Source organism: Artemia franciscana, unplaced genomic scaffold (genome assembly GCF_032884065.1).
Source record: "Artemia franciscana unplaced genomic scaffold, ASM3288406v1 Scaffold_772, whole genome shotgun sequence".
NCBI lineage: Eukaryota > Metazoa > Arthropoda > Branchiopoda > Anostraca > Artemiidae > Artemia > Artemia franciscana.
This window is the reverse complement of record NW_027067775.1, coordinates 551-72,639: the sequence shown is the minus strand read 5'-3', so window position 1 is coordinate 72,639 and position 72,089 is coordinate 551. Positions and strand designations below refer to the sequence as shown.

Genomic DNA, 72,089 nt, shown 5'->3' with positions numbered 1-72,089 from the left:
ACGGCTTTTAGTTTCTTTGGATATTTTTTTTTATGCAGGCCTATGTCTTTATATTTTATCTTTTTTTAAATATTAAAGTATATTTTTATTCCTGACAGATCCAGTCATCTGTCAGGTTTTTCTATCAGGGTTTTAGTTTCTAGGCATATTTTTTAATGTATATCTTTATACTTTACAGTTTTTTAAAAAAAAATTAAGTATATTTTTATTCCTGACAGATCCAGTCATAGAGGTAAATAAGGTTAGGGAAGCCCTTCGCACTATTTCTCATACTTACTATCAGGGTTTTCAGTTTCTTGGCGTATTTTTTTATGCAAATCTTTATACTTTATAATTTCTTAAAATATCAAGGTATAATTTTATTGCTAACAGTGCCAGACATAGAGGTAAATAAGGTTAGGTAAGCTCTTCGAACTATGTCTCATACTTACTGTCAAGGTTTTCAGCTTCTTGGCGTGTTTTTTAGTGTATATCTTTATATTTTTCTATTGTTATTTAAAATATTAAAGTATATTTTTATTGCTGACAGTGTCAGTCATAGAGATAAATAAGGTTAGGTAAGCCCATTGAACTATGTCTCATACTTAGGGTCAGGGTTTTCAATTTCTTGGCGTATTTTTTATGTATATCTTTGTTTTTTTTTTATTATTTTAAAAATATTAAAGTATATTTCTATAGCTGACAGTGCCAGTCATAGAGGTAAACAAGGTAGGTTGGCCCTTCGAACTATGTCTCATACTTACTGTCAAGGTTTTCAGCTTCTTGGCGTGTTTTTTAGTGTATATCTTTATATTTTTTTATTATTTTTTAAAATATTAAAGTATATTTTTATTGCTGACAGTGCCAGTCATAGAGGTAAATAAGGTTAGGTAAGCCTTTCGAACTATGTCACATACTTACTGTCAGGTTTTTCAGTTTCTTGGCACAATTACTTTTTATATTTTTTAGTATTGTTTTTTTTTATTTCCAGAATATTTTTACTTCTGACAGTGCCTGTCATAGAGGTAAATTGGGTTAGGTAAGCCTTTCGAACTTACTTGCTGTCAGGGTTTTCAGTTTCTTGGCTTTTCCATATTTCGAGAATTTGACGCCCCGCTTATAGAGAACCCCCCAGAAAATTCAGGATTATGAATTAGGTGGTATTCGATATATTGGGCAAAATACTGACATAAAATGAAAATGCTGGAAAACGGTGTTTGAAACATATTGTTCCAGAACACCCCCCCCCCCTCACCGGTGTCATTGCATGCACCGTTCTGTAAGGTGATTCTGCTTTATCCCTCTTTTAACCCTTCCTAATAATCTGCTGTTATCTCCTGATATTTTTATGGTTAAATTAGTACTTTAGAATGCGCCAGTAAAGGATTAAATATAAATGCGCAAAGAGTAGGGAGGGCAAATAAAGGATTTTCAGCGTAGGGCTGTAGAATTTTCAGCCTTTTCCTTAAGGTAGGACGTGCTCTCAAGGAATCTTCCTATACCTCCCATGTTAAACATTTGGAGTTTGCCTGGCGTTCCTGAATTAGTGATTTCGGCGGTTTTTATTTTAACAAATATAAAAAAAATCTGGGGAATATTTTGATCTAATCAAATCTTAAAGGCGACAATATTTTTTTTTTATAATTCCAAAATAATTATAAAACCTGTTTCGGGTTTGCATTCTAGATTGCTATACTTGGCACTGTTGTCGTGGGGTATCACAAAAATAGAGCAAAAAGTATTCTATTCAACAATCAGAAACTTATTTTTATAATATATACTTGCTGGCTGCAGTCCCTTCAAATACTTTACATGTTTGTGTTCCGAAGTCAAAAATTTCCCTCAAAAGACTAGATGCAGCTGTAAGCGGAGCGCCTGAGAATGCATAAATTAGACCAAGGGACTAACCACTCGGATTGTTCTTGGGCGACTCAGTGAATTATTAGTTAGTTGTAAACAGTTTAAAAATAGTCTGGAGAATAAGTAGCGTACAGACACCAATTTGCCGGCTATAAATATATATAAAAAATTATAATGTATAAATAATTACAAAAGGAATTGCTAAGGATAAACTGCCCCTAATCATTATTTCGAATTAGGAACCCCTTAAGTTTAACCCTCTCATGTTTATCTATTTTAAGCGACGAAGAAAACTGATAACTTTGTTTTTGACCGAGTTACCGTCCCCTGAAAAAGAATTGACTAGGAAGTAAAATGCTTGGACTTCCGCTAGGCCGTAACAGAAGAGGCACTTGACGGTTAATCATTTTGATCAAAAGTTTCCGTCAATCAATTGACGTGTGCTTCAATTTGTGGTAATTTGTGCTTCAATGGTGCTTTCAATTTGCTCCACAAAAATTTGTGGTAAATTTTATGTAGGTAGAACACAGAAGAATTTAAAAAATAGGCTACAGCAACACAAAAATGCGATAGATTGCTCGCTAAGACAGAATAAAAAACCTGATACTTTTGAATCCGCTATAGCGGATCACGTGTTTAATTTTCCTCATCATAGTATTTTATTTGATCAGACAAAAATTGTTGATAAGTCTGTAGAACTTTTACAAAGTTTCAGAGAAATTATAGAAATAAAAAAGATTATCTATGGGGGTATTGGTATCAATAGAGATGAAGGGGAATTTAAAATAAATTCAATTTATAATAGTTTAATTAAAGACCAGTCAAAAACTTCAATGAGTATTGAGTTGCATAATTGTCCTGAAACAAGTAATAACCTTGCAAACGGAGGCCAAAGCATGGTCAATGCTGTAGGAAGTCAACGGACGGCAGCTAAAATAGCAAATGAAAAAATCCATTCAATTTATAATTGATAATTGTGTTTCATTAACCTGTAAGATTTTGGTTGGATTTGGGGTTGGGTGACCTCTTTTCGTATTGTTGCAAGTATTTATATTTTTCATTTTTAATAGATTCCCATTTATACATCGATTGTGGCAGAGGAAAGTGCCAATATAAACAATTACTTCAGTTTTTTTCTAAAGTTACAGTCAGTTGCGGGAGTTTTTGTTTTAAAATGTGAGTTTTTGTTTCTTATATATTTGATTGTTTATATTTTTTATGTTGGTTTAGTTGTCGTGGCATTTTTATAATGTCTTAAAAATAGTCTTAAATTGTTGTAATTTTCTCCTTTTTTTTCCGTTGAGAAAGGCTCCCGGACGTGGGGCCGAAATATTCGGAGTATTTTTATTTTTTGGTTAGCTAAAGTGTAGTTTTTTATTTTATTTTGTTGTCACTGCTTTATAAGAAATTAAACCCGTTTTTTCTTCAATTATTTTTTTTTCGTAAATGGAAAAGCAGTGTGGTCTAAGAAAAGGATTTTTGTTCGGGGGGGATTGTTTTTTTGGGGGACGCGAGTACAAAAAAGATACTTCAAAGCGCATCAAAGATGCGTTTCTATGTACTTTACGCGTCAGACAAACATTTCGGGAGAACAGGAAGGAGTTCAACTCCTCCCTTGAATACGGCCTTTATCTTTTTTCTAAGAAAGAAAAGAATTTCTACAGAGGGCACAATCTATAGCCTACCTCTTGTCTCTGCTTACAAGTACATTTAAAGATAGTAACAGAGAAGAGTATTGTTGGATATCGAGGCTATGACTCTCTTAGGTGCTGCTATTTCATAGGATGCTGTGACCTGCTCAATAAGACTACCATCAGTAATAGCTTTGGACCTAACAATCTAGGGGGGGGGGCAAGGCGTACCACAGAAGTGTAAAAATATAAAATTAAAGGAATTTTATGTCAGAAGTCAGCAAAACTGGAGGGGGGTAGCTACTCCCCACCCCGGCCTAAAACCACCACTGACTCTCGTGATACATTATAGGGAGAGCTGACCGCATGTCGATGATGTACCTCTCGCTACAAAAAAAAGTCTTGTGATTTTCAAGAGTTTTGTTAGTAAATTTTCGAAGTGTTGAATTTTTAATAATATAGCTATTTTTTAGTTGACGATTAATTTAGTCCTTCGTATTTTTTACAGGAATTAAACGTCGCTCCGCCCTGTCCCGGTAAACAATTTCGCCAAAATGATACTTTCTATGAGGCGCATCCTGAGGAACAATTTTGAGATAGTAGTCGCTGGATCGACTAAAGAGGCAAGAACCCCCAAGCAGTTCCACGTCATTACGAATTATTGACTGCTAGTTAATTATTGTAAATTGTACTTATTTTTTACTCCTGGACAGCTTTTCGAGATTGTCGACTTAAATATTCATTTTCTAAAATGTGTGTAGGTTATTATGCAATACTAGGCATTCAGTATAACCTGACAAACAAAATAAAGTTGATAAAATAATTTATATTAACATAGGCCTACATAGCTACGAGATCAATATTAATTACATGAATAGTATGATGACCTCTATTTTAATCAAAGCCCCTAAACAAGAGAAATTTTTCCTGTTCCTTCCCGGCCACCTCTTCCTTCCATGGAATTTGCTATTTTTGTTGATGTAATTTTGTTAAATTAAAGAAATCAAAAATCAGAACCTAGGATATATTTCACCTGTTCTCTGTGGACATGACTGTACCCGGGTGAGAACGAAGAGAATAGGCCCAGCTTTGACAAATGGAAGCAGAAATGAGATCATAAAATTAAATAGTAAAAACAATGGTAAAAGTGCATATAGGGGACTTTTTGCTATCTTGGGGAATAGTTTCGATAGAAAAATGAAACTTTCAGGAATGAAGTCAGAGACAAAGTAACGCCCAGGGAAGACGTTATCAACAGGGCTGGATTAAAGTCTTTGGCGCCCCTAGGCCCAAGCAATTATCGGTTAAATCCCCGAAATTTCAGGGATAGTGGAATGCAAGAGCAATCCAAGATTCAAAGAGGAATCCAAAAATAATGCAAGAACTCTCAGCTTCCATTCTTAGTAGACACCTGACAGTTAATGAGGGGCTACCGAGTTGCTGTTTTATTTTAAAATCACTTTTTTTTGTGAATCAGCGTCCTTTTGAGGGGGAGGCGGAGAAGGTAGATACCCAGAACAGTTTCCCAGGACATACTTTCAGCCCTGGAAACATTCCTGGAAATGTCTTAACCTAACTCAAATAGTTCCCAAGATATCAAGTAACATTTTTTATGAAGCCTTACTAGTTTTTCATTAAACCTCTTATTAACTATTCTCCGACATTTTCATAGATGTAACTTTTTCTTGTAGCCTTTGTCTGGGAGGACAAGGGTTCAAGTCCTGGTGTCGCTAGTTATTTAGTTTGGAACAAGGGTCAGTGGCATGACTCTGTAAGCTCAGCCAGAGTCGACCCAGCTCTAAATGGGTATCTGGCGAAATGTAGGGAAGGTAAACAAGAAGGGTGTACGAAAGCACAGGACGGCTTGGCCCAAACCCCTTGCGATTTCTGGTTGAAGGGCTATGAAACGGAGATCCCACCGCAAGTAGAGACCTTAAAGCCCAACGTAGTATTCTTATTCTTCAATTAATGAAAACCCGTTATAACCTTCTCTACTTTTAGCAACTTCTTTTAAAGTTAATAAATTTTGAAAAAAAAACAACTTCAAAGCAAAATTTTCAATTTGTGGACCGTAATTTACGCCTCCTTTTTCAGACTAGTACCACAAAAAATTAAAAAAATTTCCGAAGGCAGTACTTTTTTCGTCTTTTGGCCCTTGCCGTCTGTTATAATGTTGAATGTTCGTTCCACAGATTATGCAAACTTCTTAAGATTGTTGACTGTGGCGAGTTCATGCCAATAAAACATTTATTTTGTCATATATTTGAACACATGATGACTTATCTAACATAGGTAAATGTCATTGAAGAATTAAAATATAAATAAATATTAAAAATTACTTCCTTGATATTCATATTACACGCAGTGTTGCGATGAGTGGTACAATTGTACCAGATTCAGTACTTTTTTCTCTGACCTGTACATCTGTACAACTTTTTTTTAAAGTCAGAAAATCAGTACATTTACGTCGAACTGGTACAAATTCAGTACATTTTCTCCAAAACTAAAAAAAAGAACGATTTTTACTTGTAAACGGAACCTTTACCATTCATTGCTATGGCAAATACTCTCGCGACTTGTCTGTCTGCTTTTATTTAGAGGTTAACTCTATGGTAAATTTGGAGTCGTTACGGAAAACGGAAAGTTGCCGCGGATTTTCAAAAACTAAAAATGCTATCATCTTAACTCCAGTTGTGAGGTAAGCCTGCTGAAGTCTTCTTCAGATTTGCCATGTCAGCAACGCTAAGTATGTAGTGTAGTGGCTTATTCAGATGATTGTTATGTACGGTATTTGTGCAACAAGTCCTTCTTGCAACCCACATTGCTACAGGCTCGATCACTAACTTAGTGATCTAACAAAATGCACATTCAAACCTACAAGTTCAGACTGTTCAAAATATCTATCAGTTATAGTATGAATGACAATAGGTTTTATGTGAGCCATACCTGTATGCGATTAGCCCCCATGTTTCTTAAGCTGATCACTTGTGGAAAAGCAGATAGAAGAGGCTTAGAGTAGGAGTGACTAGGAGTGTAGTGGAGAGCATATCGGCTAGACATATGCCATGGTGAAATCTACCTTCATGAACCTTTCATGTGCAGCATACTTGGGTAGAGGTATACTTATTTGAATGTTTGTTGACTTTGAACTTTGCCATTTTCATGCACTTGCTGTGACTAAAGTTAACTATCAATTAGCCAAAGTAGGCAATTAGGGGCCTCTGAAAATAGTCTACCTGAATAGGTATTTTGGATCTTCATTCTACCATTTAGCCCAAAACTGCACTGTTTATATTTAAGTATGGTAACTGTTTAAATAAGCATACCTCTACTGTACCATTGCTAGTTTTGGAATAAAAAAAGCAGGAACCTTTATTGTATTTTTTTTTAACCTGTAGGCTACTCTACCAAAATCAGGATAATTACTGACATGGGTAGTACCTGACAAAGTCAGTGACAAGTATCCCACAGCCTGAAATTCTGTGGAGGATAAGCGTTCCTTTATATTTATCATGGCCATGGGTAATTTTGTAGTAGCTTACCAGATGGTTACTCTTCTGAAAGAGATGACAGGCGCACACATCTTTGTGATCAGAGTTTTCACTGTCTTTGTCACCGTGTTTATTGGAATATCAGTACATATTTCGATCACCCATGCATTATTTACTGCTATCACATAACACAGTTTTTCAGGGAAATCTCTTTAGGAAATCCGTACTTATGTGTTGTCTGATTGTAGAAGGGAATCTCTGGTTTTTTGTCAGCATCTGTTTACCTGATCAAGGGTAAAGCTAACAAAAAAATCCCAAAGTAAAATTACTATCTAGCCTAGTATGCTTGTCATTCTTACCGTGAAAAAAGCTAGTTTTAATCCTCTTTTTTGATTTACCATACATAGTAGAGAGTAGCTAGTAGATACATGGAATTATATGCTATATATCGTTTTTAAGGACCAAATGAAGCAATCAAAACTTCAACAGTTTTTCAAAAAGCCAGGACCTCCAGATGAGACAGATAAGAGACAAGAAAATCCGAACAAACCCACTGAAGAATTGCACGAGGTGACAGAAGTACAGACTGGAATAAACCCTGATAGCCGAGCAAACTTGGGCAGTGATAAGAACAGCAAAAACTGTGACCAAGATATGATATCACTAGGTGAAGAAAGCGGCAGCAGTACTGAATCTAGTGAATCTGAAGAGTCTGACTCTGATGACGAATGTGTTGATGAGAGAATGAATGTCAAGGCAAAGCCAAAAAAGAAAAAGACACATTACAAGCACAAATTTAACAGTAACTGGCTTTCTGACAAAGACCTGCAGAAATGGATTCGGAAGGATGAGAAGGACAGTACGAGATTTATGTGCCTGGTTTGCAACAAAAGTTACATTGGAGGAAAAACCCATGCTCTTCGACATTCCAAAAATAAATTCCATGTAAAGAACTTTGAGGCAAAGCAGCATACAACTGATCTAGCAAACTTGTGCTCCAGTAACGTTGAATTTAAGAAAAGTGTGATGTTGCAGAAGAGTGTTGAGAATGCAGAGCTGAAGCTCAGCGGCTTTATTGCTGAACACAACCTGCCATTTAGGGTTATGGAACATCTGCCAGAAATCCTAAAAAATGTGTTCCCTGATTCCGTGATCGCAGGTAAGATTACGCGCGGCCGTGACAAAACACGAAATATCATTGTGAAAAAGTTGGCACCTGATGCAGACCAGGCTCTCTCAGAGAAATTGCAGAAATGCAAGTTTTCAATCATGTTGGATGAATCGACAGACAAATCTGTTGTTAAATCTATGGCTGTTGCTGTTTGCTTCTGGTGTCCTCAGTTAAAACGTGTTTGCGATCGCTTATTAGGACTTGTCGAGGTGCCATCAGCAATAGCTCAGATAATGAAGGGAGAAGTAGATAAGCTACTCAGCGTCAGAAATATCCCAAAAGAGAACTGCATAGGTTTCGGATGGGATAATGCCTCTGTGAACATGGGGGAGGTAACGGGGCTGAAGGCTCTTGTGAAAATTGACAATCCGTATGTTATTGTTGTAGGCTGTGTGTGCCATAGCCTTGCACTATGCGCGTCTAACGCCTCCAAAGAGATCCCACTAGAAATTGATGAGTTTGTCCGTGATGTATATAACTATATACAGCATTCACCAAAGCGTATTGCAGCATATGCAGAGTTTCAGGGGATAACAGATACGAAAAACCATAGACTGCTGAAAGTCTGTGACGTCCGTTGGCTGTCTCTCGAGTCCGTAGTTATGCGAATTTTAGAACAGTGGAGAGCTCTGAAAGTGTACTTTTACGAGGAATTCAAGGCCATCAAGTCGGCCTCTGCTGAAAAGGTCCTGAAAATGATGGAAAATGTGCACACGAAACTGTACTTGCAGTTCCTGGGCTTCATTTTGCCGCAAGTCAACAAGCTGAACATATTGTTTCAAGCTGAGGGGGTTAGGCTGCACTGCCTTTGCAACGAGGTCTCTGTGGTATTTGGGACTATCCTAAGGAACTTCCTACGTCCGGAAGTAGTTGAAAACAAGCCGTTAGGGACCTATGATCCGTCCAACCGAGAGTATTTCTTGCCTCTCGAACGAATCTATGTGGGAGCAAACGTGGAAGCTGAGGTTATCGAGAAAAATATTCCTGCCCGACAGTGCATGCGTTCAAACTAGTGTGTCTGAAGTTTTATGTGAAGTTGGCAAAGGAGTTTTATGTCCGCTTTTACTGCAACTCAACCTTTAAGGTTCTGCAGAAAATGAAAGTGATCGACCCGGTTGTGGCTGCCTCTGGCCGAGAGGATTTAGTACCAGTACTAGTCATGTTTCCTAACCTAGTCAACCGACAATCTCTAGAAGAATTGAGCTCTCAGTGGCGATCAATCCCTGCTGAATCAAAGCATTTGCCACCCCAATACTTGAAAAGTCCAGAGGTGTTCTGGGGGAAACTGAACGAGCTTAAAAATGGTCTTGGCTCTTCAAAGTATGCAGAGCTTTGTACATTCATGTTTTCTGTCATGTCCCTTCCACACTCATCGGCCTGTGTCGAACGTATTTTCAGTGCAGTGTTGGTGGTTAAAACGAAGTCTCGAAACCGCCTTGCAGTTGACACCATTTACTCCTTGATTCGGACAAGGGAGCATATTCGCGACCATGGTACTTGTGTCTCCTGGAACCCTCAGGAAAAAAAGAAAGGGTCTGAAGAACAGGCAATTGTTGAAGTAGAAGATGATCAACAGGAGGAAATTGAGTCTCTGCTAAGAGATATTGAAGACGTGATGATCTCGTGATAATTCCTAAGAAGTTTTAGTTTTTAAAAGAAGTGAATATCTTGTTTTTCTGTTCATTCCTACTTTTGTATCCGATGATCTAACATAAAGAAAGATAAATAACGCCGTAAAATGGGCCGTAATTTTAATTTGAGCTCATTCCGAGCTCCACAACTCAACAACCCCTTTCTCGATTAGAGCCAGGCCCATAGACATAACATATGTCCTCCATGGACAAAGCATATTTGGAGTTTTTGTTTTGGTTATCTGCGGTTTATTCCGCTTCACTCTGCTTAAAATTGCTATCCTTTTGGTTATCACTTAGGTTAGGCTACTGCCGCTTTCCGTAAGCGTTGTTCAAATTGGTTAAATAAGACGAATAAGGGATTTTCGGAAGAGACATCTCTGGGTCCGTGGTTCGTGGATCCAGTGGAATTTCTTCGCGACTCAACCGCTTTTCCTTTGTGGCAGATTTTGCGTGACTTTCCAGCTCTGAGTTACCTTCATTTGGCAGAACTAGTTTACCTCAATAGGCACATTTTGGCTCTTTGGCTACTGAGCACGCTCTAGAGCCAAGCTCTATTCCAGAAAACACGAAGGTGCGGAAAAATAAGGTTAGAAAAGAAAATGGGAGCCATCGGGAAGAGAGAGAAAAATAAGCGAAAAGAACGATATTGTATAGATTCGTACAGTAGCGCGAAAGAAGATTTTTTGCGTCTGGTACATTTTTTCCCGGGAAGTACATTTTTGGACCTATGTCTAGTACAATTCAAAAAATCAATATCGCAACACTGATTACACGAAACTACAAATTTCATTGATAAGAAAAATAATTAGATAGATAATGGTGTGCATTATCCCCAGGTGGCATATTTTCCATCTTTGGCGAAAAAGGGATATACCGCCACTAGGATAAGCCAAAGTAAACAATCTTATAAGTTGGAACTATTTGTAGTTTTTACAAAGCTGTCTTTTTTTTACAACTGTGAATGTCATGCCTAATCTGCTGAAACCAAAAACAGACCCCAAAATAAACGACAATAACTATATTCAAAACAATCTAAGTAAATCAATTTGGCACTTTGAATTCAGGCAAAAAAATAAATTACAACACATCACTCGATCAGTTTCCAATTAAAAAAAAAAAAAAAAAAAAAAAAAAAAAAAAAAAAAAAAAAAAAAAAAAAAAAAAAAGCGACCGAAAATATTGTGACTATTCTTTTTGGATAATTGTCCCTTTGAAATAGCCACAAGAACCAGGATTCCCACCATTCACTCTGCGTCCAGGTACGCTTTCCGTAGCCAAGTAAAAAACCTATACTATTAAAGGGCGTACCCAAGGAGAGCGGTTGCACTCCACTCACCCCCCCCCCAAATGAAGTAGTATATTTATTTTACGAAATATTTTTAATTTAATTTTTGAAAATAATCCACTTAAACAATTTGTAATTGGGCCCACCCTTCTATCTCTTTTGATTACTTTCTTGACAATGCGATGCAGTGGCATCATTTAAGGGAGAACTAAGGAGCCAAAATCCTCCTTTTCAAGCAGCTCATTTGCATAACACCCTCTGGTAAGGCCTTTTTTAGAGTGATTAAATACCATAGGCCTAGTTAACATAACAAAAGATGACATTGACGTGAAAATAAATAAATATTTGAAAAAAATCCTTTCCTTGACATGCTTATTGCAAAAATGACCAAAATTTTGAGTTATTAATTTAGCCTATGGTTATTAACCAACCATAGCAATTGCTTCTGTAAACCCGAGTCCTTTGTAAAAAGAGATGTTGCATATAATTTGTGGACTGTGTTTGATGAGTCTATCCAGAGGGTTAAAAATAACCAAAATAGAATATAAAAAGACATCTTCTTCTGCCCTCGTTAAAATCACACGAATTTTTTTTAAACATCTACAGAAAAACACACAATTGAATATCTAAATTGCTCTTTGTGGTTTGCCTTCATTCACCTATAACCTAGCATGACCTTTCCAATTTTTATTCTTTTATGTTTTTTACTCCAATTTTATTATTAAAAATTGTTGAAAGCTTTTCTTCCGCTGTTATAAAAAATCCTGTTTTTCCCACAATTTAAACACCAAAGCGGAGGTCTCTGCCAAAATATTTGTTTTTTTCTTCAAATATTTGTTAACTCGGTGAAAAGATTTCCTCTTTCCGCGTCACAGGTGTTTTTTGCTATTTTAGATTTTTATTTAGTAATTTTATCCAGGGGAAAAAGTAGACAAGCACATGAGACGAAGGACTTCCATCACCTCCGAATTTACCCCTTCCTCATATTTTCCGAAAGCCCTGTATAATTCACACGTTTTGCCTTTCCTCAATTAAAACCCACTCGAGAAGTGAGGTTTGGTTAATACTAATGAAAAAAAAAATATGATGAAAATAAAATATTTTATTAGGAAAATTGTGAAAGCTAAAACTTGGAAATACGCTTCCAGAGCGCAGAAATCTCCTCAAGAATCGCGTTAAAATGAACTCAGCCTTCTGCCCTTCCGCCTGCCAAATGTACTCTACTAAGTATGAATGTAAATGAAGACGGGATGTACCTAGGTTTTGTTTGTTCCTCCACTTTGCGGAGCCCCATATTCTCTTTACTTTTTAGGTAGAGGCGCCGGTTCGAGGGCGGCAGTAAAAGCAGAAGACCAAGTTCATTTTAAAGCGACTCTTGAGGAGATTTCTGCGTTCTAGGATATATTTCCAAGTTGCAGTTTTCAAAATTATTGCTACTAAGGTATTCTATTTTCATCATATTCTTTTTCATTAGCATTAACCAAACTTCACTTCTCGAGTGTGCTTTATACAATAGACAAGTACCCCCACTTCCTATAATTTGACACCCCTCGCCCTGGATTTCAAAATGGCGTCTGGTTTTCATAATAAATTTAAAATCTTATTAAGAAACACATACAAATGTAATCACACCTTAGCAATTAAAACAGAGAACTGGTATATCTTATCAACAAAACAAATTATTTACATGGTAATGGACAAAAGATAATATACAATCATACATAGCCTAATTTAAGGCATATAAAACTGATAAAGCAAAAGCCTCGAGCCAGCTTAAGCCCCAAGGCATAAAAACTGCGGATACCTTTGAAAAAAATAATCCGTCAAATATTGATATTTCTGATGGATTTCAGACTTTTGAGTAATGACTAATCTGGATTAATCCGTATTTCAGCCATCTAAGAATAAGCAATGATAAACGGAGACCTGTTTGCTGAAGAATGAAGCCAAAAAACAAACAAAAAAAAAACAAAACAATTTTTTTTCAAAAAACAGAATGTAGGCTACATGAAACAGGTATGTGCTCTGAACTTCTTCTTTTTTCTTGGGAGGGGGGGGGGAAGAAGAATCTTAACTTCTCTACTCTAAACAGCGTAATATCTTACTTTTCAAAATGATTATTAATGGAATCTTTTATCTACTAGAAAATATTTTCCATTTGTAGCAAGGCCATGTCCAGATGTGAGGGGGGGGGTCCCCCCTCTCGAAATGTTTTTCTGATTTGCAAAAAAAGTAAAAAATGCATATACAAATTGATACGTTTTCAAGTTTTTTGTAGCCCCTCTCCCTAAAAAAAACCTCCCCGAGCAAAAATCCTGAATACGACCCTGATCTGTAGCCTACGTTGGCTATCATTCGTTCAACACTTAAGATCATATCGAATGAATCTAGAATACAGACAGGGGCGTCAATTGTTCACCCTCCCGTTGATTAAATTTCCCATTTTTCGGTATTAACATTGGAAAATACCTTTATTCGGTATTTACACTGAAAATACCCTTTTCCCGGTATTTACGTCGAATTTTTTTTTCGGTATTTAGATTGAAAAATGCTGTTTTTAGTGCTTTTACTGAAAATTATCAAAAAAAAACACTAAAGTAACCCCTCTCCTAGATTAAAAAAAAAATATATATATTTTGCTCTACCCCTAGTATTTTTTTTTTTTTGAATTGGCACCCCTGAGCACAAACAGTTAACAAGAACGATAGAAATGACAATTATTTTATTTAATAAAATACTATTTTATTAGATATATACCGGGAATTATTTCCCGGTATTTACGTCGATTTTTTTTTCGGTATTTAGATTGAAAAATGCTGTTTTTAGTACTTTTACTGAAAATTATCGAAAAAACACCAAAATAACCCCTCTCCTAGATTAAAAAAATATATATATTTTGCTCTACCCCTAGTATTTTTTTTTGAATTGGAACCCCTGAGCACAAACAGTTAACAAGAACGATAGAAATGGCAATTATATTTTAATAACTATATTTTGGAGGTAACTAACCGAAAAAACTTCCAAAACCTTGCCTAAGCAAAATAACAATTAAATTAAATTTTTTTTATGAAAATCAAATTTTTACGACCTCAAAGTTAAGCGATACAGATTGGCTCGCCATAATTTTCAAATAGCCAGCTTATAAATCAAATCAAGCAAATTCGTAAACAGTCTTACATGCGAAGCATATATTGAAATTAATACATTCACAAAACGTTCAAGGAAGTGGGGTTGTTAAACGGAAGTGGGGTTCTTAAACATGTCCACCGTAAAGCATTAGTATTTTGATTGGTTGGATAGGTGACAAGAAATACAACCGAATTACATGGAAAATACAATAAATCATAGGAACAATCATGACAACTTTAAAGTTTATCTGAAGACCCTCACTGCTGCCTCAGGAGGCTCTATGGTTTTCCCCTTCAATTACGGGCAAACATAGGACAAGATGGGGCAGATACCAGCTCCCTCCCATTGAAGCCCAAAAATCCATTAAGTGTTTTCCTAATACCACAAACAATATTTTCTGGTAAAAACGAAACATTTTCTAAAGCTTAACACCCCTCTTCCATACTTAAAAATTGCTCCAAATACATTGAATTGGACAATCTTTGAGGACTTATCTCGATTGATCCTATTGGTTGACAAATACCAATGATAAGTAATTTAACTTGATTTTTGGGGGTTTTGAAATAATCAAAATTTTGATTTTGGGTTTTGAAATAATCAATTTTCAAACCATAGTTTCACTCCCATTTCTGCTAGTGTGTCGGCTACGCTGAGGCTTATGATCAACAATAAAATGGTTACTTCTATGGATTGCTGCGTGGTGTACAGCAGGGACTGTTTGGAGGTAAGCAGGCGTCGACTGCTTTCTGTGGAGTATTCTCCTCCCGCACCGTCCCCATCCACCAGCTGCTTTAGCGACCCATACCCAAAGAGCGCAAATAACTCCACCAATTAAGCACATAAAAATCTTCAACATAAAAATTTCAACAATTCGTGGTCTTTGCAACTGTGTTAACCATAGCTCCCGAGAAAAGTATTCGTTTAAATGAAAACACAAAACACACACCATTGGTACAAAGAATAAAACTGAGAAGATACATAATCTTTTTGAAGATTGTGCAGTTTCAGTGTCTGGTTGCTGCACCGGTATGTGAAGTGAGTGTCCTCTTTGTGGAGCTGGTACCTGAACAAGAGCTGTATGATTTGGAGTGGATGAACAGGCTGAAAGAAGACCACTGGCCATGAAACCAGCCCCAATCACCAGGTAAATCAGTTCAGGGATGATGACGAAACGGAGTAAGGTGTCTGAGCTTTGGTTCCCAACAAAGCACATGCCTGCAAAGAAAAGATTCATTTGAAAGCGGCAATACGGTTCTAACCACAGGTCTGTTACTCGAATACATGGTTGTGTTCGGTTACTCGAATACATGGTTGTGTTCTGTTACTCGAATACATGGTTGTGTTCGGTTACTCGAATACATGGTTGTGTTCGGTTACTCGAATACATGGTTGTGTTCAGTTACTCGAATACATGGTTGTGTTCTGTTACTCGAATACATGGTTGTGTTCGGTTACTCGAATACATGGTTGTGTTCAGTTACTCGAATACATGGTTGTGTTCGGTTACTCGAATACATGGTTGTGTTCGGTTACTCGAATACATGGTTGTGTTCGGTTACTCGAATACATGGTTGTGTTCGGTTACTCGAATACATGGTTGTGTTCGGTTACTCGAATACATGGTTGTGTTCTGTTACTCGAATACATGGTTGTGTTCGGTTACTCGAATACATGGTTGTGTTCAGTTACTCGAATACATGGTTGTGTTCGGTTACTCGAATACATGGTTGTGTTCGGTTACTCGAATACATGGTTGTGTTCGGTTACTCGAATACATGGTTGTGTTCGGTTACTCGAATACATGGTTGTGTTCTGTTACTCGAATACATGGTTGTGTTCGGTTACTCGAATACATGGTTGTGTTCGGTTACTTGAATACATGGTTGTGTTCGGTTACTCGAATACATGGTTGTGTTCGGTTACTCGAATACATGGTTGTGTTCGGTTACTCGAATACATGGTTGTGTTCGGTTACTCGAATACATGGTTGTGTTCGGTTACTCGAATACATGGTTGTGTTCAGTTACTCGAATACATGGTTGTGTTCGGTTACTCGAATACATGGTTGTGTTCGGTTACTCGAATACATGGTTGTGTTCGGTTACTCGAATACATGGTTGTGTTCGGTTACTCGAATACATGGTTGTGTTCGGTTACTCGAATACATGGTTGTGTTCAGTTACTCGAATACATGGTTGTGTTCTGTTACTCGAATACATGGTTGTGTTCGGTTACTCGAATACATGGTTGTGTTCAGTTACTCGAATACATGGTTGTGTTCGGTTACTCGAATACATGGTTGTGTTCGGTTACTCGAATACATGGTTGTGTTCGGTTACTCGAATACATGGTTGTGTTCGGTTACTCGAATACATGGTTGTGTTCTGTTACTCGAATACATGGTTGTGTTCGGTTACTCGAATACATGGTTGTGTTCGGTTACTCGAATACATGGTTGTGTTCGGTTACTCGAATACATGGTTGTGTTCGGTTACTCGAATACATGGTTGTGTTCGGTTACTCGAATACATGGTTGTGTTCGGTTACTCGAATACATGGTTGTGTTCGGTTACTCGAATACATGGTTGTGTTCGGTTACTCGAATACATGGTTGTATTACGTTTGTAAAAACGTAACAAAAATGAAAATAAATTTTTGATGCATTTTAAAAGTATTTTTTTTGTAAACTCCCCTCTCCCGAAAACTATTCTTTTGCGCTAGAATGCCCTTTTTTTTAATTGACCGTTTTTATACGAATAGTTTTTACATATCACCGACCGCAAGGGTTAAATTGACTCCAAATGTTTATAAGGCAGTATTATTTATTGTATTCCATGGCCGTATCAAGGGAAGGTAGGGGGTTTGAACCCCGAAATGTTTGTCCCACTCGTTAAAAACGAAACAAAAATAAACATAAGCAAATTTTTGATGCGATTTTTGATTTTTTTTTGTAAAACCTTCTCCGGAAAAAAATCCTTTTGAAGAACCCCCTCCGAAAAAAAAATCCTGGATACGGCCCTGTATATAGGGAACCAAGTGGTCAAGGTTTATGGAACTCGTTATTGTCTCGTAATTCCAAAGAAACAAGGAAATAAAACTTGCTGGAGAAAAATATCTCTGCCTAATAACTGTTTGGTCCTTTGTGAGCAATATTAAACCAGCAAGAAGAACAAAAAGAATCCGAGTCACTTTCTTTAAAAGGAAAATCTCTGTTTCTCTGTTTCTGTAGTCTATCATAATTAATACATCTATGGTTCTGAGAGAATGTGGTAATTAATTTTAAGTTAAAGATTCCGGCTTGCGCATCAGATTGAAACCGAAATTTCCTAAAAAAATCTTCCTAAAAATGTTTAGCATAAAATGACTTACATTTGTTACTTTGGAAAGCCAATTTTATCGACAGAACTAGTTGAGTCACTCAAAGGTTGAGTCAATAGAACCAGCAGGGAGGTTGGGATTTGACCCCCCTCGAAATGTTTGTCCGAATTGTAAAAACGTAACAAAAATGAATATAAAGACATTTTTTAAGGGTTTTGAAGTATTTGTACCCCCCCCCAAAACAATCCTTTAGTGACCCCCCTATTATTTACAGTAAATAATGAATATGATCCTGGCAGAAGTATTGCATACTTTAATCAATTTGACTTTTAAATTAGATAAATTAAAACATAAATATGAACTGTTCAGTTGCTGATTGTCTTTTTTCTAAGTCTTTATTTTCAGTCGAAGAACCTTCATGAACGTAAAAAGTTAACAGAGCAAACCTACCGCTTTGACATTGCATAAATGATTACAACATTTGTATGTAATCTGGTTTATATACATACATTTAATCCAAAGAAAGCAACTTTGTCCCTAGAAAGAAACAGTAGACCATATGTCCAGAGGCAACAATTTAGGGGCAGTGGCTATATTTTGAGAAATACGCATTTCTGGTATTCCATTGACGAATGCCTTTTTGCTTTTTCATAGAAGAATAAAAAAAAAGAAGAAATACCCCGCTCCCATATTTTCGAAATCCCCCTCCTAAATTTTGTGAACAGACGCCATTGCATATGGTCACTTTGAAAGATATCTTCTGCTAATTATGATTAGTTTTTACCATTAACCCATCGTAAAATTCTTAGATATAAAGTGATTTTTATTTCATCATTTGTTGCCTACTTTTCCCCACTTTTTTTTCTGGCTGTGGACGTTTACACGTCTTAAACGTCGGGTATTTTACGGTTTATACGGAAACTTTAGGGGGTATATCTGCAACCATGTCCCACCCCAAGTCTATATACGTATAAATCCATAAAAAGTTTCTTACGTTTTGAAGTATCAATTTTATCGGTTCTTTTTAGCCTCTTAAAGCAATTAAAATTTTTAGCTAATACCACTTTGGGATATGTATTTATGTCCAACTCTCATTACAAGAAAAGAGCTGAAAAGAACAATCATTGACGCATATTGATATTTTGGCGTCCCAGAATATTCCTCCAACTGAGTTGTAATTTACGCTGCTTTATTTACATTCCACTTAAAGCGTTTTTGTTCGCAAGTGTAAAAATAATAATTACGCTCCTTGTTATTCAAATCCCGAACGCATATAATCTTTACAGTATCCAAGGGGTTGCATGCTACGACTCTTCGTGTACAACCAGAGGCGAGATTGAAAACATCCAGGGACTTAGGCAAGGGGTCCTCCAGGTCCAGACCCCACACAGAAATTCTAATTTTTTTCCTAATTTCTGTTCGTTTTTTATTCGAAGTATCAATATTTTCACAATTGCCCCCCCCCCCCAAATAAGTCCTCGAGTACGTGCCTTCCTGCGTCCATAGCCAAACACAGACAAGGACAAAGTAGGGCTTTCGGGCCTTGTCCTCCTGCTTCTAAAACTCGCATGTTTTCTGTCTTTTCATTACAAATGATCGATAGGATTCATTTATTTCGATTCTGCTAAAATGTTCGGACCCCTCCCTCGAAAAAAACTTTTACGTACCCCCACCCCTGGTTGCGTAGTTATAAACACAAGTTAAGAGGTCAGTGAGGTAAGACGCAAGAAATAAATGGACTCAAAAATTCAGGATATCCAATAGTATGGACAGTGTATAACCCTTTGTCAAAATCTCTGCTTGTCTGGGTGGAAACCCATTTTAGCAGAATTGAAGAATACGAGCCCTGTTTTCTCATCTATTTAACAGTTAACATCACCACATTCTGGACAAAAAAACAACAACAAGCCTTCCTTCATCTAAAACAAATCAACTTTTTGCAGATTTTGGATTTTGATTGGATCTAGACAGTATTTAAGAGGTAATTTTGAATATTACGTGATTAAAAAGTAATTACAGTTTTTTATTGTTTCATCGTTTAAAACTTCAGGTTATTCAACATGAATACTAAACTTTCGTTGCATTCCTGATTTTGGATATAAAAAAAAGCATGATCTTAAAATTTCCTGGAATTTAAAACCCAGAATCCTCTATTTTACCTCTTGGACAACAGGGATAAAATCAAAGAGTTCATGATAACAAACTATAAGCAAGGAGGGACCCTGTTCAATAGTAAACGAAACTCTAAAAAATTGAATTTTGATACCAATAGATACATAAAAAAATTTAAATTTCATGCTGATTTTAAATATATAAGTTTCATCAAGTTTAGTCTTACCCATCAAAAGTTATGAGCCTCGGAAAATTTGCCTTATTTTCGAAAAAAGAGGGAAACACCCCTTAAAGTCCTAGAATCTTAATAAAAATCCCAGCTCGTATCTGCAAAAATGTGGAATTTCGTATTTTTTACCAGAAAAAAAAAATCACGGATGCACATTTATTTGTTTCTTCCCCAGAGGTGATTGCATCGACCCATTGATCCTAGAATATCGAATAGGGCTCACTCGAACAGAAATTCAAAGTTCTAGTGCCATTTTTAAGTGACCCAAAAATTGGAGGGTAACTAGACCCCCTCCCACGCTCATTTTTTTCCCAAAGTCACCAGATCAAAATTTTGAAATAGCTGTTTCATTCCGGATAGTCGAAAACATAATAATAATGTCTCTGAGGACTACTTAATCCCCAACAGTCCTTGCGGGAAAGACTGCAAGTTATGAACTTTGCCCATTATTTACATATAATATTGGTTGTTAGGAAGTTTACAGACGTTCACAGGGGGAATTTTTCTAGTTGGTTATTTTTCTAGGGGTTATGTGGAAGGATCTTTCCATGGAGGAAGATTATTTTCCATGAAGGGGGCACCGGTTTCCACAATATTGTTAAAAACGATCAGAAAAAAAAAATTCAACTGAAAGTAAGGAGCAACATTAAAACTTAAAACGAAAAGAAATTATTAAATATATGAGGGGGTTCGCCCCCTCGTCAATGCCTTGCTCTTTACGCGAAAGTATTTTTAGTACTATCAAAATAGCTATTTATTCTAGTTAAACGTCCTTTGTGATTCAGGGGTCATTTTTAAAGAATTGGAACAAAATTCGAACTTTAGTGTAAAGAGCGAGGTATTGACGAGGGGACGAACCCCTCATATACGTAATAATTTCTGTTAGTTTTAATTTTTAATATCGCTTCTTACTACCAGTGAAAAAAACTAGTTATTTTTTATTTAATTTAAATAAAGATTAAGGGGGCACCAAATTCCAAAAATTACGTGCACCAGATGGCACGTGCCAAGCGTGGCGTAACTGTACATAATACGTAGCACTCCAAGATATACAGCAGGTGATGGGATGTAAACACCCCGTCGATAAAGATGAAATTCATCAGTTTGTTTTTATTGTCGTAAGGTCGATGTATGTCGAATTAGAACTTCAATTATAAAAAAAAAAAAGAATTAATAATCATATTAAGATTTTTGAAATTCGGAGTTAAAGGCAGAAGATCAAAATCGGGTTGGGAAGACAAAACTTAATTATACACAAATATAATACTATATTGAGAAAAGGACTGACGCCCCCCGCCTCCTTAAGGCCAGAACATAATTTGCAATTTGTTGAAAACAAAATAAATTTTGAATATTTTCGCTTTTTTAACTTTCATAAATCAATAATCATTAAGATTTTGAAAATAAATAACAGTATATATTCCAAACTATTAATCCCCATTCATTGGTTATAATGGTGATTTTTTCGATATTATGAGGAAAATAAGGATTGTATTCAGTAAAGCTCAAAATGTTCTGGTCTTTAGAAGGCACGGAGGCGTCGATCGACCCTATTCCTCTTAGTTTCTGATCGTTGAGTTTTAACTCGATTATTTACTGTAATTTGTGTTAATTTTAGGCTTCATTTATTTATTTATGATAGTTTTACCTTTGATATCCTAATAATCTACAAAGAATTGCGATAAAAATCTGTTTTGTTGAGTCTAACGTACATTTAATGTCAAGCCTTACATTTAATTCCTTGCACCCTCTGTGCATACAACTCTCAGACTCGTCTGAATAACTACTCAAAAAAGATACTTATCTGTTAGCCAGTACACACTCGAGAATTGGGATCTACAGGTACGGGGTTGAAAAACTGAGACCCTTAGGAGATAGATAGGAAATATATATTTTGGCTGTATATTTGCACACTAAAGGAGAGGGGGCTTAAGTATAGCGAGGCTGTATGCAAAATGTAACCTAACCAAAATACCAACTAAAAAATTAATAAAATATAGCTATAATGTAGTTTTCCACTGAGCCGAAACTAATTGTATCCGTATACAACAACAATAAACTGGTTATTGTCTGATTTTATAGATCCAAATTCTCGAGTGTGCACTGGCTAACAGACAAGCACAAAACAATTTAACCAACAATCCCAGGTTTCTCTTTTCACTATACCCTCCCCTATGAATCGGGCTTGTATGTACCTTTGCATCCATTCAACACATCCACTAGATATACAAAATTAAAAATTATCCTTGATTCCCACTACTGTAAATTTAATCTACATTTTTTTCTGTTTTATGGTTCTCTCATTTGAACCTCATCAAATTCATGAGCCCCCCCCCCCAAACAAAAATCCTGCGTTCAGATGTGTTTCCAAATAACATTCTAAAAATATTAGCGCCATACTTTAATTTAAAAATATAAATGAACTCTTGGTATGCAAAAATGATATCCATAGCAATTAATAACTTGAATATTGTCAACACTAATATTTTCATGGACCATTTCTTTTGAAATAAATGTCAAAATATCTGCCAAACTGGATAGTTGAGTAATAAAACTGTATTAAATCCCAATGTCATACGAGAAAAGTTTCTCAGACATATTTAATGTTTCTATCAAGGGGTCGGACACTTAGTAACCAACGGTGATGTATGCATCGTAACAAATACTTCCCATTTGTGCGTAAGTATTAACAGTGGCGCCATTTCGGGGAAGGGAGAGGGGGGCAGCTGCCCTCGATAATTTGGAGAAAAAATAATTATATAGTTCCCCTGCTCTGCAAAATCAGACAATTTCTCCTGTGTTTTTCATACCAAGAATAGACAAATACGTATTTGCCTAATCAATTCAAATTAGGTTGAACAGAGCTTCATGACTCGAATTACCTACTTTCGAACCGATCAACCTAGGTTGAACTGGAGAAAATGTAGGAACGTGAGGGGGCAGGATCTGGACCCGGTACCCATATCCCCTATCTTTATTACCTAGTTTATAATTTATTACGAATTACATTTAATTCGCCTGGTTTTATCGCTCTCTTAAAGTCATATTCCACCCCCTACAGAGCTCAGCGTAGTGTTCGTACGAACCACGTATCTGATGACGCACTGCGTCTACAAAGCGTAAAAAAAGTGCACTTAAAGCAGAATCCCCAAAAAAATACTACATGGCTTTGTGCCTTTGATCTTGGCCTCTTTACTACCGAGCATATTTTTAATTCTTTACTTGGTTTTGTATTTTTGGCACCTTGCCTGCAGTCTCCTCACCGTGTGCACTTTGGTTTACATAAAGCAACCTAGTCAGCAGCCCCTTCTATTTTCCGTATTTCGTATTTCTCTATTTTATCCTTATTTCTCTTTATTTCTATTTTATTCTATTTCTCTTATTCGTATTTCGTATTTCTCTATTTTTCGTGTTTTCCATATCTATTTAGGATTTTATTGAGTTTAGTTGAATCATAAAATGTCAGTAAGTTTTCGTATTTGTCTTTAAGACGAAGGTTTTCGCAATTTAAAAAAAATAAATAAAAAATATTTCCATAAATCGCAAATACTTGAAAAGATTACGCTTTCATTGCGAGAAAATGTTTACCATAAACTTGATTTACGACAATATATCTTAATACAATAATACTTTTAATATCATTTTAATAATATAATACATTTTAATACAATAATTTTATGACAATGCAATTTATTATTGGCATATAAATTAAAAAGAACAGATTTTTAAAGAGGGGACAAAAAATGATTCTCCCCTTCAAATAGCTATATATAGATAACAATTGGTATGCTAACATTTACGGATAGAAGTTAGATCTTCCTTTTTGGTTCAGAGATATGTTGTTCCACATAACAATTACTGAGTAAGGGAATTCTTTTAAACATATCTCGCCTTTATCCAAAAGCAAAAGGGAGTTATCCCCTGCTGGGGAAATAATGGCTTTCGTGAGTATCATCTTCGACAGAAAAACTGACAACATACCTGTAAGCTCGTCTGCATCTACGACCATCATCACGAGCAAGGTAATAGTCTGAGCAGCTGGAATACCCCATGCAACCAAATGTAGTCCAGAAGAGTATCTTTGAATGACATTATGTGTGTAAGTCTTTTGACCAGGCTTCCTTTCCACAAGATGCCAAATAAAATTCATTACCAGCCACCTAAAACCAATAATCACATAAATTACCTTATGCAACAAGTCTACTCACACACTTATGTAGGATTTTTGGGGGGATAGGGGGGTACAACTTAAAAACACCAAAAATGGAGCGAACTACAAGAAAAATGAAGGGAAATAATATGAACCTTACACCTTATAATTCACACGAATTACACCTCAATAATTCACACGGAGCACATAGAGAAAGATGGAAGAGAGAAAGAGAGAGTAAGAGTAAGAGAGAGAGAGAGAGAGAGAGAGAGAGAGAGAGGAGGCGAAAAAAAGTCGACTCATGGAGACACGGATGGGACTTATAAACTAATTTATAAAAAAATCACTTTACATTCAGTCTCTGCTATTATAGGCAGAAAGAACTATCTCTTTCAATTTCTTTTTATATATATAGAGTGATGGTGACTCATTTATTAAATCAAATAGTTTATATTTATTGGCAATCTCAGGAAGTCGTGAAAAAAGCAAAAAAGGTGAATTATATAGAAAGTAAAAAATCAACAATATTTCAAAATTTATGGGAAGGAGTAGGACCACAATGCCCACCTTAAGTATGTGATACCGCAGTCAAATTTTTTTGGGCTGGGGGTCATGAAGAGCCAAAATATGAATATCATTGCATTTTATTAACAAAAATTAGCTTAAACATAGTTTTAAACAACAAACACTAGATAAGAAATTGTAATCTTAACTATTGCAAAATAAACATAGTTAAATAAACTTTGTATAATATCAATGTAGTCTAGCTTATAGATAGTCCTTTCAAGACAAATACAAGCATCTGAAATTTTATCAACTGTTTCCTCGATATGTTATCGCAATTTCATGAAAAAATCCATCAATAAAGCTGAACTTCACCAAAAATTATAATTTTTAGATATTGAAAATCCTATAGGCATATAAGATTCACCTGACAAAAAAAAAAGGTCAAAGTTAGGCTTAGAAACACATAACCGGATTTAGGCTACGTACACACCAAAATCTTTGTTTTTATGCAGAGACTGAGTTCAAGGGCGTATCCAGAATTTTAGTACGAGGGGAGGGGTCAATAAAAAATTTAAAAGCACATTACAAATGTCGTGGTGGGGGTGGCAATCGCCATCTGACACAGATTCAGAAATGATACCTATTGTTTCTGTTAATTTTACAAGTAAAAGTTTATTGCAAAATAAATTTCTGGTGATTTCGAAAACCCCTCGAAAATAGCGTCAGAGTGAAATGACAAATGTACAAATGGAATCAACATGATCGAAAACCTTGAATTAAGGAATCAAAATTCCCCAACTTGAACAACAAGGAAAATAACTTTTTTGCATGGGTAACACTGATGTATCTCCTCTTTTTCTACCGGGGCTAACGGGCTACCAGAACATAGCAGAAAGATGTCTAATTGCTAATTTAAAAGCTATTATTGATATTTAAACGTTTTTTTTTTTTTTTTTTACAAATTCCACCATCTGCAAGTGCCATATGACATTCAAAACGGCGCTTTTGCCGCCATTTTTAAGTTGATAGGGCTGGCGGGCTACTAAAACATCGTAGAGATTTTTAATAGCTCATATAAAAGTTATTACTCATAGGTACGTGCCTTTTATAGGTTCAACTATCTACTTCGCAGAGAGAGAGGTTTAAATGCAAAGAGATGGCCAGTCGAGTAGCGGCTTTTGTTCCGCATAATTAATTGCAATAAATACTTTTATACTCGTTAATAAATATAGGTCCGTTTTTTTAATCCTTTCAATTATATATATATATATATATATATATATATATATATATATATATATATATATATATATATATATATATATAGCCGAAAAGCAGATGAAAATTTACTAGATGTTTTCCAGAGAAATTGCCTACGGATTGTTCTGGGTACCCGGCTGACTGACCGTATTTCAAACAGTAGGTTGTACGAAAAGTGTGGTTCAATCCCGCTTTCTGGGGCTATAATGAAAGAAAGGTTGAGATGGCTAGGCCACGTTCTACGGATGAAGGATGACAGATTACCGAAGATTGTCCTTTTTGGCCAACCATCTGGGGCTACACGGAAAGCAGGTCGTCCTTGTCTGGGTTGGGAGGATGTCATAAATAAGGATTTAAAGGAAATGGGAACTTCCTGGGAGGGTGTAAAGAGGGAGGCTTTAAATAGATTAGGTTGGAGGAGGAGCGTGCGTAGCTGTGTTGGCCTCAGGCGGCTTGGTGCTGCAGTGAGTTATTAGTAGTAGTAGTAGTAGTATATATATATATATATATATATATATATATATATATATATATATATATATATATATATATATATATATATATATATATATACATATATATATACATATATATACATATATATATATATATATATATATATATATATATATATATATATATATATATATATATATATATATATATATATATATATATATATATATATATATATATATATATATATATATATTATTTAAATCATCTAGGTGTTTTTTTATAATTACGGGTATTTTATTGATTAAATAAACTATTTTCAGAAATAGAACATCAGCGGTAGCGAGTTAACGGACAGTGAGTAAAAAAAAAAGTAGAAGTAATTCTTTCACAGAAGTTTCAAAAATTGAAAAATCACCCCTAGATTTCGAAAGATACTTTCCTCCCCCTCCTGCATTTTATTGAATCACCACTCCTAGATATCCTACTCACACTGCGGCATATTGGAGAAGTACTCGTCAAAACGTTTCTGATAAAGACCTGTCAGACATTTAAACATGAATTGGTTATAATCAATGAATAGCCCACACCTTAAGTGGAATAACTAATGTTTGTTGCTTGCTGACTCAGTTGGTAACTGTGTTTCAAATGTATCCTTTATTCATATTCAAACTTTTTTATATTCCATTCAGATCCCTTGTGTGCATCTTCCATGCTGTGGTTTGCCACATCAATCTGTCTGCTGATCAAAATCAACATTTTACGGGCATTCAGTTTCCTTTTGGGTCTCCGTCAAATCAAGATTGGAAAATTTGTATAAATATTTATATCTGCCGAGGCAAGCAATTTATTTGAATGGAAAATTAGAACGTAAAAAATAATAATTTAGTGACCGTAAGTTAAAATGATAAGATCACAAAAAATATTTTGGAAGAGGTGACGCTACACTACACAGACTGATTCTATAGGTTGGTGGCCAAAAAGACCTAGATTCGGTCCTTTTGATGGGATTCAAGTATGTATTTGTAAGCTGCATCTAGATTCTAAACTCCATATATCTCAAAAATTTCAATTTTTGTAAGTTTAGCTTAGAAAACATTTGACTCCCTTCACCCTTGGTTTTTAAGGATCAAATTCCACAACAAAAAATAAATAAAATAAGACATTGACTGACGTGACCTAGGGTTTCAACCTTTATTTTAATCGTCAATTCCTAAAAAAAAAAAGAAAAAAATCAAGCTAAATCAAAATATTGTTAAGTTTTTACTAAAGGAAAAAAGTGTCATGAGAAATATTGGCTTTATGTTTGTGACGGTTTGCAATTTCCGTTTGGTTCATAGAGGAACCGAAATTCGTAATCGTCAGACGATTTTCAGGTTTAAATTCAAAAACACCATCTTTGCGAAATTATATCATATAGGTTTTCTTGTTTTTTAAAGGCATTCAAAATCAAATACGAGAAATACAATTTTAATTCGCTGATAGTTAAAGCACGAATTTCTGTCGATTCCAATTAGAATTTAGTATTAAATCTGAGTTATAGCTGAACCATTAGCAGTCTAATCCTGGAAGCCAATTTACCGTATATACACAGAAATAAAAGTTTTCATATTTTCAGCGATACTTGTTCAGCGAATGATGTTCAGTAATACTGTCATTATACCTACTATTTGATTTTAAGGGGCTGGTCTGGGACATTTTCGCATATCCTATCCCATCAAGTTTTTTTTGCCTACAGTTACAGTCATAGAAAGGCACCTACGCCACAGCAATTTTTGGAAAGTGTCCCCCCAATTCAAAATTTTTGTTCAATTATTCACATAATTTTGACATTCTCCGTGATTTGCTGCGTTATTATCAAAGTCAACACCATGTGGGGAGGGGGGGGGGGCTAAACTTTAAAGAAAACTTTTTTGGTACTTTCAATGGAAAAATCGAAAATCGCCTCCGCCTCCTGCAATTTAAATAAAAATGATATCCTCAAACATTTTCTTAAGTCGACATAACCGATATATATATATATATATATATATATATATATATATATATATATATATATATATATATAATATATATTCGATTTTACGTCTGGGCCTCAAAGTCCTACGTATGCTAATGACCGTTCCATAAAAGCCCATAGCAATTCCATATGAGTGTGAGTAGCAGTAAACATAACATGATCGTACCGATTATTTATAAATTAAATACTCAACTAACGAAAGCATTTGTCCAGTTTATAAATCAACATGATAATTACATCTGTCATTCGAGCATAGGAATTTTTGGTTTATGCCTTGCATGACGGCACTATTTCCACTGATCTGGTCATCAATCACTGGAACGGTGGGTCTTAAAATCAATTTCCAATTTCAATATGACTGCAAGTTTGGCGTCCGTTTGGACTATGTTGATGAGGTTATAACCAGAACTGAAGTCATTATGCTGAAAATGTCAATTCAGACTGATGGAATTCACCCTTCTTCTTAGAAGAGTGAGTCTATAAATTACGACCAGTTCCAAGAGGTTTCAGAGTTGGCACTCCCTCTTTGAACCTTCCAAGTCCAAAATCATAGGAGCCAAACAAGGCGTAAGTTGAAGTACCAAGGACAGTGAAAATGAAATGAATGTAAAGTGGAGACAAGCACAAGCATACATATCTTAAAAAATAGGAAAATCAATTGACATAGACGTCCATTTGAATTTATATTGCAGGTACTTGCAGGTGCCAGATTGAAAAAAAAGAACCAAGGACAGTATAGAAATAGGATAAAAGAAATAGAAATAGAAAAGGGACAAGGGCAGAAATGAATGTTAATTTGAGTTCCTTTGAAGGTGTTGCTGTCTTTGGGAATCAACAGATTACCAATTATGAACTTTTTACGGGTAAAAAAGCTGTAAAATTTAACTAGCTTGTTTTGACAGTTCAACATGGCAACGCTGATGAAAATGTGGTACTACCTTAATAACTTCATAATTTTGAAACAACCAAAAGAACAAGAGCAAAGAGCTCATATGACACTTGTGACGAAGCAAAAAGAGCTAAGAGCCAAGAGCTCATATGGTATGAGCTCTAACAAAATTCTAAGAATCAATAGGTTGATTTAAAAGGAAAATCAGAGGCTTAATGCCGGTCAGGATTTAAAATAAGAGCTCTGAGTCACGATGTCCTTCTAAATATCAAAATTCATTAACATCCGATCACCCACTTGTAATTTATAAATACCTCATTTTTTCTAATTTCCTCTCCCTTTAGCCCACCCAGATGATCGAATCTGGGAAAACGACTTTATCAAGTCCATTTGTGCAGCTCCCTGACACGCCTACCAATTTTCATCGTCCTAGCACGTCCAGAAGCACCAAACTCGCCAAATCACTGAGCCCCTCCCCCCAACTCCCCCAACGAGAGCGAATCCGGTACGGTTACGTCAATCACGTATCAAGGACATTTGCTTATTCTATCCACCAAGCTTCATACCAATTCCTCCACTCCAAGCGTTTTCCAAGATTTCCCCCTCCAACTCCCCCCAATGTCAACAGATCTGGTCGAGCTTTGAGACACGATATCCTTCTAAATATCAAATTTCATTGAGATCCGATCACCCGCTCGTAAGTTAAAAATACCTCATTTTTTCTAATTTTTAGAATTAGTCCCCCCTCCGACTACCCCAAAGAGAGCGGATCCGTTCCGGTTATGTCAATCATGTATCTAGGACTTGTGCTTATTTTTCCCGTCAAGTTTCATCCCGACCCCTCCACTCTAAGTGTTTTCCAAGATTTTAGGTTTCCCCCTCCCAACTCCCCCAATGGCACCAGATCTGGTAGGGATTTAAAATAACCGCTCTGAGACACGATATCCCTCCAAACATCAAATTTCATTGAGATCTGATCAACCGTTCGCAAGTTAAAAATACTTCAATTTTTTATATTTTCCGAATTAACGGGCCCCCCACTTCCCCAGATGGTCAAATCGAGAAAATGACTATTTTTAATTTAATCTGGTCCGGTCCCTGATACGCTTGCCAAATTTCATCGTCCTAGCTTACCTGGAAGTGCCTAAAGTAGCAAAACCGGGACCGAAAGACACACCGACAGAATTTGCGATTGCTATATGTTACTTGGTTAATACCAAGTGCCATAAAAACCGTGGAAAATAGCGTTTTCCAGGAAAAAATAGACGTAAGATAGGTCCAGAGGACTATATTCGTTTTATCTTGATAACCTTGGAACATTAACAATATTGGCAGCGTCCAACAATTTACCGGAGAAAAACTTTAGCTGCGAGGGCGTAAATAAGAAATTCCATTCTGTTGAAATAGATTTGAATCTAAATAGACACAGGCTATTAAATTAAAAGTTAGGAGAAGCGTCAAAATTTGAAGATTCTAACGTCAATATTTGGTTTCTGTAATCATGCTCAACACATCTGACCTCATGTAAAGGCCGGATCCAGGCCGTACCCCTCCCCCCCCCCCAAAAAAAAAATGTTTGTTCGACTCGTAAAAAACGCAACACAAATAAATATGAACAAATTTTTTATGCGTTTTTTAATTTTTTGTGAGCCCCCTTCTGAAAAAAGTCCTTCCCCAAAAAATCCTGGATACGACCCAATCTATAGCAATTTTATGGTGCAAAAATCGATATTGTCGACATTGTCTATGGAGCAAAACTACACCTCTACCTAGTTACAGACAGTTTCTTAGACCCCATTGTCATTCTATTTACAATTAAAACGAAACGACAGTACAAAAAAACTGGTATAATTTTTCGTTAAGACAATGGATAAACTAAACATAACGAAAGAAAACACATGTGACAACATTTTTATAATAGTATAATAATACAGAAATAAGTTCTAGATAAATACAATGGGAAATCATTTTCAGGAAAAACTATATATATAAAATGTAGCAAAAACAAGGGGAAAATAGGATTTCCATTTTAATCGGGCTCTAATTTTGGCATCCGTTTTGACTTTACTTTAACAAGGTTATAACTTGTTATTATGTTTTCTGTCAAACTAGTACGTTGGAATGTATCAAACAGTTCGTGGTAACGAACTGTAGTAAGGAGCGACCCGGCTCAATAGTAACCAAAACTCTAAAAAGTGGAATTTTGATACCAATAGCTACATCAAAAGAATTGCATTTTAATGCTGATTTTAAATATATAAGTTTCATCAAGTTTAGTTTTACCCATCAAAAGTTACGAGCCTGAGAAAATTTGCGTTATTTTAGAAAATAGGGGGAAACACCCCCTAAAAGTCATAGAATCTTAACGAAAATCACACCATCAGATTCAGCGTATCAGAGAACCCTACTGTAGAAGTTTCAAGCTCCTATCTACAAAAATGTGGAATTTTGTATTTTTTGCCAGAAGGCAGATCACGGATGCGTGTTTATTTGTTTGTTTGTTTTTTTTTTCCCCAGGGGTGATCGTATCGACCCAGTTGTCCTAGAATGTTGCGAGAGGGCTCATTCTAACAGAAATGAAAAGTTCTAGTGCCCTTTTTAAGTGACCAAAAAAATTGGAGGGCACCTAGGCCCCCTCCCACGCTAATTATTTTCCCAAAGTCAACGGATCAAAATTCTGAGATAGCCATTTTATTCAGCGTAGTCGAAAAACCTTATAACTATGTCTTTGCGGACGACTTACTTCCCTACAGTCCCAGTGGGAGGGGCTACAAGTTACAAACTTTGACCAGTGCTTACATATAGTAATGGTTATTGGGAAGTGTGCAGGCGTTTTCGGGAGGATTTTATGGTTGGGGGAGGGATTGAGAAAGGGGGATATATTTGGGGAACTTTCCATCGAGGAATTTGTCATGGTGGAAGAGAATTTCCATGAAGGGAGCGCAGGATTTACTACCATTATAAAAAAAAACAATGAAAAAATAAATTTTAAAAAGTTTTTTTTCAGCTTGAAGTAAGGAGCAGAATTAAAACTTAAAACGAACAGAAATTATTGCCCATATTAGAGGCAGTTTTTTATTGTTTTAAAAAGAAGAGTTGAGAGAAAGAGTCAAACTTTAGCGTAAAGAGCGGGGCGTTGGTGAGAAAGAAGCCCCTTTCATATACGAAGTAATTTCTGTTCGTTTTAAGTTTTAATGTCAATCCTTACTTTCAGTTAAAAAAACTTGTTTTTTTTATTTAATCTTCTAGAAAGCTAGCAATTTTTCAACCCAGAACCCATTAAGGAATTAGAGCTTCCTCTACATTTATCATTGATGTGAAGAGGCTTGAGAGGCTGATCTCGAAGGACTGCAGAGGAATTTAAAAGAAACAGAAGATGCCTCGCTTCTCCTATTTGTTTTACTCATATTTGTCAGCATCATAAAAAACAAAGCTAGAGTAGTAAAACGGCGGTTATGCCTGGCCAACTTAGTTATTATCTCGGTACATGACCTTTCATCACAGCATAAATACGAACAGTAGCGAAAAGTTTGTCCAAAAATGACACACTTCATAGCGCTGGGACTGGGAAGTTCCCAGTACGTCACAGTAATGGTTTCAGTTCCTTCGTGGCATTCAGCAAGACCACAACATATATAATATGCTAAATATTTGTCACTGCGCGTGTGCGAAGAGGCGGAGTCATGAAGAGAGGTCTACATTGATGTGTTTCAAAATCTTTTAAAGAGAGTTTAGAAGTTTTCGGTTAAATCTTGCAATCAATGTTTCACCCATTTCCCATGGTACGATTGAGCTAAATGTTTTATATATACAAGTTTGTGATGAGATTATACGACTCAATTCCAATCAATGAGGATTGAAAAATCAATTTTAACTTTTAAACAGTAAAGTTTTTTGAGACACTTTAAACCAGCTAACAGGAGAGCCTGAGTTTGATTCTCACCGGGTACAATTTAAAATAAAATAAAAAGGATTTTATTTTAAAACAGAAATATTTAAATAATTTTACAAGCATACACCTTTATTTCCAAATGCACTAAAAATAAGAATAATACTTTTTCATCCTACCCCAGAAAACTGAAGAGGGGCGCTCATGACATAAGAAGCCTTTTTAAACTTCCTGATAATCCCGGTGATCTTATCTTTATGTTATGTTTTGTGAAGATCCTTGAATAGTTATAAATATGTCAAGACCGCCCGACACTTTTATTTTTGGTCTTAAAAATTTAAATATTCTAGGTACTAGGCTAAAAAGTTTTTCAAAAAGTATTTTTTTTTATTAAGAAGCACGTTTCAAAAAGTTCTTTTTCTTTTCGGAATGCATGGTATGAAATTAAGTCCTGGCCAAAAAAACTCTTGGTACTACTTCCACCCCCTCCCACCCGTTTTCTGAGTGGCGCTCCGAAGTTCAGATATGAACGAGCCACATAGATACTTATAGCATTCGCTACCAGAGCCATAAGCGACAGGTAAAATAATAAATTATGAAGTAAAATCCTAAAAGGTCATTCAGGAGCATTATATTTGTAGCTAGTAACAAAACTCCCTCGTTCCCAGGTGTTTGGTTTTGATTGTCACAAAAAGTACAAAAGATAGGTTTTAGCTTTATACCGACGATGCCGCAGGTTTTTAATTCTTGAGATACGAGTGACGGGTTGACATTGGGACGTAGTTAATGACGAAAATCCCTTCATTTAGACTATTCAAAAGGACAACGGCAAAAGACTTTGAGAAAAGGCTAAGCTGAAATGGTTTTTAAGATGGTCATTTTCAGTCGGAGCTCGATAACAGAAGTTTTCTCATGCAGCGAAAATTTAGTTTTAAGGGCAGTCAGTTATACCTTACACAACCTCCAAGCGAGGGTGGGGCATTGAATTGTAAACTTTCAATAAACTGTCTATGATAATATAAAATAATAGCAATGTGAAGTAATACTATAAATTTGTTTAAATGGTTTAATAATAGGCCACCTTTCAACATTACCATAAGTAGCCAAAACGAAAGAGCCGTGGCCCCGGCAGGACCATATCAAGGATCATCTTTGCTCGGGGAGGGGACAAAAAACTTTAAAAAAATCATACAAAATTTGTTTATATGCATTCAGTTACTTTTTACGAGTCGAACCAAAATTTCGGAGGAGAGAATTCAATTTTTCTCAAAAACAGTTTCATATTTCTTTTTAGAAAATTTCTAGCCCAGGAATCTATGGCCTGAAAAAACGATTTAGATAGATCACGAGTTTGAGAATATTCACTAAGAACCTTAATTTAGAAAAGAAAATCATATGAGTGACGTCATATTTATAAGCACATTTCAAAAGCTAAATACGTCATTTCCGCCTCAAGATATTACGTATTACTTTGGGGCCGCTAACTATAAAGCTTAAGCCAGGGAGAACAAAATACAAGCAAAATAGACAATACGAGGATGATATATTATAACCTATATTGCAATCAAACACTTAGTAAATCCTTAATTCTGTGATAATATTAAAGCTTGACACTATGTTCGCAAGTGTAGAAATAAAGCCTCTGATGTAAGGTATTTCGTGTTGAAGATGGATAGACAAATGATTAGACTTAGCCTAGACTTTCCTGCTAGACTCCCCAGATTTCCTGGTAATCTAGACAATTGTAGAAAGTGTATTCACCTTAATCTGCATGCCAATAGAAGAGATTTTGTTGAAAAGTTTTGTCAGTACTTAAACTATTTTCTAACCGTTTTGGAAAGATACTTTTAGTGGCTTTTTTTGGGGGGGAGTGTTTTACACGAGAATTTTTTTTTGGGGGATGGGGGTTACAGGATAAAATAAAAAAAAAGCATAAAAATCTGTTTATATCCATTTTTGTTACGTTTTTACGAGCCAGACAAAAATTTCAGGGGGGGGGGGTCAAACAGACTAACCTCTACCCCCTGCATACAGCCTTGCACTCAATTTTAGCAGTTGAGCGTGGCCAAGTTTGGATTAAGTTCCGAAATGCTGTACTAGGCAGAATAAACCAAGAGTGTGAAGCAGAGTTGAGGAGTTGAGTCAGCAAGAGTTGAGGGAAATCGCGACATACAACGCTTTGGATAAAGTATGCAGTGCTTATCCTTGGCAACATCACTCTTCTCTGCTTTTTGTTGCTGCGTCCAGTCAAAGACCAAACAAGCTGTAAGCATTTAAGAGCTTTTAAGGGGAGAGTTTGACATACTGAGATGCATATTACACTACGAATTCTTGGGGCGGGATGCTACTTTTTCTGAAGCTAAAACTGATTGCATCGCTCGTCAGCTGAGACAATCAAAGCAATTTCAACTATAGAATAGTTACAAAGATTTCCAGAATGAGGAAGCACTTCATTCTTAAGACAGGGAAAGTCCAGGATACTCATATTGCATTGCCAATAAGTCTGAGTTAAACGGTGGAAGACAGTAAAAAATTGACCTAGTTATATGCTATAGGAGCTTGAAGAAGTTACCGCCTCTTTCTTTTTAAATGTCACTAGAAAACCAATAGTTTACCAGAAAACCCCCTAAAAAGGAAATTCTTACTCAACGCAAACTTATGAAGATGTCTCTTCTCTGCTTTTTTGTTGCTGCAAAGGGGGTATAAGACAAGTCTTAGTTAGCGCTTTGAACAACTCTGCCTCAATAGTTCTCTCGCTGTGATCTTGAGTGACATAGCCAAAGCAAAGGGGTAATTTCCTTTGCTGCTGATTTTGTTGAAAATTAGCAGTGCCACCAAAACACGACAGGAGCCTGAAGTTGAAGTTGAAAAGTACTGCTAGAAGGTTTGTTTTACTTGGATTTAAATGGGGCTGTTTCATTTTTTTATACATTTAAACAATGTGTCTTCTTGTTTACCGGGGGCGGGTCACCCCTGGCTGCTTACTATTAACACTTGTGAATGGAAGCAAAAAAGACCATAATTTCGAAAATGATTTAAAGTAGCTTTCATCTTCATAAGTTTGCGTTGAGTAAAAATAAATGCACAAAAATAAATTATGGAAATTTATATAAACAAATTATTTTCACATTTGTTTTAGGGAACTTTACTTTAAAAGCATGTCGATATTGTAATTTATGAGCCCTTAAACACCTCTCTTTGATGCTCCAGTTCCTAGCTATTGGTGACGAAAAAAAGAGGTCAGATCAGTACTACCCATGCAATAAACTGATTTTCTTTGCTGGCCGACATGGGGGGGGGGAGGGCAGTAAGTATCCTGCATTATTTCGGCTATGGCGTTTCCGATGGTATACTTTCCGTCTCAATCCGACTCCACTTCTGAGGGGTTTCATGATACTTTTCAAAATTCCTATTAATTAGTTTTCTTAATAAACTTTTACTATTATTACTATTCGAAATAATAGTTAACATCAGGATCAGCCCAATGACAATTTTTGTCTCACTAGTTACTTTCTTTTCTTTTGGTTACTATGCGCTAAGATTCGTTCTTTACGAGGTTGCAGCTATAGCTATAACTGCAACCTCGCTATAGCTGCAACCTACGTAATATATACCACAACCTGCCATATATATCACACACAGGAAAAAAGCCTTCGGCATTTTCTTAGCAAGAACCTAGTAAAGAACAAACCACGTTGTCATCACTTTTACCCAAGTCCCTTATTTAAAGTAACATTGTAAATGACATGACCGTGTTTTTAAATTTCAGAATACTAAGAAAATATTTTAATTATAAAACTGCCAAATTGGATCTACATTATAGTTACCATTTTTGATGGATGAATTTCAAATTTTTTATACAAAATTTCTTGAACCACGTCATGTTTTCTCTTCAGCTGCTTTGTAGCAGTTACCGCTGCAACCATGATACGAACAAACTGGTAGTTAGTTAAAACCAATTTTATTGTTTATGCTGTGAAAGGTTGCCACCCGGTGAAAAATAAGCACTAAATTTTAGCAGTTTTTCAGTGACGTTTTTTCGCCAATATAAAAAAAATCGCTAGAAATATCGATAAATCACAACGGTTGGAAACCCTGATACTATGCCTATTAAAGCTGAAAGATCAACAATAGTAGGGCCTAGCAGATTATATGATCTCGGTATAAGGAAATCTTTTAGTGAAAGGGATTTTTTAGTGAAAGGGATGAAAGGGAAAATTGAATGGATTCTCATTGTCCCTTGTGTTCTAACCGCAGACAGTACTGGGTCCCGGCGGCTTCGCCGATTCTCATTGTCCCTTGTGTTCTGGGTCCCGGCAGCGCTATGTCATTTTTTGATCGAACTGATGACGTAAATTGGACATTCTGTGCTTGGCCCCGGGGGCTTCTCCACCGGTCCCCAGCATGGCACGCGGTAGGCTTCTATATATGGATTCTCATTGTTCCTTGTGTTCTAACCACAGACAGTGCTGGGTCCCGGCGGCTTTGCCACCGGGCCCCGTGGGCCCCAGCATGGCACGCAGCATGCTTCAATATATGGATTCTCATTGTCCCTTGTGTTCTGGGTCCCGGCAACGCTATGTCATTTTTGGATCGAATTGATGACGTAAATTGGACATTCCTAATCTGGCCCTTTCAGTTTGAGCCGCAAGCCTGGCTTTACGTTGCTCTGGTGTTCCCTTTTTGGTGACATTGTAGGATAATTATACACACATTGCTTTAGTAATATAGTGACACGCCTTCTTTTTTTACTGTAAAAAAACTGAAAAAAAAGCTGATTCAAAATATAAAATTCGTTAGATTTAATGCTACCCATCAAAAGTTACGAGACTAAAAAAATTTGCTCCATTTTGAAAAAGGGGAAAACACCCCGAAAACATCAAGTGATCTTAATGAAAATCACATCACAAAATTCAGCATATTAGAGAACCCAACTGAAGGGGTTTCAAGCTCCTATACAAAAAACCGTGGAATTTTGTGCTTTGTGCAACGCCCCCCCACCCCCAAACTGGAATAATAATGGAATCCCTTGTTACATCGATTACTGACATCTGGGATAGTCTAATATAGCTTCTTTTTGAATTGTTCCGGTTAAAACACAACATATCGAGAGGGGTATCAGGTTAGAACTCTCCTCGCAAAAATTTTCTCTGACTCATAAAGAGTAACACAAACAGCCGTATATATAAACAAATTTTTGATACGTTATGTACATTTTTTTGTACCCTCCCCCCAAAAAGTACTGGAAAACCGCCTTGGTTACAGGCAAATATCTCTGCACACCGAGTCATGCCAGTGATTCTCCCCTCAGCTCAAACTGCAATGTGGCTGCCGAAGGAAGACGCATGTCAATTTTGTCACAACAGAATTTATAAAAACACTCATTAAAGCCGCTGTATTTTTATAATGGTATTAATGGAAAACTTCTATTGCATGGTAGGGCTATGCTTGCTATCAGCTCTTCGAATGTGAAAAAAGCTCTGCTTTTCGTGTAGAAAACAATTATTTTCCACCCTACACAAGAACTTGTGAAGCTCCATTTGAATAAGGGAAACTTGATCTGTGATTTTATTGTTCTGTAAAATCTCCTGGCGATTTGGTCCATGAATTCAAAACGCACTGTCACCCTCTGACAAATATCGAATTTTATCCATTTTGTAAAAGCTTATTCATGGAATCTTACAAATGGTTTGAACGGGGATGATCCCCCATTGTTACAATCCTAAAGCTTGATTGATGATCGCTTCCTGACCCCATAAACAACGTCTGAAAGGATGACTACCAACTTCCTATGCAGTACTTTTCAAAGTTTAGAGACAGTGGGACCCTAAGTAAATACGCAAATTTGAGCAGAGCAAGGTAACTGATATTCAGTATTACTTCTTAAAAGAGGATCTTAAAAAAAAATAATAGCCAGGAATGTACAACTTTCTTGGTTCCAAGCCCTAGTAGTTCAAAACAGTCAATTTGGGTTAATTTTAGCTTTTTTCAAAAAAGAGCAAATTTTGGTAGAAATATTGGCGGAATATGTCTAAAATTACTTTTACTCATGTAAGATCAGACTTCAATCCTGCAATGGAAATTCATATTTTGTGGAATATGATGCTTGGGTCACCTCAAAGGTGCCATTCTTTTAGGTTGTTCAAAAAATCGTAAAAAGTTGACTTCTTAGAAGTTATTATTTTTTTGCGCTTGATTTACAGGAGCTTATTGAATCTATCCTGTTTATTTTGTTTAAATTTCGTTCTACATAATTTCTCTTGTCTCTCTAAGCGAGTGACCTTTTTTTTCTCTGAAAAAGTAATTCGTATTCTTCTCCCTGCTTTACAGACCAAGGAGCCTTTGTGGGGGTTAATTTAGCGGATTATTATATGTGAATTCCATCATTAGTAGATCTTATCTCATGTGGAAAAATAGAGCCTTACCATACCAAGGTCATTTTACAGGCAAAAGAAAGAGAAGAGGGGTACCAGACAGAAAATAGGATCCAACAGGCCCTGGGCGGTATACGTAAATGGTCATCGATGATTACATCTGACAAAAATTTTCATTTATTAACAAAATTGTTAGTTTATTCATTAATTATTAATTATTTTTAATTTATTTTACTAATTGATTAATTATTCATTAATTACAACTTAAAGCTGTATTGATTCGATAAAATGTCTACCATTTTTTAATTAGCTTTAGCCTAGATATTTGGTGGCATTAGTACTAAGAATGTGTTTTTTCCTTTCAAATATAGGCCAGAAAAAGATATATACAAGAATGAGAAGAATATATTGGCCCAGATATGGGAAAACAATAAAGCTCGACCTTTCAAAAATATTCTTTTAGGGCATCATCGATGGAACTCGACCAAAGAAACATTGTATTACTTGCATAAGCTGGAGGACCCCATCGAGTCTTTCTTGGAGAAAATCCAGAGGAAGTGCTACGTCATACAATGGAAAATGTACATGGTGGTAATATCAACCATAGGTCAGGCAACAGACGATCAAAGAATGAGAAAAACTACATTGGTTCAGACATGGGAAAACAATGAAGCTTGACCTTCCAAAAACATTCTTTTGGGGTATCATCGAAGGAACTCGAACAAAGACACATCGTTCTACTTGCGTAAGCTTGAGGACCCCATCGAGTCAGTTTTGGAGATAATCCAGAGGAAGTGTTCCGACATTCACTGGAAAATGCACATGATGGCATCAAACACAGGCCAGACAACAGACGATTCAAGAATGAGAAGAACTACATTGGTTCAGTTCAGACATGGGAAAACAATGAAGCTTGACCTTCCAAAACTATTCTTTTAGGGTATCATCAAAAGAATTCGAACTAAGACACATCGTACTACTTGCGTAAGCTCGAGGACCCCATCGAGTCTGTTTTGGAGACAATCCAGAGGAAGTGTTCAGACATTCACTGGAAAATGCACATGGTGGCATCAAACACAGGCCAGACAACAGACGATTCAAGAATGAGAAGAACTACATTGGTTCAGTTCAGACAGGGGAAAACCATGAAGCTTGACCTTCCAAAACTATTCTTTTAGGGTATCATCGAAGGAACTCGAACAAAGACACATCGTACTCCTTGCATAAGCTCGAGGACCCCATCGAGTCTGTTTTGGAGACAATCCAGAGGAAGTGTTCAGACATACACTGGAAAATGCACATGGTGCCATATCAAACACAGGCCAGCCAACAGACGATTCAAGAATGAGAAGAACTACACTGGTTCAGTTCAGACAGGGGAAAACGATGAAGCTTAACCTTCCAAAACTATTCTTTTAGGGTATCATCGAAGGAACTCGAACAAAGACACATCGTACTACTTGCATAAGCTCGAAGACCCCATCGAGGCTTTCTTGGAGACAATCCAGAGGAAGTTCCGACATACACTGCAAAGTGCATGTGGTGGCATCAAACACAGGTTAGACAACAGCCGATTCAAGAATGAAAAGAATTACATTGGTTCAGTTCAGACAGGGGAAAACGATGAAGCTTGACCTTTCAAAAATATTTTTTTAGTGTATCATCGATGGAACTCGACCAAACATACATCGTATTACTTGCATAAGCTAAAGGATCCCAACGAGTCATTGAAGAGGCAAAACCAAATAGTTTTAGAGCTCCAATGTCAAGGCAGTGCCAATCATTCTTAGTACTTAAGCTTTAACATTTTGTAGCTATGGAACTGAAAAGAATTCTTTGATTCCAAAATGATAACGCAACAAATAAATACTGAAAATGAGAAATAAAAAGAAGCTTAAAAGCCAAGTTAACAATAGACGCAGACCATCTGGACCGCTTACAATTCTATTGATAGAACTGCTGAGTAAGTCCAATCACTACTGTGGGAGCTGCATGTAATTTGCTACGTTGTTAAATTTCTGTTTGTTTGAATCGTGACCGTACTAATCTCAGCAGTTTGTCTTTAATTGTTTGCTTGATTTGATGTATCAAGTCAAAATGTTTACATTTATAAAGCAGATGTGAAATTCTTCAAATATTAGCTAAGAAACAGTCACTTTATAATTTTATACTGGGCAAACTATTTTGGCTTATTCTGTCACTTCGTTGTAATAGGCTTATATTTTAACAACTGATAGGGATTAGAAACTTATAAGAATTATATTTTACCATCTAAGCAAGAATTTGCCTTTTTGATCGTTCTACAATAAACAGGGATAAAGTTAGGTTTTGAAATGGAAATGACAGAGCTAATGACAGGGTTGCTAAAAGATAAGAATAAAAAAAACATATATGTTATTCCTAATTACTTTTACTAATAATATCAATACTACTACTGTGACTACTATTACAACTATACCTAAGGGTATGAAGATGAAATTTATAAATAATTTTGAGGGGAGAAGTTCAATTGAATTACAACCAAGAATGTATCCAGGGGTTATGGGGTTTGAGCTCCCCCCCCCCCGAAATGTTTGTCCGACTCTTGAAAGACGTAACAAAATGAATGTAAAACAAAGTTTTGATATTTTTTAATTGAGTTTTTTAGTGAGTAATGTTCCTCGTGCAGGAACGGGGGCAACGATCTAGGTGGGATAGGGGGTGATTTTAGGGTTTCTTAAAACTTTGCTCTGCACTCAATTTGAGGATTTGCCTAAAGGGCAACGAGTTTTTAAGGGGAGAGCACATCTCATCCTCTCAAAATAGCTATGACCTTGGTAATAGCCCTTTTCAACAGAGGGAGGTAATAGCCCTTTTCAGTTAAGAGGGAGTGACTGAAGTTGGAACAGTTTACAGATCTTGGAAGCGAGGAATTTTCGGTGAACAGGATGCTCATACTTGGAAACATTTTTTCCGAGGGGTTGCCACTTCCCACGACCTTGTCTAGGAACGCCACGTGTACCACGAAGTTCCAACAATCTTGGTACAGTTCTACCAAGCTTAGTACAGTTTCACCGAACTTGGCACAATTCCACCAAACTTGGCAGAGTTCCATCACACTTGCACATGTCGCACGGTGTACATGATTTCTGAGAATAGAGCACCACTCGTTTTCTTTCTTATGTCAAAATATCCAGCTCTATACGAGTTTAAAAAAAAATAGACAGAGAATGACACCATTAGATTTAAAAAGTGGAGTCCCTGAATCCATCGTATTCAGAATAGAATAGAAAACCACTCGTTTTTTTTTTTCTTATGCCAAAATATCCAGCTCTATACGAGTTGAAAAAAAAATAGACAGAGAATGACACCATTAGATTTTAAAAGTGGAGTCCCTGAATCCATCATGCACAGGCATAGCCGTATTTCACACAGAATAAGTAAGAACAAAATGAAAAAGATGATAATATTCATTTTAGACAGTCCTGTTGTTTTTTCGTCTCTCTCGGTGTGCTCGGACCTTTGGACACTTGCCAATAAGATGCATTGGTGCTCTCAAATTTGCCCTCACAATGGCCTTTAGTAGGACAAAATTGGAATGACATATAAATGCTTCTATTATGAAAACAGATTCCAGTTCTTAGTCTCATTTTTTAGTTTTTAGCATATATTTTTATTTCAAAGCTTATGCTTTTCCCTCGTAGCTTCAAATTAACATTGGAAAAATTTTCGATACTAGAGCATCCCGACCCCATTCTGAAATTTTGATCCGTGCCATCTGGGAAAAACCGGTTTGTATGTCTGCAGTAGGTTATAATTAGCTTAGTGTCATTGAGAAAAACTATGATGTAGGTATATTTTTATTAAACACTAGCCGTTGGGGTGGCGCTTTGCGCCACCCCAACACCTAGTTGGTGGGGGCGCTTCGCCCCCCCAAGCCCCCCCCCCCGCGCGCGTAAGTCGTTACGCACCATTGTAGTTGTGTCCCTGTGTCCCACCTATGAATATAGATATATATATATATATATATATATATATATATATATATATATATATATATATATATACATATATATATATATATATATATATATATATATATATATATATATATATATATATATATATATATACTCTTGAACATGCAACATAAAATTGTCCATGGGAAAAACAATCCGTATTCAGATCTATACCTCATCATTCTAATGATTGCCCTTGAGCTTTGTTGATGGTGATTGCTAATCGATCATTCCCTGTGTCCCCGTCGTCATTTATATATCCCCCTGTGCCCCCGGCATCCCCGTTGTAGTTGTGTCCCTGTGTCCCGGTTGTCATTTATATTCCCAGTATCCCAGTCGTCATTTGTGTCCCAGTGTCCCAGTCTGTAATTTCTCTTTGAGCGTCCCGGTCTTCATTTATATTCCCTGTGTCCCGGTCGTCATTTGTGTCCCGGTCTGTAATTTATCTTTGAGTGTCCCGGTCGTCATTTATATTCCCTCTGTCCTGGTTTTTAGTTTTCTTTTTCTCCTTTATTTTTCAGTTTTTTTTATTAGTTTTTACCTTTTTTTAGTTTTTTTCTTTTTACCTTTTTTTAGTTTTTGAGCTTTTTTAGTTTTTTTTAGTATTTTCTTTTTAGTTTTTTTGTAGTTTTTACCTTTTTTAGTTTTTTTTTCTTCTTTTGTATTAATGCTAAAGCCAAGGTTCGAACCTGTAACCTCTCGGACCTAGAACCTGGAACATAACGCTTACCAACTCAGCTACTTCGGCTTGAATACATTCGTTTTTGAATTGGTAATAATGACGTCAGTCGACAGACAGACAAACAACTTTTCATTAAGATTAACCTAACTTCACTTCTTGGGTGGGGTCGGGATTTTTAACAAGTACCAATGTTACGTGTCATGCTCAATAGCTTCGCTGCGTTATTCTGCTTGAACTAACCGAGAAATAGATTTTAAATATATGTAGATAGATTCGTTATATGTAAAAATATTATCATAAACGATAAAGTCGAAGAACAAAAGCTTGAAATCCCATCCAAAACAATCCGGTCTCTGTTGGGCACCTCGACATCTTGAGGATATTAAATAAAAAAAACAAGTTTTTTTTTTAACTGAAAGTAAGGAGCGACATTAAAACTTAAAACGAATAGAAATTGTTCCGTATAGTAAAAGGATTGTCCCCTCCTCAACACTTCGCTCTTTACGCTAAACTTTGACTCTTTGTCACAACTCTACTTTTTAAAACCACAAAAAAATAGGGTTTTCTGATACGCTGAATCTGATGGTGTGATTTTCGTTAAGATTGTATGACTTTTAGGGGGGCGGTTCCCCCTATTTTCTAAAATAAGGCAAATTTTCTCAGGCTCCTAACTTTCGATGAATAAGACTAAGCTTGATGAAACTTATATATTTAAAATCAACATTAGAATATGATTCTTTTGATGTAACTATTGGTATCAAAATTCCATTTTTTAGAGTTTCGGTTACTATTGAGCCGAATCACTCCTTACTACAGTTCGTTACCACGAACTGTTTGATTCTGGTCTGTAAAACTCCCTTGTCCCTTCTGGATCTGGGCTGTGGAAACCTTAACGTGGAAATGCTGTGTTATTGCCATTTAGAAATGTTAGTCACGGCTAAACTCCGAGTCTAATCTCCTCATTTATTTTTTCTTCTTCTCTGAAATGCCCAGATGCTTATTTCAGTTTAGTACTACTCGATAAATCTTTCCTTAAATGACATCTGTCTTCCAGATAAGACAGCCTAAATATTTGTCGGGTATTATCATCGCAATTTATCGCTGGCAGGGTTGGCACACGGGTAGAGACAGTCACTTATACCATAAAGCAATCTAAAATGTTCTATGGATTGGTGATTTATATGCCACCATTTCGAAGATTTTTGTCCTGGGGTACAAAGCTCTAGCTATTTTATCGAACGATTTGACATACCAAATCTACAACACTAAACAAAGCATGAGAAAAGAGAATACATATGGGTCTGAAAATAACAGATATGAACCTAGACGAGCAATGGACTTGCCTAAGTGATATTTATGTATAGGAAAGGAGCATTTTTTCGGCGGGGAGGGGGTACGAAAAACTAAGAAACCCATTAAAAAATTGTCTTATATGCATTTTTGTTACTTTTTTACGTGTCGGACGAAACTTTCGGGGGAGGGGGTAAAACCTGGTAGACACAGAAAAAGCTATGAGTAAATACCAGAAGAATTTTTGGAGGGGTTTGAAAACAATTGCATTATAAATATACATTTTTCAACTTTTGGTCGAAAGGTTTTTGACCAACCTTGGCGGAAACGATTCTCCCGCCACAAACACTCTACCCCTTTATTTTCAGGTACGTTGTCACATTTCACTTTCTGGTTTCTTTCCCAAAAAAATACCTAGGACTACTTCTTTGGTTCTTGTACATGGCTTTATTAGCATTGCAATACCCATGTATATACTTCTTTGATGCACTCATCCGCTGGAGAAAGAGTTACATCTCTCTACAGTGGACTCAGCCAAATATTTCACCAATGCCTTTGCTTAAGCCTTATTTCTAAAATGACCTCATTAGGGTTCCACATCTTTCATAAATGATAGTAATAACCCTAAGAGGATAAAGGGTTTAAGCCCAGATCAATGGGATCAAGTTACGTGGGAGTGAGAACCTATCTCTTATTTCTCAGTTTTATAAGGGTTCATTTCATAAAAGGAGTGAGATAAACGGAAGTGGAAAGCCATAGAATCGGTGGACGCATTCCTTGACACGTTTTTTAAGTGTGAATGTAAGAGGGAAAGCGAGAACAAAGATTCGAATTCCGTTTCATAGAAGAAACTTAAGCAGATGGGGTTTGATTGACCAGCTGGTGTGCGTTGTTTATAAACTTTTTTTTTATGTGGGGGTTTAAAACTTTTGCTTATTGACGGCAGAATAATTATCACTACGGAGGGGTTGTGACAGTTGAAACATATTTGCATGCACTACATCCTAAATCAGCGTAACAAATTAAAGCAAAATATGAGCATTGTCAAAATTTTCCCACTAGATACGAAACAAATAAATAATACAGTTCCTGCTATGTCGAATGGTGGTTTCCACGGTCATATCCAAGGGGGAGGTTTGACCCCCCCTCAAACTAAAAATCTCCGACTGATAAATGGGTCATAAAAATACTACTAGTACAAATAAATAATATGGTTCCTGCTACGTCAAATGGTGGTTTCCAGGGTCATATCCAAGGGGGAGGTTTGACCCCCCCTCAAACTAAAAATCTCCAACTGATAAATGAGTCATAAAAATACTACTAGTACAAATAAATAATATGGTTCCTGCTATGTCAAATGGTGGTTTCCACGGTCATATCCAAGGGGGAGGTTTGACCCCCCCTCAAAATAAAAATCTCCGACTGATAAATGGGTCATAAAAATACTACTAGTACAAATAAATAATATGGTTCCTGCTATGTCAAATGGTGGTTTCCACGGTCATATCCAAGGGGGAGGTTTGACCCCCCCCGCCTCAAACTAAAAATCTCCGACTGTTAAATGGGTCATAAAAATACTACTAGTACAAATAAATAATATGGTTCCTGTTATGTCGAATGGTGGTTTCCACGGTCATATCCAAGGGGGAGGTTTGACCCCCCCCCCTCAAACTAAAAATCTCCAACTGATAAATGGGTCATAAAAATAGTACTAGTACAAATAAATAATATGGTTCCTGCTATGTCAAATGGTGGTTTCCAGGGTCATATCCAAGGGGGAGGTTTGACCCCCCCTCAAACTAAAAATCTCCGACTGATAAATGGGTCATAAAAATACTACTAGTACAAATAAATAATATGGTTCCTGCTATGTCAAATGGTGGTTTCGACGGTCATATTCAAGGGGAAGTTTGACCCCCCCCCCTTCAAACTAAAAATCTCCGACTGATAAATGGGTCATAAAAATACTACTAGTACAAATAAATAATATGGTTCCTGCTATGTCAAATGGTGGTTTCCAGGGTCATATCCAATAGCGAGGTTTGCCTGGTTTGACCCCCTCCCTCGAGCTAAAACCGACGACTGATAAATTGGCCATCTAGTACTGTATCCACAAGTTACTTCAGCATCAAGCTACCTGAGGCCAACAGAGCATGGGACGCTCCTCTCCCACCCTAATCTATTTCTCATAGATTCTTATAACCACACCAATCTTTCTCATAACTTATTTGTCCTGATGAATCTATATTTTCTCCTGAAACAAGTTCATGCCCGCATGAACTTTTGAAGATGCCTTTTGAAGAGGCGAGGGGGAGCGTCAGACAATCCATAGGGACTGGTGATCCCAACTTGGCATTTTGAACAACTGTAATTGCAATCTATTATTTATTTATCATTTTTTTAATTTCTTTTATTTTTTTGCCATCTTTTATATTTTTAACATAAAAATATAGTAATAAAATTGTATTTAATAATACAATTCTTTGGTTATGCTTAGAGAAGTTGTTTTAAGCCGCGTTTTTAGTTTGGTGTTTAACGGATAAAACGTCAAATGAATCTACCAATTAAAAACCCGAAGTCTCTGTTGAAAAAACTACTTTGCTCTTCCATTGGCTGATTAACTTTCGTATGTTCGTAAAACACCAGAAGACGCAACGCAGACACATTTCTCAACACCTGGTTCAGCTATACAAACCAGCCTTATCTACAGAACAACAAAATATTTACTTAACATTCTCACTTATCAGTATTTATAATCTATTAGTGGTTAAATGAAAAAGGTTTTGGCGCCAACATTAATTTTTCTCTATCTGTTTTTAAAAAAAGGGCAGCTTTCCAAAATGCAAACAATCCTCCCTGGAATTTATCTGCAAGTCTGGTATTTTAATGAGAAAGTGATTGAATACCTTCCTCTGTTCAAGCACATAAAGGATTGAACACATTTAAATGTCTATTAAGGACATAGGAACTTAGCAGGATTTAATTTCCAAGGGGTATTGATATATTCCACAGGGGAGGGGTTACACATTTCACCGCAAAGCCGAACTATTGTTATAAATTTTATGTTACACGTGAATTAAGATTGTAACGGTTTTAGTTGGGGGGGGGGCACTTGCCGCGGGCTTAGGAACTTTAGGGGCGCAAAATTTCAAATAAAGAATTTAACGGTTATAATAATTTTTTTGATTTTTGAAATTTCATTTTTATTGATAGAAGCAGAAGGCGCAGTTAATAAATGAAAATAATTAATGAATAATTAATCAATTAGTAAAATAAATTAAAAATAATTAATAATTAATGAATAAACTAACAATTTTGTTAATAAATGAAATTTTTTGTCAGATATTGCCTGGAAATTTTGAGAGAAACAGGGAAAGGGCGATAATCAAGAAATTGCCCCGGGCGCAAGAGAGGCCAAAACCGCCAGACTAAGATAATCATGTCTTTTAGTTTAAGAAGAGTTAGTTTTAGAAATAAATGGACAAGACAAGGCGCACTGGCAATGCTCCTCCGAACAAGCTTGAGAATAGTTACCCCCCTAAGATCCCTTGAACACTGAAAAGCAGCCTCTTGCGGTGGAGCCGTCATGCAAGTACGTATTTTGAGATATATCGCAGTTTTACTCTGATTTAGACTATGAATCTCTTACAAGTGTGTTTTATTTGGCATAAAACACAAAACAGATTTATTTCGTCCATAATTAGGCCCTTATAAGAATTGAGCGTACCCCTCTCCTAAAATCTTCGATTTGTATTAATTACCTATAACTTACTATATCATTCACCTAATCTCAAACAAATACAAAATAGAAACAATAGGGAAATCTTTTCAAGACAATGGAAATCGGTTCTGTGAATATTTCGGCCCTATGTCCAAGGGCCGTCTTCAGCACAATACGAGAACGAGAGAGAAAATATGTATATATAGATAAACTTACATTAAATTGTGAGAATTAAAACTAATGATGTTTTTTTAAAACTTTTTTAAAAACAGCCTTAACATCCTTACTTCAACGAAGTTCAACCAGGACTGACAAAAAGAATGAAGTGAGAATATAAACTCATTCAAACTAAAGAGGACAAAGTGATTAAATGCAATTTCTCAGAGCCAACCTTGCATTTTTAGCAGACTGTCTCAAAGGCCTTTTCGTAGCTAGTTCAATACTATTATAAATACTCCATAAATTCTTTATACTCAAATTTAATTGATTAAGAATGATCTAACAAAATATTTTACTAAACCGATTTATAATAGTATTGAACTAGATACGAAAAGGCCTTTGAGAGAGTCTGCTAAAAATGCAAGGTTGGCCCCGAGAAATTGCATTTAATCACTTTGTTCTTTTTAGTTTGAATGAATTTATATTCTCACTTCGTTCTTTTTGTCAGTCCTGGTTGAACTTCGTTGAAGTAAGGATGCAAAGGCTGTTTTTAAAAAAGTTTTAAAAAACATTATTAGTTTTAATTCTCACAATTTAATGTAAGTTTATTTATATATACATATTTTCTCTCTCGTTCTCGTATTGTGCTGAAGACGGCCCTTTGGACATAGGGCCGAAATTTCACAGAACTGATTTCCACTGTCTTGAAAAGATTTTCCTTTTTGTTTCTACTTCGTATTTGTTTGTTATGGAAAGGCAGTGTGGTCTTCGTCGCTATTATCCACCTAATCTATTTTAAGTACCCTTTCCACAGTTGTGCCCCCTCCCACCCGGACCATAGCAAAAGTAGGTGCGTTAACAAGTATGTCTATAATGGCCGTTGATCAAGAGGTAGAAACACCAAAAAACTGAAAAAATGGCCAAATAATTGTTTTTACAATTGGCATTATTTTGTGTTTAAAAACACAAGAGTGTGTCTTGTGGATATTGATAATAACGGTAACAAATTGTAAAATACCAAAAGTGATGTATTACCACATATCTATAACGATTTTGTAACAAGAAACTAAAAATTGTGAAATATAATATATATATATATATATATATATATATATATATATATATATATATATATAAATGAAATATAAATATATAAACATGCTAAGCATTTAGCACAAACAAAAACTAAAAATGCCTGCATACTGATAGACCAATCGCACAGGTCCAGAGTTGCTACCCATAGCGATTTATCACCATTTCTAAAGATTTCTTATCATTACCTTAGAAATCACTAAATCAAAGTTCCTAAGCCGAACTGGCCAGTCATGACAATAAACAACACAGAGATATGAAACTCAGTGAAAAAACCTCAAACGAGACTGCGGCCAGTAGAGAGAAAAGATGAAAAACTAAAACAACGCGGATATTTCGCCTGTATGCTAAGTAGGCGTCCTCGGCATAAGATAAACAAAGATAAAAAGAAAAAAAAACACAGAACTAAAAACAAATAAAACCACCACCAATATTAATAAATACAATTGTTGCAACTAATCCACGTACGGAAAAGAAACTATCAGAGTTACTTCAATGATAACATAGAAGCAATTTTCTCTGTCACGCGCCACAGGATGCACAATATTTCTGAAAGTGGGTTACCCCCCTTGTGTAGTTTGCCGTATCCCATCTGCACATTTAATTGTTAAAAAAGGTATAAATACCATAGAGATTTTTTAAAAATTTCATCATGCCCAAACCTCAAAACAAGTCTCACAATTTCTGAATTTGACTAGAAAGTAAAAATAAAATCTTCGTTGCAGAACAAGGCTGCTGACAATTCCACAATTATCGCCAAATCTAGAGCCATGAGCAAAAAAATCGTATAAATATATAAATAAAATCCACGGCCTGGTTTCAACACGATTTTGGATATTCCATATCTCTGGGCAGAATATAAAAAGAAAAGAAAGAAAGAGAAAAGAAAGTATCAAAGGAAGAAGAGGGGAAAGGTAGAATCTATTGCTTGTCCTATGTGTGGATCTCAGGATGAAAGTTTAATACATTTTTTGTGTGAATGTGTCGAATTGAATGATTGGAGGCGAAAGATGTATGGCAAAAAAAATTGAATGAGATATGGATGGTAGATAGAATGAAAGAGACAAATTTCCTGAGTATTAAAAGGATATCAAGATTTGTAAGGATTGCAGCGGCACATCGGGAGCGTTTTCTTTAAATAGTATTAATTTAATTTAGTTAATTTGTTGTTTGTTTTTTGTTATGTAATTTTCCTATGGCCCACGGGCTTTTTCTGGAATAAATTATTATTATTATTATATATAGTTATCTCACAGAAGTGGGATAACTTCAACGTTTCTTATTCTTTAACGTGTTTTTTTTTCTGAGGGGACGACCCACTTTTCGCCAACAGGTGTACATCTCAGAACGCCAAGTTTGCTGCAAAGTTCCACTACGCTTGGCACAGTCTCAGCCACGCTTGTCACGCACCACCTGGTGTACGTGATTTCTGGAAGTGGGCACTCCCTCATTTATTCCGTTACCCAACAACATATTTAGTCAACCCATCGATGAATCTTTCTCACTTTTTAATTATTTATTAGAAGAAGTGTGAGACACATCCGTTGGCTTTGGGTGAGCTATCTTCTGATTACGTAACCATCGATGATGTTTTGTCTGATTGAGTTGTGTCTAAAACATGAAGCAACATGTCAAATTGTTTTTGTCACATTTAATTGTCTAATAAAAAAGCAAACAGTAGACGTTTTAGAAAATATTTCTACTTAATGTATATAAACATTGAGGATTTGTTTGGAGTTGAACTAACAGCACATGCTTGTCTTGTGTTTACATATTCTCCGCAAAATGGAACAGATCTCTCTTGTAAAAGCACTCCGGCTCGGAAATCCAGAAGTTTTTGAGATCAACCAAATGCCTCCGATTCTTTGTTTAAAACCGAAAGTTGAAAGCCAGAAACTCCCGCCTTTAATTTAAAGCATTTTCATTGTGATTGTCAGCCGAAAGCTATATTGTTTTTCCTGGCCAGTTAAGATTTTTTAAGAAGAATTTTTGAGGTTGTAATTTATTTTTGTATGCACCTCTAAAAATAGCTCTGCAGAAAAACAGTAAGTTAATTCGTAAAATTGTTGTGAATTAAATACGTGTCACTGTTTCTACCGGCTTTATTTCTGACGAAAGAGGCGGAGTTTTAAAAAAGAGCCTTTTTTTTAAAGGCGAAGTTACAGTTACTTCGTTATGCAAGGATTTGTAGTAATTATATTGATTTTAAAAATAGATGTAAAATCTTAAGCCAAAAATTGATATCAAGAAGTTTTTCTGCAAATAAATTAACTTGGCAATTTAAAAAATTTAGTTTTCATTATAACGAACTTTTAAATAAATATCAAAAGAATTATCTAGAAATACTTAAAGAAATTTTTAACTAATTTCGGAGGTTCGAGAAATGTTGTCACAGCGCCATTTATTTTGAATTGTGTTTCTAATTGAGCGGATTTTCTAAAAAATTAGCCACATGGTAAAGATGAATTCTATAATTGTTTAGTTCATTCAGGTTTTTTGCAATGTGTTAATATTTGTGATTTGGTAAAATTTATAATATTTAGTTTACCTTTTTCATAGGCATGTATTTTGGGGGTGATACCTGACGCGGGGATGCCATGGATATTCTGTGGTAGCCACAACACTGTGCTGGGTAGAGAATTTAGAGTGGCGAAACCCTATATAGGCCAGTGTATTCTCCTGATGAGCCCTTATGTTGGGTGTTGCCTCTGAATTATTTGTCTATATTATTTTTTCTATTGTTTGGTAAATGACGACTTATACTTATTGACGACATGACTGCCTGTCCATGGATTATTCTTTATGGTTGATTTTGTGTGGCTATGCTGTTTGACCTATGTGATTGTATGGATGAGTAGGGTTAAGGCCTCATTCAAGTGCTGGTCTATATTAATCACTAATTTAGGAAAACAGTCTTCCTTTTCTCCTTCTGTCTCTCTTTTTTTGTGTGTGTTTGTGCTGTTGCATTGCTGATTTCTCTTTTCATGGTATATATATATATATATATATGTATATATATATGTATATATATATATATATATATATATATATATATATATATATATATATATATATATATATATATATATATATATATATATATATATATATATTATAAATATGTATAAATATTCGTATATATTTATGCTGTGCTTAGCACTAATTAATCTGATTTTAAAATGTCGTTGCTGTTTTTCTCTCCAGAAATAAGGAATTACATGATTGGCTTACTTAAATACGTTATAGAAACAACCAATGGAATTAATGCACGCTCTTTATCACGAAAATATAGGATAGCAATCATTTGTTTTCTTTTTAATAGAATTTAATGAAAGGTGCTAGAATTAACCCCTTCCCCCGAGGAAAACTTCCCTAACACGTAAAACTAAGACGCTAAAGAGAAAGAATGCCAAATAAAAATAATAAAGAATTCTCGAGCATTCTATCTAAATTCCTAACTATAGGCAGAATATGTTTTATAGAAATTTTTATTTTTTACAATAAAAATTAAAGTTTAGAAGTACACTGTAATTATTTTCTTCATGTAATTTTCTTATCATTCACTAAAAGTCTGTATAAAAATTAAAATATCACTGACTCACATCGTGGTTGATTTTGACCAGGAACCAAAAAGAGTCGCCAACCCCCTGGTGTTCTTCAGTATTTATTTTCAAATTTGTATTTTATTTGAAGTTTATTTGTTAGTTAACACTGGGGCTATGGTGGCTATGTTAACCCCGAGGGCAAACTTATTAAACATTTCGAAGTTTTTGAAAGATATAAATATCTCAAAATTTTGATTCGTAATCATAGAGGTTAGAGCAGAAAAGCTGAGAGAGGACAGATTGCCCTCCCCAGCAGAGCTTTGCCTTTAAAAAAGGCACTAGAACTTTCGATTCCTAATTGAATTAGCCCCCTCTCAAGCATCAAAGATAGCCCTCTCTATTTGAAGTGGGCGGAAAAGTGCATTTTGAGGGGCAGCAATAATGCTTATTTTCCTTTTGCATTATGGTCCCCCATAGCCCAAAGTTTCACAGGCTAATCAAAGAGACAAATCCTTTGAATAATTTTTATTCATTGCTCCCCTTGGCCCAAGGACTTACGGCTGTAAGTTTCAAATTCATCTATGATTTTTTTTTTTTTTTTTGCAGAAACACGGAAAAATAAATAAAATAAAAATGTAAAAATAAATACTATAGGGTGTTCTACAGCTCATATTCTATCTGTATTTGGAATATGTAGATTATTCAAGAATTCCTTTTTTCCTTCATTATTTATGTATATCATACAATCTTCGTGGCTGCTCAATTTTACATTACGGGAAAATTTTCTTACGAGCGGGGGAACAAGCCAGACCCCGTTTAAAGATCAATGTGTGCTGAATAATTTCAAGATGATCAGATGACTTTTAAAATTAAGATGGTCAGATGACAGAATAAAAAAGGCGTTTTTTTTTAAACAAAAATACCACAAAAACATTGGTAATTACCTCTTATAGCCACCACACTCAAGAAGTGAAGTTAGGTTAATCCTAGTGAAATATACCTAAGCATGATGAAAATGAAATACTTTAGTAACAAAATTATGGAAACGCACTATATTAAATGGTCTCTAACCTTATAGAACCAAAATACCAACTAAAATATTTAATTAAATTATACCTACGTTGTAGTGTATATACACTCTCTCACGCTAAGCTGATTATCACCAGTACATACTGAAATACAGAAAGAAACCGGTTCTGCCAAACGAAGAACTTGAGTGCGGTGGCTATAAGAGATAAGAACCAAAATATTCTGTTTAATCCATTGGGGGACAAAAGCCCCCCTCCCCCACAATTATAGCTCCAGTGTGTGCGATCTCTCGTATCCAAAGCTTGCAGGTGATAATAAAAATAGACTACAAAGGCCTCTCGTATGGCGGCTTAAAATTCATGAGAACTTCAAATGTAAACACTGTTTTCAAGTGATAACACTGGGGTTAGGTTAAAATTTAAGAGCACAACTTTCAGTCCAAGAAAATTACACTTGTTAAAAAAAGGTAATATTGACCGTCAAAACAACTGCTAGCCCCTTTTTTGCAGTCCACTTTAAATTTATCTCTTGTAACATAACGCTTTTTGAATTACCAGCACCGGTTTCAGATGTCATGTTTCGATTCCAGTCAATCCAAAACTAAAATGTCCAGACCCTTTGTGCTTACGCAGCTTATTCAGTTTCAAATACGTCTCGCGGCAAATGTTGGTTAATGTTATAAGAATTTTAAAGCACTTTTTTACTCTTAGCTCTAAAACCCGTCCTAACACCTTGGGTACTGGAAATGTTCTATTAATATATGCTAGCCAGGATGGTGTTTCGTTTAAATGAGTGTTGTCCACCTGTCAAATCGGGTAGCGTATGATTTATCGCATCAGTTCACGAGAAACTAGTTAACTTTTTATATACTGCAGACCACTTTTCGGGGTCTTTGGGGTAGTTTCAATGCTAGTTTTTTTTTCTAGACTTTTTCTTTTTTTGTGTTGAGAATAGAGTTTAAACGATAAGATCATAAGCAGTAGTGAAACAAATGTCGGGGAGGGGGGTATATTTTTCAAAACCTATTGAAGCAATTTCGGTATTTTTACGACCTTTTCCCAAAATGCCTGAAATATCGCTTCACACCAAAAAAAAGAAGGTATTTCTCACTGAAAATACAAAACAAAGCATTTCCCAAAATTTGTGAGGGGGCTCATTGCCAAGCCACTCACTTGGCAACCAGAACATGAAACGACCTTGGCATAGAAAACCGTCCCCGCAAAAAATCAACTCCCCACAAAGCCCGAATTGCAAAACAGTCTGGCAAAACTCAACCAGCCCAAAATATAGCCCAGCTAAAATAAACCTATTAAATCTGTCCAAGTAAAGTTCAGTCAGGCAAAATCCAACAAACAAAATTAATGAGCTGACAAAACTAAATAAGTAACAAATTTACCCCCCCCCCCAGAAAAAAATGAAAAAAAACATCTAGTCAGAACAGAAAAATCGAACATACAATCCACAAAAACGATCACGCAACAATTCGGAACTCAATATTTCGAAACTCAAAAGAGACAAAAATACAAGGCTCCACATACGAATTCAAGAATTTTGAATGACACTTTTGCAAAGTGGTATATAGAGGAGCTCAGTGTTGCCAGACATAAGGTTTAAAATTGTACCGCCATAAAAGTGAAAATAGCCGAAAGCGTCATTTTTCTATTGAAAATGCACCAAATGAACGATTTCCCTCAAAAAAGCACCAATTTGAAAAAATTCAATGCACAACTGCCTCAAAAAAGCGCCCAAATGCGCCCCATCTGGAGGAGTTACCCTCTTTAAATAGAGACTAAAAATTCTCAGCTTCAAAGTGTGTTTTCATGTTTTGGACCACTTTTTTCCCACGGTTTTACAATGTCATTTTCTTGTGGGTAATCCTAAGAAAAAGATAAAGTATGACATCTATCCAGATTTTTAAATTTGGATTCTTAAATTTTCGGGTTTTTTTTTCAAATGCGTCGTGTTTGCAAAGCATGGAAGTAGGTTGTTCTTAACACCGGGAATAAAGACCGGAATTTTATAGATTTTGTCTTATTTGCATCCTCAAAAACGAATTTGTTCCCATCAAGACTGTATCCAGGAGAGGGTTAGGGGATTTGGACCCCTCCCTCCCACTTTCTTCCGACCCATAGAGACGTGACAAAAATGCATATAAACAAATTTTTGATACTTGCGTTTATAAAGTTTTTTCATACTCCCCTCCGAAAAATACCCAGAAAACGTTCATGACTCTCATTTAAAGCTTAAAACGTCATTTTTGCTCAACTACAAAATTATTATAATATTAGATACACTCTTCCATTTCGGATATGATAATATCTTTTTAAAGTATAAAAAATCTTTGGTCGGATTTAAAATAGCAAAATTGTCGCTTACCAAGCACAGGACGCCATACCAAAAAAATAGGTCATAAGAAAGACAATAGCGCAGTTACTCTGATCCAAACCTTCCTGAGTCAAAATATTTATTCCATGTTGAGGCTCAATGTGACAACTGATATCTGAGCGGCCACCCAGAAGACGAATACCGTATCCAACGCTAAAATTAAAAAAAAAAAAATCAATTTGATTAACGTCTAAAAAAAAGAAGAATGAATTAACACGAGGAAAGTCAGCTCTCAAAGTTGAAAATTATAATACATTTTAATTAAAATACAATTAATTAAATAAATAAATTAAAATATAATAAATTATTATATAAAATTAAAAAAATACATGGTAACTTAAAGGTTTAATTTAGCTGCCCTTTAAAATCTTTCTATAGGGGTGGGTAGATGCAGCTTTCCCAATGAAACAAATTTTATTTCGTTAAAAAGTAGCTTCTCAACCCATGTGTTTTCTATCATACGATTTGACTTCGTCTCCTTGCGACGAGAAAAAAAATCTATACAGATAGGAATTCACTTGGGCTGAAATGAAACACGTTTAAAGATAATAGGCGAAAAAACACCAAGTTAAGCAAATAATCAGGGCTGTGGAGCCGGTTATAAGCCATAACCGATTCCGATTCCAGACATTTCCAATATACAGACTCCAATTGCGATCCCGACTTCATTCAGCTGAAATTTCCTAAACTCCGAATACAACTACGCGACTCCTAACTCCACAGTCCTAATTAAAGATTCATTTAACTGGATTTTATAAGTTATAACCGACTCTGACTCCAACTTCAGACATTTTCAATATACCGATTTCAATTCCATTCAGCGAAAATTTACCAAAGTTTTTACTACGACTCCATGACTCCCGACTCCATGTTTTGAAGCTTCATTTAACTGAATTTTATAAGTTGTAATCAACTCCGACTCCATTCAGCAAAAATTTACTAAAATTCTGACTACGACTCCACGACTCCCGATTCCATGTTTTGAAGCTTCATTTAACTGAATTCTATAAATTAAAATCAACTCCGACTCCATTCAGCAAAAATTTACTAAAATTCTGACTACGACTCCACGACTCCCGACTCCAGGTTTTGAAGCTTCATTTAACTGAATTTTATAAGCTAAAATCAACTCCGACTCCATTCAGCAAAAATTTACTAAAATTCTGACTACGACTCCACGACTCCCGATTCCATGTTTTGAAGCTTCATTTAACTGAATTCTATAAGTTATAATCAACTCCGACTCCATTAAGCAAAAATTTAATAATCTTCCGACACCACAGTCCTGTTTTATAAGCTTCATTTAACTTGATTTTGTAAGTTATAACCGACTTCGACTCCAGACATATTCAATATACCGACTCCATTCACCAAAACTTACTAAAACTTCGACTCCACATCCCTGCTAATAACGGAAAATAAAAAGTAAAAATCATAAAAGAATCTCAAGATTTAGAGTGGGGTCCTCCATTCGCGCTTATAAGGCAGGTACGCATTTGTAAACAATTCTTCTTCAAGCTAATCTATTTCGTTTAAATAATTCCAAATCAAAGCCGAGTCTGTCTCTTCGCAAATAACCAATAGCATAGCATTACCAGCCAAAAAAGTATTTGATTTTCTTCCATGAGTTGATCCCTTATTCAGACTAAGGTAAATAAAGGCGTTTGAAAAGTAACCATCTTAAAGCAGATGATTCAGAGAACCAACATGAAACTCTTATACCCAGCACTCATGGGGCAACAGTTTGAACGGTTGTAAACTGGTCTCATCTGCAGCCGGTTTACGACCAGTTTACAAACCAAAATGAAACGTGGCTCCGACCACGGGCGCGAGTGACTGTGGATCAATTGTGTTTATATAATTGAGCAGGGTAGTGTGGTTAACTTTTTGAGTTCCGACGAGGAAGACTTAATTGATTACTATGGGTAGTGCAGGTTTTGTAGGGTATAGAGGGAGTATTGGGTCCATACCTACTTGAAAAAGGATGCAAAGTCTCGTCTGTTCTTAGTAGCAAAAAACGGTCTCAAATAAATTGAAAATTTATTGCATTTTACAGAATGTTTATAGTTGTACAGTTTATAGTTGGACAATATATGCTCCTGAAAATGCGTGGGATATAGTTGTGGGAATTGTGTGGGACATGGGATATAGCTCCTAAAATTGTGTGGGACAACACTGCAGCGCAACAGTGACCACGGTTGGAGGCTAGCGGGCCCCCACTCTACTTCAAGGCCATGGTGACAAAACAGTTGCGTGCGCAATCGGTTAACAATTCTAATCTCAAATAGTTGTCCCGTAGGCACTGGGCCTTAGTCTGAGTATCAACGATACGATACTTTATTAATAAACAGAATTATAATTCTTTACATTACACATCTACTGCACTGGTGGAAAAACATACCTTTTTGTCCTACACCAAAAATAACATTTGTCAAGACAAGCACAATGCTCCTAAGTAACACGACTGTGCAAGGATGGCCATAACATGGTTTTTCTACTAGGGAGTGCGATTGACCAGCAATAGGGGGGGGGCATTTCAATACCTTCTAACTCCAAGTAGCGTAGCGTTCGTTTTTTTCAGGGGTACTGCCCCACTTTAATCCTATACAATTGTAATTTTCCTCTAGGCCTATTTGAGGTTTTTAACTATGTTGATTCACTGGCGTGCTTTTTATCTCAACACCAATTTTGAGGGGGTTTCAGGATGGTTTTCCAAATTCCCGTAAATCTGTTTTCTCGATTAAGTTTTGACAATAAGTTTAGCCAAAATAAAGTTACCATTCCTGAATTAGCTTCAAATGGTGATATTTTCTTAGTAAAGAACCGAATTCTACGCAAGGTTGCGTCAGACACCGCAATCACGATGTAGGGAGGGGGCAAATTATATTTTTTAAACCAGCGGGGGGGGGGGTCAATTTTTCAATAAAAATACAGGAACAACATGCACCTGTCCTTTTGCCATTTTAGTCTCACAATTACAATGAATTAAATAATTTAGATGGCATTCAGAAAGTGATTTATCACCAGAAGCGACATTTCTTATAGTTGAGGAACTATTACGCAAGGATGGAGTATAGTAGAATAATTAGTGCAGAAAATTTTCTTGTCTCAAAATCAGTTAGTATCGCCTTTCAAAAAAAAAGAAAGCGGCCCCAATCAACAGCTCTACTTTTATTCCATTGCCTTGTTCCAAACGATTTGACGATCACATAAGCAACAGACACCACCAGACTAATCCCTAAACTACCATTGGCAAAAAACACTTGGGCCCCCCCCCCCTTTATCAAAAATCCACATTTAACTATAAAACTTGGCTAGATTCGTCTTCAAATTTTTAATTTAAAAACGCGTATAGATAAAATTATGTTTTGCCGAAGTTAAACATGAGAAGCAAAAGTAAATAAGCTAAGTGTAATTGCTTTTCTTTGCACCCCAAGCAATAGTTTTTTCTCATTTCCAAAACAACTCTATTTAATTCTTGTTAAGACAATGATATTCCATTGAGATAAAAAAATTGCACCTCAGTAAATTGTAAGCTATTATTTTCTACCAGCGCGTAATTACTAGTAGAGGAACTGACAACATCTCAAATTGAGACCACCTTGGGCGTTCAGGTGAGAGGTAAAATCTTAAATTGCTGTCACTAACGTCATGTCTTCAGGGAAACATGAAATTTGTTAGAACCAAATGAAGCGTTAGAAATCAATGAACAATGGGACTATTATCTAAGCCGTGAAAGAAGTTTGCAGACAATTAGACAACAAAGAGGGCTCAATCGTGGTCTGCCAAACATGTTGGGTACGGTTCTGTGAACATATGATGCGACATCTGAGGCAGGTGGGTGTTGAAAAACGCGCGTTTATTCAATTGGGTTTATACTGACGGGTTTATAGTACGTAGAGAATTGAGTTTTTACAATTTCATATCTTATCCGATTAGCCAAACCATAGCCTTTAAGTGGAACCTTGTTACTCGTCGGGCTTGCTGCAGCCTTAAAAGAAGGGATATTAAAGGAAAATCCCCCCACAAACGATTCCTGTCGAAAAAATAAACGTTCAAACAGGGATAAATCCGTTTATTTAGACAGCGAAAACAGGTACAAAAGTCTCAATGTTTCTATCACTCATACAGCGATCCTTATCAGAAGAAATTTCTACTGAGAAGTATTTCTACCATATCAGCAGTATTTCCACTGACGAGGATCGCTGCATATGTGATCGAAATATTGAGACTCTTGGATCTTTTTCGCTGTCTGAATGAATGCATTTATCCCCATTTGAACGTTTATTTGTTCGTAATAGGAAGGCAGTGTGGTCTGATAAAATGATACCTAATTTGAGGTGTTACGCCGAAAAATCCCCCCCCCACTTCCCCACAAAATCGCACTTCTACTTGCTGTCACTTAGGGCTACATAAATTTAAATATATTCAAAAAATATTCCCCAAAAAATCCCCCACTGACCATTCTCCTCCCAGAAAGTTCAACCATGCATTGTTTTGACTTTTTATTGAATGCGCAAAAAATTATTTCAGACTAAAATCTCAGACCAAAAGATCCTGGGAAAAATCTCGAAGTAGCACCTCTAGACTGGGGGTAGGACAATTAACCAGGAAGCAAATTCTGACAAGACTCGAAAGAGGCTAGGGGCACCAGGGTTGACGTATCTTGTCTATATAGTTTGTGTTCAACATCAGCCAAATCTCTATGTTTGCGATGATTCTGTGTTTTTACAATATTTCAATTATTTGTAATTAGAATTCATAACTATAATTCATATATTGATAATTCAAAACAACGATCGTGAGCTTCTCACAATGAGATTTTACCAATCCCAAGATTTAAATAGTGCTCATTTAAGCCAATCAGCAATTTTCAATCGATTAGAAAATCCTATAAATAATGTGATTGGTTCAAATTTGCACTAGTTAAATCTCGGTATTAGTAAACTGTTATTGTCAGTGGGCTTTGGTATTCCATACCACAGCGTAACAGAACATTTTTTTTTTTTGACGGCATTTATTTCATTATTCTTCTAGCAACATATTTTTTTTTTTTTTAATATTTATAAGAAAATGCGGGATTACGGGCTTTTGTTGATCTGGTAAAATAGTTGAGTTAGCTAAATTAAACTTTCAGGAATGGATACAGTGGCGTAATTTCGTCAAAGTTCTGGAGAAGGGGGGGGGGCAAATTTGGAGCAAAAGATGTACCAAAGAAAACTGACGCGTTTCTGTGGATGCTTGAATTATGGAGGCTTATTTTAGTTTTGACAAGATTTTTAAAGCAACTACATTTCAGCTGGGGGGGGGGAGGCAAACTGAGGTCTAGAAGGGGTAGTTACTCCCCTGCCCCATAGCAAATTACACCCCCTGGAATTAGAGTCTTGATGATACTCTGGGAAGGTATTTTGGAGTACCCAACTCCACTCATTCCTCCTCCAAAGTGCACTGGCTTTTGACTGGTATTTTACAATCTTTTTGTTCTAGAAATGGAATCCTATAAATATAAATCTACCGCTTAAATGAGGCGCACTGAAAATGTTTGGAGCCCCATACTATTACCCAATCTTGATTTATAAGGTTTTAAATTTTGTAAATATTTTCCTTAAATTTATGAAAAAAAAAATATGATATGACTTATACATTTACAAAAATAATATAATTTTACATTTAAAAAAACTGGAGCCAGTGAAAATAAGATTGAAACTAAAAGATTAAGGTTAAAACCCTTTTTTGTTAAAACTTAGTTAGGTAGACTATGCAATGTTCTAAGCCCTAGAAACGGGGGCATAATTTGCTAAGAGGTAGGGGGAAAACTGCCCCTCTCATACCTCGGTTCGCCCCCCTCCCCCAGCTGAAATTAGTGTCTTCAAAAATATTTTCAAAAGTAAGATAATCCTGCATAACTCAAGCATCCAGAGAAACGGTTCAGTTTTTTTTTAGCATATATGTACTTTTATGGCACTATATGGCTCATTTTTCAGCATTCACTGTCATTTTCACTTGATTTGGGAAAATTGGCTCAGACTTTGCCCCCCCCCCCCCATAATATCTTGACGAAATTACGCTACTGCCCGGAAATAAGGAAAAGGAAGAAATAGTAGTTTGTTAACACCTCACCGGGGTACATTTTAGGCCCTGGATTCACTTCTTAGAGTTTTATTCTCTTAATTCGAACGGTTTCCAAAATATCTAAAATTCCAACAACTAGAACTATAACTTTTTAAAGTTTTTGGTAAAAGTTCAAATAGTTTCAGTAATATCGAATATAGCTCGTTTACTACTGCTTTAACCACATTTTTAATTTAAAGCAATTCATTGACTTCAAGCTAAGGTTTTCCAAACCACAACACAACGGAATTAACAATTTTTTTGCAAGTCCCACAAATAACTTTTACTTCATTAGACATTGCACAATATGTAACCCGTGAATAATAATGAAAATGTGTTTCCAATTTGCTTAAATTCACACAAACATTGTCTTACCAGCAAAAAACAATAAAAAAATTGTGGTATGCTATGTATTTATATAGTCAACAACCATGCCCTGAGTAATTATTACGCTGGTAAGCTTTTGACAAAAATTATGGGAAATTTAACGTCTCACGGTTAACGGGAAAATGACAATAATTTCCTGTTTCCAATTGAATTGAAATAATGACAATTTCAAAGAAGTCACTTCTGCCTAAATAAACATCGGACTTTATTGAATTCTTAGCCATTTTGGTTTACAGACATTTTTTTTTTTTTACAGAAAATATCCGTCGCCTGTTGTAAAGAAAATATTATTGACAATTTTGGTGTGTTGTTAGCATTTGTACTGATACTATTCGCGTATTCCTGCTCCCAGGGATACGTAACACAGTGGTAATTGCTTACCATGGTCTAGGGCATACACAGGATATTTGGTACTTTTATATTATACGCGGAGCACTCAAGATTTTGGATCGCGAATGACGCGAGTATGTGACAAGAAAATGATCAATCAACTTCATTATACCAGGCAATTAGCTTTGGCTCGTTTGAAAAATACATTATAGCGATATTTTATTTAAATATCTAGTTAGTAATTTGGTTAGGTTAGGTTAGATTACGTATTTTATGCATCCCCTAATGGCATTGCATATATTAACTTTTATTTACCCCCAACCCCTAATGGTACAAACATATAGCCCAAATTTGTTTCTAAAATATTATATTTTCATCATAACTGTTAGATTTCATTAGCATCCAAACTTTACTTCTTGAGTGTTTCTCGTGTAATACGAAAGTAGGTGTGTGTGTGTGTGGGGGGGGGGTAAATAAAGAAGAAACTTGCTATTTGATATTGGAGTGAAAAGTGCCAAGAAATTAAAGAAAATATAGGATTCTTGGGAGCAAAGGGCCTAGTGTGTCTCCATGGATATACACATGCCTTGGTCTATATACCCCAAAATTACTCTGCCTTTACCCCCCCCCCCCCCCCTTATTCAGCCTTTTACTGTTGACCTTATCGGGCGACTCTTAATTTTGTCATTTCTGGGCGTTCGTTTATTTCTTCTGGCGCACATCTGTCCTCTTTTATACGTTTCTCCTTTTCGCACAGAGGGGTGGCTGAACGGCTAGGCCGAAACAGTAACAGGTTTGAGCCCGAGTTAGAGCCAATTTTATTAATCTGCATAATGAGTAAATTTTACGGAATAAGTATATTTTATTAATCTGCATATGAGTAAAATTTTAAAATGTGAAAAAATCTAGATCGTGAAAGTTTTTTTTTTTTTACTCCAGTCGAGACGACGGAAAGGGAGACCAGTCTTCCAGTCACCGCTACTGTGATGATCTGTCAAAACATCTATTTTAATTTTACGGAATAAATTTCTTCTAGATTAAGAAAATTTTAATAAAAAGAAACAGAGCAATTCTTTAGATCATATCTTATTTTAAACCATTGGCCTTCTGAAATAAATATAATAAATATGTATATGTATATGTATATGTATATATATATATATATATATATATATATATATATATATATATATATATATATATATATATATATATATATATATATTATATGGCAACGTAATTTTCATCATGTTAATAAATTCCACGCGATTAAACTAATTTGGAAACGGCTCTTATGTTGATTCAAAAGAAAGTAAACCCTGACGTGACCATTGTTGAAAGCAGTACTTACTACTATTGTAACTTTTGCATTCATGGCAAAATTTAAATTATCCCATGTAGCTAAACTAGCCACTTTTTTCTGCTTTTTCGGCAATTCTCACTTGGTTAAAAAAAATCTATATATGCACGGTTTGAACTCGCATAAAGATCTTGGTAGCATGATGCCTGAAATCAGTCCCTTTACAGAATTAAATAAAAAAAACTAGTTTTTTAACTGAAAGTAAGGAGCGACATTAAAACTTAAAACGAACAGAAATTACTCCGTATATGAAATGAGTTGTCCCCTCCGCAATCCCTCGCTCTTTACGCTAAAGTTTGACTCTTTGCCACAATTCTATAAAACAATTTAAAGCTTTAGCGTAAAGAGCGAGGGATTGCGGAGGGGACAACTCATTTCATATACGGAGTAATTTCTGTTCGTTTTAATTTTAATGTCGCTCCTTACTTTCAGCTAAAAAATTAGTTTTTTTTATTTAATTTCTGAACGTTTTTGAACTAATGCATGTTTGATTTTGGCTCTCCGCACATAAATTATTGAATTGAAATTAGTATATTAATTTTTTTTTGGCTAAATGGCTTTCTCTTAGTTTTGATCAGACGATTTTGAGAAATAAGGGGTGGGGAAGGAGGCCTAGCTGCCCTCCAATTTTTCGGTTACTTAAAAAGGCTACTATAACTTTTAATATTCAATGAACGTTTTTATTAGTAAAAAATATACGTAACTTAAGAATTAACTTACGTAACAAACTTTTATATTCTTATATTTTTATTATGTGTACGAGGGGGTTTGTACCCTCGTTAATACCTCGCTCTTTACACTAAATCGTAAGTTTTGTTCCAATTCTTTAAGAATGACCCCTGAATCAAATAGGCCGTTGAATAAATAGTTGAAATCACTAAAAATATTTTAGCATAAAGAGCGAGGTATTTATCTCCTCCTAAATACCTCGCTCTTTATGCAAAAGTATTTTTAGAGCCCTTCATATGCGTAATAATCTCTGTTTGTTTTAAATTTCAATGCTATTCCTTACTTTCATTTGAAAAAACGTTTTCATGTTTATTTTTTCATTGTTTTTTTTTATAGTAATGCTAGAAAATCCTGCGCCCTTTTCATTGAATTTTTTTCAACCATGGCATATTTCTCCAAGGAAAGATCCTCCCACATAGCCCCCTCCCTCAACCCTACCCCCAAAACCAAAAAAATCCCCCTGAAAACGTCTGTACACTTCCCAATAACCATTATTATATGTAAACACTGGTTGAAGTTTGTAACTTGCAACCCCTCCCCCAGGGACTGTGGGGGAGTAAGTCATCCCCAAAAACATAGTTATTAAGATTTTCGACTATGCCAAACAAAATGGCTATCTCAAAATTTTGATCCGTTGACTTTGGGAAAAAATGAGCGTGGGAGGGGGCCTCGATGCCCTCCAATTTTTTTGGTCACTTAAAAAGGGCACTAGAACTTTTCATTTCCGTTAGAATGAGCCCTCTTGCGACATTCTAGGACCACTTGGTCGATACGATGACCCCTGGAAAAAAAAAACAAAACAAAAAAACAAAAAAACAAACAAATAAACACGCACCCGTGATTTGTCTTCTGGCAAAAAATGCAAAATTCCACATTTTTATAGATAGGAGCTTGAAACTTCTACAGTAGGGTTCTCTGATACGCTGAATCTGATGGTGTCATTTTCGTTAAGATCCTACGACTTTTAGGGGGTGTTTCCCCCTATTTTCCTAAATAAGGCAAATTTTCTCAGGCTCGTAACTTTTGATGGCTAAGACTAAACTTGATGAAACTTATATATTTAAAATCAGCATTAAAATGCGATTCTTTTGATGTAGCTATTTATATCAAAATTCAATTTTTTAGAGTTTTGGTTACTATTGAGCCGGATCGCTCCTTACTACAGTTCGTTACCACGAACTGTTTGATATGGTCTAATGGGATACAAAGATTAATCTCTATTTTAGAAGCTATAACGGATGTAAGGCTATACACTAATGTATGGAACTAGGTTTCCTTGTTCACAGAAAACATAAATCTACAATAATTGGGTGAATATTTATATTACAAGATCAATCTGCTGAAAATTAAATTAATTAATTTAAATTAATTTACTTATTAATTTAATTAATTAATGAAAATTAATTTAATTAATTAGCCTAAAAAGTTTATCGAAAGCAAAAAGTTTATCTTTCATATTTTAGGGGGTGTTGGCTTTCGAAGGATCTTGCATAGTTCCTCACATTTAATGGTATTAGAAAAAGCTAAAAACATACGATTCAAATTAAAATATTATGTAATTTTAGTCAGATATTTAAAAGCTTGATTTTTTGTCAACATGAAATTTTTTACGCTACATCAACTATTATTGGTAACAACCCTGAGCCGCCTGTGGTTACATAGCTCTGCATCCCTCCTATGTCCTTTTTTATTCAAAATTTTGCGGAGGGCAATCAAGATCTTACCCTGGGTATAGAAACCAGAACCACCATTGGGGAGGGTTAAAGTTTAGTTCCGATGCGAATGAATTTATATCTGGATTTAGGATGAAATTCTGATTTTAAAAGTATTTCTTACATATTTCAATATTCCGTTAATCGGAACATTTACCTTTAAACATGGCAGATCCGCCAGTTCCCGGACAATTCCCTTTCATCTTAAGTTTCTGAATATAGTTGCCATTTCCCGTGATTCAATTTAGGTCCCAAGCCGCCTTAAAAGTTTCAGTTACCTTACTCAAATTCTGTCCAAGATAGCGAAATACACAAGCATATCATCTAGAACCTCCCCTTAGAAATTTACATTTACAGAATTTAGGAGAGAAAAAACAGGTATAAATTGGTAAAACAGAAAAATAGATAAAACAATAATTAAAGTTAACAAATTTGGCAAATGTTTACTTTCGTTACAAGTGCTTTAATGTGCGTATTACTGCATATAGCAAGATTCTGATGATCATATCAGATGAATCATCATATGACCTTCATCATATCTGATGAAGGTCATAATTAGAGAAGCGCATCCATTTTTTAGGTTCCTAAAATCTCCCTCCAACGAGACTAAAATGCGTAAAGTCGGCTTGCTTAGGGGTAACATTACCTATAGAGCGAAGCGTATTAGTCCATGAGCCCTGCGGGGAGCGGGCGAGGTCTATTCTATATTTATTCAACAAAGGATGATAAAACTAAAAAAAAAACAACGTTTGTTAAATAAATATAGAATACAGGCCTCGCCTCGCTGTCCACGGGACTCATGGACTAATACGTTTCGCTCAATATGTAATATTACCTGTAAGCAAGCTTGTCCCATTTTTAGTTTACCCCATGGAGGAGGAGGATCAACCAGAAATGGACGCGCTTTTCTATTAATGATGATGAAACAATATACGATCAACAGAATCTTGCTATATGCAGTAATACGCACTTTCGAACACTTGGAACGAAACAAAACATTTTAAATGCGATTCCAATGTTATTTACCCCCAAATCCCACTAAGAATATATATCCTTAAATATATTTTAGGTGAAATTCTAGTTAATTTACTTCTTGCTATCTCAGAAAGGGTTTAGGTTAGGAAAATGAAACTTTCAGGGATGAATCTAAAGACAAAAGTATGTCCCGGGAAGGTATTTTGAAGCAACCACCTCCATTCCTTCTCCCTCTAGAGTACCCTGATCTTTGATGACCTTTAAAAGATGTGTATTATAAAAGTGAAACCTTGCAAAATAGATCTTCTCCTTAATTGAAGTACAACAAAATTGTTTTCAGGTTCGTAACTTTGTTCAATTCCATTTTTATAAGGTTCTAAAGATATGCAAATACGTTTCCTAAATTTTGAAAGAAAACATTGATATGGCTCAAAATTCTACTCAAACAATAGGAATTGCATTTTCAGAACTAAAGGCAGAAAAAAATCAACTAGTAACTGGAAATTAAGGTAAAATGTTTTGTCAAAATTTCAATAGGTATAAACCTGTCATGTAGGTAAATTTCAGGGCCCTCTAGTGGGTGAAGGAGTAGAGGTGGATATTTTAAAATACCTCCCCGGGACATACTTTAGCCTGTAGACCCATCCCTGAAAGTTTCCTTTCCCTAACCTAAACCCTTTCTGAGATAACAAGAAGTCAATTAACTAGAATTTTACCACATTTTTTTGCATATTATGAAGTAAGAACTGTATTCGTAACATGTTTCTTCTCAACAGACCCAATTCAAGGCTTGTACCGATGCAAATACCCCCTAGACTACAGGTATCCAACCTAAAATATGAATAATGTATAAATATATTCTATCATCAATCAAGCACTCTGTATATTGGGAAAGGACTCAATTACCTTGCAAGAGTGTAACACATGGCCATAAAAAACAGGGGTCTTTCGGGATACCTGAATTTCGACCCGTCAATCAGGTAGGTGACTACAGTAAATAGGGATGATGAAAAGCAAAGAAAGGACCAAACGGTAAACCAAACTTCAGCGAATGCTTTATCTTCCTTCCCAAATAAAATATCAGCATCACAATGTTGGGCACACCTTCCAGTTCTATTTATATATACAAACTTATCTGGGTTTCTATATTTGCTACAAGGCTTCTCAGGACTCTCAGTAAAAGTATTTTTAGGATATATATCTTTTTTTGGATTGGCGACAACCCCAACTCCCATAACAACTGGGTTGCGACCTGGATATACTGGTGATAAGGGTAAGGGGGCTGTATCTTCCCCAGGTCCATCCATACACATATGCTGTAAGTTATTTTCTGGCGGGAATTTTGAACAGTCAAGCGCTGAAGGCCAGGGGAATCCAAATTCTTGGAGCACGGGTTGACACCGATTTTTAACAGATTCACATAGCGACCGGCAAGGGCCAATAGGGGTTGACACTTTTTCGTTACACATTGGAGCATATACAGAACACAAGAAAAATTGTAATTGACTAGAACATCCATATTGTATCAAAGCTGTGAATGTGTTTAGTTGCATTTCTGCGTCTTTTTGCAAATCATGTCCCACTAAATTAGGCATTGACGTGACATTGTAACCAATGCCTTTGCAAGTGTCTATTTTAATTGGTTCACAAGCCCTGTATACCTCTAATTCATATCCAGTCGCGAATGAAACAAGAAAAATAAAGAGTAACAGCTTCATTTTAACCTTCCTTCCGATGTTAACTCTGCAAAAGTTGACAAATGACTAATTCAGTTAACTTGTGTTCGCGTGAGAGAGCAAAACAAATATCGGTTCACAATCTGTCAGCTAGCGCGGGAGCGCCTATTCATCTGCCATCTATTTATCAGGTAGTAAATTTGCCTGAGACTTGAATTATTTTTTTTTCATTTCAAGGAAAGGTTGAAAAAATTTGGTTTGGATCCAAGTGTTACACATTGAGTCTTTTTAGCTTTCTAAGAAGGGAGGGTGGGTATACTTCGTTTTCTGATCCACCTTCTGGGGCCTAAGCATATGAGGAGTATCCGTTCGAATAATGGAGACATAAGTAATGTGGGAGTAGAGTTGTTCATGGTAAAAATGTGTATTTTTACTCGTTTTTCATTCGTTTCACTTCAGTTTAATTATGATTGGAAAAGTATGTTTGTACAAGAAACTATTTATGTACAAGTGATTTTCTACAGGAATAAATATGCTGCAAGGGCTATAATTGTGTTGAAGCTTTGGTGAGAAATGCTTGTACTTAGAGATTTTTTATAACATCAAGTTAAAGGGGTAGAGGGAAAATTTTTTATGCACAAGATTTTCTACAGGAATAAATAATGGTGTAAGGGCTATAATCGGGTTGAAGCTTTGGTGAGAAATGCTTGTACTTAGGGATCCTTTCTAAAGAGGGAAGTCATCCAGTTAAAGGGGTAGGGGGGAAATATATCATCGAAAATTCACTTTTCTTCCAGTAGGACCAGAGGGCCTTCATTCTACCATAACTGGGGATGTCAATTCAGGCAATCATAAAAGGAGCAAGAATCTCTATTTTTTCCTATTTTTAATCTATATGGAAAAGTGTTTTTTAAATCTTAGGAGGAGTGGTGGCATTTTTAAATTTTTTATTTAAATTAAAAAAAGTTATTTTCCAAAACCTAAGGGGGATAAACATTTAGAGTACAATTTCCTCCCTCTATACCCCAATTTGGTGTCCCCAACCTCCATTTTCTGAGGGCGCATATCGACGCACCATATGTGTTTATAGGCATTGGTTGTACTTGTACTGATTAACAACCCCCCAGAACCTAGGTCGCAGCCAGGATAATTTCGGGTTATTACAAATTTTTGGGTAACTTTGAGATTTACGTTAATCTTGGAGAAGAAACATGACTCATGCTTCAAAATTTGCAAAATAATGCTACCTTGATGCATTTTAATAAACTGGCTGCTATTTTTCAGAAAATAGCTAAATTTATTTCAATAATATTCACTTTAATTATACATTTAATATTATAAACTTATACTATTTTATATAATATTATAAGCTTATGGCTACGGCATTGTGGAATTGATGTTATTAATATGTGCCAAAATCAATTCAAAAAAATCATTAAAAAAACAGATCATTGTCATTTTATGCAAATATAAACTTGTATAATATTATAAACTTATAATATTATAAAATTATAAACTTTAATT

The 72,089-nt window shown here is 35.7% G+C and overlaps 1 protein-coding gene and 1 long non-coding RNA gene across 2 annotated transcripts in view; one reads left to right on the top strand and one right to left on the bottom strand.

The window, feature by feature from the left end:
* Positions 1-7,367, top strand: part of LOC136043646 (uncharacterized) — a 43,689-nt gene extending 36,322 nt beyond the window's left edge. The window contains exon 3 of the long non-coding RNA XR_010621678.1: positions 3,979-7,367. This is a non-coding gene — a long non-coding RNA (uncharacterized LOC136043646). The remainder of the gene's footprint in view (positions 1-3,978) is intronic.
* Positions 7,368-13,101: 5,734 nt separating this feature from the next.
* On the bottom strand, positions 13,102-70,649 carry LOC136043643 (frizzled-4-like). Its single transcript, XM_065728542.1, has 4 exons — positions 69,796-70,649; positions 57,277-57,438; positions 23,821-23,999; positions 13,102-15,395 (listed from the first exon to the last, which is right to left on the bottom strand). Exons 1-4 carry the CDS (start codon positions 70,605-70,607, stop codon positions 14,785-14,787), a joined length of 1,764 nt encoding a protein of 587 aa, XP_065584614.1. The 5' UTR covers positions 70,608-70,649; the 3' UTR covers positions 13,102-14,784.
* Positions 70,650-72,089: the final 1,440 nt, after the last annotated feature.

Excerpts from the sequence above, each read along its gene's own strand:
- LOC136043643 (XM_065728542.1), bottom strand. The coding sequence starts at position 70,607 with ATGAAGCTGTTACTCTTTATTTTTCTTGTTTCATTCGCGACTGGATAT. Across the intron at positions 57,439-69,795 it reads ATGTGTTACACTCTTGCAAG|CGTTGGATACGGTATTCGTC; the intron begins GTAATTGAGTCC and ends TTTTAATTTTAG. Across the intron at positions 24,000-57,276 it reads GGTATGGCGTCCTGTGCTTG|GTGGCTGGTAATGAATTTTA; the intron begins GTAAGCGACAAT and ends TATTGGTTTTAG.